Genomic DNA, 72,089 nt, shown 5'->3' on the forward strand with positions numbered 1-72,089 from the left:
AGGAAGGACAGCACACAGGGATTTCACCATAAGGACAATGGTGACTTTAAAACAGTTAGAGTTTAATGGCTGTGATAGGAGAAAACTGAGGGTGGATCAACAACACCGTAGTTACTCCACAATACTAACCTGATTGACAGAGTGAAGAGAAGGAAGCCGGTACAGAATACAAATATTGCAAAACATGAATCCTGTTTGCAACAAGGCACTGAAGTAATACTGCAAAACATGTAGCAAAGTAATTAACTTTTTGTCCTGAATACAAAGTGTTATTGGATTTGTTCAGAACATACAACACATTACTGTGTACTACCCTCCATAATTTCAAGCATCGTGGTGGCTGCATCATGTTATGGGTATCCTTGTAACCGTTAGGGACCGGGCAGTGTTTCAGGATATAAAAGAAACGGAATGGAGCTAAGCATAGGCCGAATCCTAGAAGAAAACATGGTTCAATCTGCTTTCCACCAGACACTGGGAGATGAATTCACCTTTCAGAAGGACAATCACCTAAAACACAAGGCCAAATCCACTGTGGAGTTGCATACCAAGAAAACAGTGAATGTTCCTGAGTGGCCGAGTTACAGTTTTGACTTAAATCTACTGGAAATTCTATGGCACGACCTGAAAATTGTTGTTTAGCAATGATCAACAATCAATTTGACAGAGCTTGAAGAATTTTCAAAATTTTCAAAATTCTTCAAGCCCAGGTGTGGGAAACTCTTAGAGGCTTACCCAGAAAGACTCACAGCTGTAATCGCTGCCAAAGGTGCTTCTACAAATACTGACTCAGGGGTGTGAATACTTATGTAAATTATATATTTCTGTATTTCATTTAATACATTTGCTAATATTCTACAAACATGTTTTCCCACTAAGGGGGCGAGTCAGCTTTGATATAAACTTGTGCAAAATGGAATTGGAAGTACAAAATGCCAAACATCACCAGGGTGTTGGTATTCAGACTAATTCTGCAGGTAGGTAGGTGTTTGATACGCAGTCTTGCTCATGAGAAAATGTGTGATAAGTCTTGTGGCATCTAGCAGCATTGTGGAGAGGAGCCGGTAACAGTTTATTTGAATAATCCCATACTGATGGCAAATGGACGTTCAACTAAGCCAGTGGACAGAATTTGTCGAAATGACGTCATTTCAACCAATTTAGCCTACTGTGAACTATCAACAAATTGTTCAAACAATATCCACTAACCCTGACCTAGCCCTTAACCTAAACTTAACCCTATACCTAAACATGACCCTAACTTCAACCCTAAACCTCAGCGAATTGTTGCATGTCAACAGACTTGAAGTTGAAACTTTTGCTGATAGTTGGAACATGTAGACCATCTATAGAGGACTAACTAAATAAAGTTGGACCGAAGAGCAAAACAATTATACCATTCAATAGTCCGTTGGCCGTAATAATAAAACAAAGAATATACAGTCACCGGGCAGGCAGAGTAATAGACGAGGGACTTACGCAGGTGCTCAATGGAGCCAACTTGGAATCAGGAGCTAAGTGAATAGTTCTGCGACTCGATTGTGCCAGTAAGATTACATGGCTGGTCCTAGTCAATAAAAATGTACATTTTTGATTAACTCAATAAAGCAAACTGCACATGATCTCACACTCATATTATGAACTACAGCCATACCACTGCAACACAGAATTATATTGGCTCACTCATCAGAGACATTTCAGACAGACATCCAGTAACAGTACACGGTTGTATCACGTAAGGCTCATGTAAACATTCAGTTGACAATTATTCCCTTATAAACCAACCGATACCCACCCCAGTACGTAAATATATATTTTGGAGATGACACTAACAGCTGAAGAGACAAAATCAAGAAATATAATATTTTGGATCATTTGTGTGACATCCCGGTTGAAATGGGTACTTACCATTTCAATTCATTTATACTTACTTTAATTAAGACATTTCTTAATTAGATGGTCAATTCCGGACTGTAAAATAAATGATTACCAGTAGACCTGTTAGACACAGTGATGCAGCCAGCTCCGAGGGGCCTTGAGACAGGGGTGCCTCTGGCAGTTACACGGTAAACTGCTTGAACATGAACTGGAGGGATATACAGTGCCTTCAGAATGTATTCACACCCCTTGACTTTTTCCACATTTTGTTATGTTACAAAGGGGGATTAAAATGGATTTGTCATTTTTTGTCAATGATCTACACAAAACACTCTAATGTCAAAGTGAAAGAAAAATGCTAACATTTGTAAAAAAATATCTTATCAAGAAGTTCTATTTCTTATATATAAGTATTGAACCCCCTGAGTCAATGCATGTTAGAATCACCTTTGGCAGCGATTACAGCTGTGAGTCTTCCTGGGTAAGGCTCTAAGAGCTTTGCACACATGAATTGTGCAACATTTCCCCATTATTCTTTACAAAAATCTTCAAGTTCTGTCAAATTGATGGTTGATGACTGCTGGATGACTGCTGGTCTTGCCATAGACTTTGAAGCAGATTTATGTCAAAACTGTAATTCGGCCACTCAGAAACATTCAGTGTCTTCTTGGTAAGCAACTCCAGTGTAGATTTGGTTATTGTCCTGCTGAAAGGTGAATTAATCCCCCAGTGCCTGGTGGAAAGCAGACTGAACTAGGTTTTCCTCTAGGATTAGGCTGGTGCATAGCTCCATTCCGTTTCTTTTTCATCCTGAAAAACTCTCCAGTCCTTAATGATTACAAGGATACCCATAACATGATGCAGCCACCACTATGTTTGAAAATTTGGAGTGGTACTCAGTAATGTGTTGTATTGGATTTGCCCCAAACATAACACTTTGTATTCATGACATCAAGTGAATTGCTTTGCCACAATTATTTCAGTATTACCTTTGTGTCTTGTTGCAAAAAGGATGCATGTCTTGGAATATTTGTATTCTGTAAAGGCTTTCTTCTCTTCACTCTGTCAATTAAGTTAGTATTGTGGAGTAACTACAATGTTGTTGATCCATCCTCAGTTTTTTCCTATCACAGACATTAAACTCTAACTGTTTTAAAGTCACCATTGGCCTTATGGTGAAATCCCAGAGTGGTTAGGAAGGACACCTGTATCTTTGTAGTGACTGGGGGTATTGATGCACCATCCAAAGTGGAATTAAAATCTTCATCATGCTCAAAAGGATATTCAATGTCCACTTTATATTGTATTACCCATCTACCAATAGGTGCTCTTCTTTGCAAGGTATTGGAAAAACTCCCTGGTCGTCGTGGTTGAATCTGTGTTTGAAATTCACTGCTCGACTGAGGGACCTTACAGATAATTGTATGTGTGGGGTACAGCGATGGGGTAGTCATCCCAAAAAATCCTGTTAAACTATTATTACACAGTCCATGCAACATATTTGATGACTTTTGACACATTTTTACTCCTGAACGTATTTAGGCTTGCCATAATGAAGAAATTACTTATTGACTGAAGACATTTCAGCTTTTCATTTTTAATTCATTTGTAAAAAATAAATAAATAGAAAAAAAGTAAAAATTGAAAAATATAATTCCACTTTGGCATACTGGAGTAGGCACAGGTGAATCTGGGTGATTTCCCCCCCAAAATAAGGTGATTCCAAAATGTCAAAAATAAGGCATGATCCGAGTACGAAAAGTTTTTCTGGCAATAAAGGCATTTAGGCATTCCTTCAAAACAATTAGATGTGGGTAATGTTCACTGTCAAAAACATGCCCAATTCCTATGGGATATGTATGGATACTAATTATCAAACATTTTATATTTTGTGAGATTGTGAATTGTTTGTAGGTATAAAATAGAATACAGAGTCATCTAACTGTCCAGTGGTCAAATATAGATCAATTCTAGAAATGGCCTTACAAAAATAGAAAACGAGACCCCCTATTACGATCAATAAACTTGACTTTAATTATTATACCTAAACCATCAGCTACTTGTAATCACTTCATAGTAGTGCTATGTGGAAGCGTCAACTAAATTGGCGACACTCCCAACACATAAAATTACTCGCCAAATCGGTGAAAAATACAATAGGAAGACCATGGTGAATTCCCTCAAGTGCTTTTTGTTATACAATCGACTCTCGCAGGCTGTCTATTGACTCATGGCTACACAAATAGGGGGTGACCTCTACGGGGACCACCAAGAGGTTTGGCCCAGCAGGCTCCGGCCAGGTAGGTTCCAGCCCTGTGGGCTCCGACCCCGATGGTTGTGTTTGCTCGGGGAGGTCCAATGGCGGGTCAGACGTCACAGGGGCTGAGTGTAACACCACCTCACTGGTGACCTCAACGGGGACCACCAAGAGGAGTGGTCTGCCAGGCTCCGGCCTGGTGGTCTGGGTTTGCTTGGGGAGGTCCGATGGCCGATTGGACACCAGAGGGACCGATATGGGTTGCGCTTGCAACCCAGCCAATTCCATCTCTGCGGCAAGGTCCAGGTCGCTCCCATAGAGCACGTTCATCTTTCGCACCAGAAGTCCCTCCGTCTCCGGGGGCTCCTCGTTCTCCTCCCGCCTTATCTGTCTCTTGGAGCGGCGCATGAAGGAGGCATGCAGGATGGAGCGCTTGAGAAGGTGCTTGCGGTAAGCCCGCTGGATGATCACGGCTGCTGCCTCCTCCTCCTTGCGCCGCAGCGTAGTGGTGATGGGCTCGTAGGAGTCTGTCGTGGGGTTGTTCATGTTGAACTTGGCCTCGATGCTCACCTTCATGGCCGTCATCTCCACCCCTTCGCCCAGCACCTCCTGAGTGACAGCCAGCAGGATGTCCAGGCAGTGAATCTTATCGCCTGTGACCAGGGGCAGGTCCATCGAGATCAGCTTGATCCGGTTGGGCTTGGCGATACGCAGGGGTTCCTGCAGGGTGTCACAAAACTCTGACAGCTTGGCGTATTCGATGAACTGCGTGCCCTCAAGGTCGAACTTCTCCCAGGTCTCGTCGAACATCACAAAGTCATCCTCGCACAGCAGGTCCCCGCTCTCCTCTTGGGCCGTGTTGAAGTTCTCCAGGATGATGGCGATGTACATGTTGACCACCACCAGGAAGGACATGATGATGTAACTGCAAAAGAACATGATACCCATGCCTGGGTTGCCGCAGTTGCCCCGAACATCCGAGCCCGGGTTCTCAATGTCTGGGTCGCAGTCTGGAGGACCGCTGTTTAGAATTGGCAGCAGAAGACTATCCCAACCCGCAGAGGTGGTGATCTCAAACAGGCAAATAATACTGCTGCCGAACGTCTGGAAATTGAAGATGTCGTCGATGCCAGCCTGTTTTTTGACGTAGGCAAAGTTGGACATGCCGAATATGGAGAAGATGAACATGATGAGGAAGAGCAGGAGGCCGATGTTGAACAGGGCAGGGAGTGACATCATCAACGCAAATAACAGCGTCCGAATGCCCTTGGCACCTTTGATGAGACGCAGGACCCTGCCTATCCTAGCCAGCCTGATGACCCTGAACAAGGTGGGTGACACAAAGTACTTCTCTATGATGTCCGACAGCATTATACCTGAAGGGAAATTAGATAAACAATGGTTAATGACCAATCACATCTCTCCATCTACTGTCGAAATAACTAATCTTCAATGCTTTTCAGTGTGGCATTTTTCAATTTGGTTTACTTTCTGAATCAACTTGATTTTAAATGGAATTGACCCCAACCCTGTAGTAACTTGTCTATGACTTATCCTATGTACAGTATATAATAAGGTATACAGTGTAAAGAATATTGAGGTACATACCCGCGACGGACAGGATGACCACGACAAAATCAAAAATATTCCATCCGATGGTGAAGAAGTAATGGCGAAGGGCAAACATCTTGAGCAGACACTCGCCGGTGAAAACGACGATGAAGGCCAGGTTGATCTTGTAAAGGACATTTTCCTTCTCCGCGCTTTGGTCGTCCGTCTCCACCATCATGGTGACCATGTTGAGGCAGATGAGGACCATGATGAAGATGTCAAAGAACTGCTGAGTGATGAAGTCAAACACAGCTCCTTGAATCATGTTCTGTAGGGGCCCGAGGGTCACATGAAAGAGAGAGCGAGGGAGACACAAACACAAATTTCATTAGGTGTGTTAAAGCCAATGTTGTGTAGAACAGGTTAAGGTGGGTCAACGATGATGTCATGGCAAAATCACACATTTTAATGTCACTGGGTATATGGTATACTCAGAGCAGGACCTGCAGACTCTAGCCCCATAACATAATTTAATTATTACTTGTACATGAAATGTATCACACAATTACTGGTCAAAAGATTGACATTGAAATTCTACACATCAAAAATTCACTTTCAACACAAAAGATCATTGATCAAATGATGTAATCCCTATAATCAGCTATTTATTTATTGAAGGTGCTTATGTAGAGTAAATTTAGTCTTGGATTAGAAAAATGTAATGAATCTTAATACTAGAGAGTAGCATAAGAGTGTGGCTATAACCGAATGCCATTTATGTGCTGCATACCGTAGGCCTTGGGATAGGCTTCACTGGCTTCTTCGAGCCAAGTTTCTTCATGGCTTCATGATATTTCTTCTGCTCCTCTGTCATAAAGATGTCATCACCAAAGTGCAGGATCAAAATCAAATCAACAATTATTCTGGGCATTTACATGTATACAGGTATATATCAAAATGAATTAAAACTGTATATATTCAATCTTGATTTTTTTATTTGAAGTCAATCTGCGATTCGTACATCAATTTTTGGACTTTTAAAATAGTTATAAATACAGTTTGATTCTTGAAGAGTATCTGTACAGTATACAGTGCATTCAGAAAGTATTCAGACCCCAGGGCCTCCTGGTTGGTGCAGTGGTTAAGGGCGCTGTACTGCAGCGCCAGCTGTGCCATCAGAGACCCTGGGTTCGCGCCCAGGCTCTGTCGTAACCGGCTGCGACCGGGAGGCCCGTGGGGCGACGCACAATTGGCCTGGCGTCGCCCGGGTTAGGGAGGGGTTGGCCGGTAGGGATGTCCTTGTCTAATCGCGCACCAGCGACTCCTGTGGCGGGCCAGGCGCAGTGCGTGCTAACCAAGGTTGCCAGGTGCACGGTGTTTCCTCCGACACATTGGTGCGGCTGGCTTCCTGGTTGGATGCGCGCTGTGTTAAGAAGCAGTGCGGCTTGATTTGGTTGTGTATCGGAAGACGCATGACTTTCAACCTTCGTCTCTCCCGAGCCCGTACGGGAGTTGTAGCGATGAGACAAGACAGTAGCTACTAAAACAATTGGATACCATGAAAACGGGGTAAAAAAGAAAATATATATATTTTTTTTAAAGAAAGTATTCAGACTTTTTCCACATTTTGTTACGTTACAGCCTTAATCTAAAATCCTCATCAAATAATACCCCATAATGACAAAGCAAAAACAGTTTTAGACATTTTAGCACATTTATTAAAAATAAGAAACAGAAATACCTTATTTACATAAGTATTCAGACCCTTTGCAATGATACTTGAAATTGAGCTCAGGTGCATCCTGTTTCAATTGATCATCCATGAGATGTTTCTACAACTTGATTGGAGTCCACCTGTGGTAAATTCAATTGATTGGACATGATTTGGAAAGGCACACATCTGTCTAAATAAGGTCCCATAGTTGACAGTGCACATCAGAGCAAAAACCAAGCCATGACGTCGAAGGCATCGTCTGTAAAGCTCCAAGACGGGATTGTGTCGAGGCACAGATCTGGGTAAGGGTACCAAAACATTTCTGCAGCATTTGAAGGTCGCCAAGAATACAGTGGCCCCCATCATTCTTAAATGAAAGATGTTTGGAACAATCAAGACTCTTCCTAGAGCTGGCCGCCCTGCCAAACTGAGCAATCGCGGGAGAAGGACGTTGGTCAGGGAGGTGACCAAGAACCCGATGGTCACTCTGACAGAGCTCCAGAATTCCTCTGTGGAGATGGGAGAACCTTCCAGATGGACAACCATCTCTGCAGTACTCCACTAATCACGCCTTTATGGTAGAGTGGACAGACGAAAGCCACTCCTCAGTAAAAGGCACATGACAGCCCGCTTGGAGCTTGCCAAAAGACACCTACAGACTCTCAGACCATGAGAAACAAGATTCCCTTGTCTGATGAAACCAATATTGAACTCCTTGGCTTGAATGCCAAGGGTCACGTCTGGAGGAAACCTGGCATCATCCCTACGGTGAAGCATGGTGGTTGCAGCATCATGCTGGGCCAATGTTTTTCATTGGCAGGGACTGGGAGACTAGTCAGGATTGAGGGAAAGATGAATGGAGCAAAGTACAGAGAGATCCTTGATGAACACCTACTCCAGAGTGCTCAGGACCTCCGACTGGGGTGAAGGTTCACCTTCCCTAAGCACACAGCCAAGGAAACGCAGGACTGGCTTCGGCACAAGTGTCTAAATGTCCATGAGTGGCCCAGCAAGAGCCCGAACTTGAACACGATCAAACATCTCTGGAGAGAAAATAGCTGTGCAGCGACGCTCCCTATCTAACCTGACAGAGCTTGAGAAAATCTGCAGAGGAGAATGGGAGAAACTCCTCAAATACAGATGTGTCAGGCTTGTAGCATCATACCCAAGAAGACTTGAGGCTGCAATCACTGCCAAAGGTGCTTCAACAAAGTAGTGAGTAAAGGGTCTGAATACTTATGCACAGTAAATTTTTATTTTGAATACATTTGCAAAAAAATCATGTTTTATTAATGTACACTAATTGTTTGAGTGTTAATTATTTCGGGACTAATAAATTATATTAGTTTTACAGAGCAATTATTTGATTAACTACACACTTATAATTTAGTAGGTCTATTGGTAGTTGTTATTTACACTATACACATAGCATATGCTTGGGTACCACATTGACTTCTCTGATGTGCTTGCCTCAATAAATGAATGCTAGAACAGGTTATTTGTATCTAGTCTCTTAATAATTGCATAACGGCGCAAGTTAGACATGTTCATTATTGTCCTACTGAGAGGTGATGTAAGGCTCGCTACCTTGACTAGATTCCTCCAGAGACGTACACGGCCTGTTGCCTTTATTCACATAATATGAACGTAGTTTACTATTATATTCAACATTTCTACATAATGGTTGGGTCATTTCCGAACCTTTACAAAATGGCGACTCATCCAGTTGTTGGGGATTTCTATATCCAACTATATATCTATCATCTTTTAATCACTTTATTTACTAGTAAAAATAAATAAAGAGATGGTGCTTATCTTTTTCTTTTGCTGGTTGAAATTGTCAATAATGACACCAATGAAAAGATTGAGGGTGAAGAAGGAGCCGAAGATGATGAAGATGACAAAGTAGATGTACATGTAGAGGTTGATCTCATACGAGGGCTGCTCCTCCACCTAGGGGACCATAAATAGTTTCGCTCATCAAACAAACAAAAAAACTATTTACTTACAACAATTCAACTGCCACCAATGTGTCCGGTAACACTTTGAAATGACTTTCCTGAATAAGCATCTGACTAACTGTGTATAACTATACACTTTTTAATAAAAGCATTTTGAAGCGTTACAATTCACAAGCATTCATCACATTTATGATCATTTATAAAGCACGTATACACATTTTTCAATGGCTTACTCATTAATGCTATGACTTTTGTATTCTGTGGTAATTGCTCCCCAAACCAAATGTTTATATTACAGTATCTTATATTTCTATAAGTACCTACTTCTCGAGAGTCCACAGCAGCATACATGATGTCCATCCAGCCTTTAAATGTGGCCTGTAGAGAGATAGGGCACTTTTTTTCAGATACTTTTGAGTACACCAACACCCTCAGAGAAGGAAACAATATTAAATACTTTAGTAGACCAGGGGGTGACCAAGTCTCTTCCTTCAGAGCTACTGGGTATGCAGGCATTTGCTCCAAACCTGTTGTTACACACTTGATTGAGTTAATCGAGTTCCTGGTGAGCAGCTAATTAGTTGAATCAGGTGTGCTAGAGTAGGGTTGGAGCAAAAGCCAGGAGGAAGGGTAGCTCTCCGGGAGGAGGATTGGGCCACAGCTTGAGAGCCAGCGCACAGCACCCATGCATCGCAGAAACCCTGGCCCTCACCACTTGCAGCAGAGAGAGGTAGCCCAAGCCCACGTTGTCGTAGTTGACTTTGACGTTGACCCAACGGGCTTCCTGGGTGGCGTGCTGCAGGGCAAGGCAGTCGCTCCTGTTGTTGACCTCGGTGATGGGGAACAGCTCCTCCGTGGTGGTGTTGATGCAGCGGTAGAACTTTCCGGCAAACAGGTTGACCCCCATGATGCTGAAGATGAGCCAGAAGATGAGGCACACCAGCAGCACGTTGAAGATGGAGGGGATGGCGCCGACAAGAGCGTTTACCACCACCTTCCTCCCATAGACAGGACACAGTGCAGTCAAAACCATTAAAGTCACCTCCGTTACAATAGTCAGCCATGACCACTGCAGTCACCGCCGCCCAACAGTAAGTCATGCTCAGTCAAGACAGCAGTAAGTCAAAATAGTCAGTCAAGACAGCTAACACCACCTTCGTCACAATAGTCAGTCATGATGACCACTAACATCACCTCGGTCACAATAGTAATTTATGACCACTGCAGTCAAAATAGTCAGTCACGACCACTAACGCCAGCTCTCTGACAGTAGTAAGTCATGAGAATAATACACTTGTCACAAGAAGTCACCTCCGTCACAATAGTCAGTGATGACCCCTAACACCAAGCTTACCCTAGTAAAACTGACTATCCTACCGATCCTCGACTTCGGCGATGTCATCTACAAAATGGCTTCCAACACTCTACTCAGCAAACTGGATGCAGTCTATCACAGTGCCATCCGCTTTGTCACTAAAGCACCTTATACCACCCACCACTGCGACTTGTATGCTCTAGTCGGCTGGCCCTCGCTACATATTCGTCGCCAGACCCACTGGCTCCAGGTCATCTACAAGTCCATGCTAGGTAAAGCTCCGCCTTATCTCAGTTCACTGGTCACGATGGAAACACCCATCCGTAGCACGCGCTCCAGCAGGTGTATCTCACTGATCATCCCTAAAGCCAACACCTCATTTGGCCGCCTTTCGTTCCAGTACTCTGCTGCCTGTGACTGGAACGAACTGCAAAAATCGCTGAAGTTGGAGACTTTTATCTCCCTCACCAACTTCAAACATCTGCTATCTGAGCAGCTAACCAATCGCTGCAGCTGTACATAGTCTATTGGTAAATAGCCCACCCATTTTCACCTACCTCATTCCCATACTGTTTTTATACTGTTTTTATTTATTTACTTTTCTGCTCTTTTGCACACCAATATCTCTACCTATACATGACCATCTGATCATTCATCACTCCAGTGTTAATCTGCAAAAATTGTAATTATTCGCCTACCTCCTCATGCCTTTTGCACACATTGTATATAGACTGCCCCTTTTTTTTCTACTGTGTTATTGACTTGTTAATTGTTTACTCCATGTGTAACTCTGTGTTGTCTGTTCACACTGCTATGCTTTATCTTGGCCAGGTCGCAGTTGCAAATGAGAACTTGTTCTCAACTAGCCTACCTGGTTAAATAAAGGTAAAATAAAAAATTTAATAAAAAAACACCACCTACACCCTAACAGTCAGTCATGACCATTTACATCACCACCATCGCAATAGTCATAGCTAACCACAGTCAACTCTGTCACAAGACGTCACTGTCAGAGAGGTGTCACTGTCAGTGTGTGTATGCGTTTAGGATTGTCTGTATCAGCATTTCTGTCGGTGTGTCTTTCTCTGCGTGGATATTTAAGTGTTGTACTAATAGGTTTGAAAAAGTTACTCACCCTCATTCCCTCAAATCTTGACAGGGCTCGAAGTGGCCTTAGAGCCCTGAGTGTTCTAAGAGACTTGATTGGTCCAAGTTCAGAGTAGCCCATCCAGTTAGCTCCTAAAGTGACTAAGGAAACCTGAGGCAGGATTGTAACGTCATTGTAGTCACCCAACATCTCGTTATATGCTTGTACGAATGACCAAAATGTTTACAAATTTAAGGTCTTGTATTTTCTGCCAAGCAGGATAACACAAAAATCAATTACTTGCAGAGAATACAAGGTAACACAAATTTCAATGTCTTCCTTGATTTTCACGTACATGTATTATGGATCTCGCCCACTACAGTGATAATAGTTGTAACATTGCTTAACCCACGTTTCATTCTGTGTAAATATCACTCCAAAAACAATTCAATGGAAACTCACATCCACAATTAGGAAGTCCAGCCAACACCAAGCGTTGGTGAAGTAGGTCTTGAAGCCGTACGCCACCCATTTTAAGAGCATCTCAATGATAAAGACATAGGTGAAGACTTTGTCTGCATACTCCAGGATGATTTTGATAGTTCTTCTCCTCTCAATGTAAATATCCTCAAAAGCCTATCAGAAGTGAGCCAAAGAAAATGGATCTCAATATATATAACCAGTGGCCTTCCCAGAGTAATGGAGTATCAACTGTAAATAGGTCAACGACCAGGGACTCACTCACCAGAGCTCCACTGCTTAGGAGGATCATGAAGACTATGAAGGTCTCAAAGTAGTCGTGTTCCACAATGGTGAAACAGGTCCTGCGGAGGTTCCACCACTTCTTGCCTCTGCCCTGAGAGACGTCAAATGTCAGACACGGCCATCGAGCGATACAGCCTGGAGAGAGAGAGGGAGAAATGCCAACATGGTGTTTTTGTATGCTTCATTTGGACTGTTTCACTTGCCCCCCCCCCGAGGTGCTGTCTGTGTAGCATAGCCTACAATCTAGCCATGTCCTGAGCGAGTTGGACAATCCCGCAAATAAAAGATGTGACGAATCATGGCAATCACTTTACTGACATTGTTAAGATGTGACTCCAAACTCACCTTACATGAAATAGAATATAGTAACTCTCTCTCTGTGAATGCTGATGTGCCAATTTGTGTGATATGGGACAAAGTTTACAGATATTTCCACAAGTAAATTAGACATCAAACACTTGATATTAGCGTTGCATTTTTGTAATTTAGTAACAATACATTGTAAAGACCATGAAAATCAGGAAACCCAACCCAGATCTATTTAAGCAGGGGACAGTATTTCCTGTGTACCATCAGTGAAGCAAGCTTCTGGTTCCTCTGGCTCTGGCTCCTCCTCTTCCTCCTCTTCCACAGGCTCTGGTTCAGGTACATAGTCCACCGTGCTGCACACCGAGGACTCGTCACCCACTGCACCCAACAACTATGGATGGGGAGGAGAGAGACTGAGTGGCTGAGACAAAATGTCAGCCACAACTTCAGGATAGGAGAGAGAGGAGAAATCTAACTCATGTAGGATTGTGAACTCAGATTGAAAAGAACCACCAAGTGAGATTTGTTCTGATTCTTATACTTGTTTGCTTAAATATCCAGTAACACTTTACATGGTATACTTGAAAGATTTATGAAGGGTTTATAAGTAGTTTATTAACTGATAATTATTAGTTCATAGATAAAGCAGAGTACAATTATCGTCTTCAGTTTGCCATCATACTGTACCTTCAAGTGATCACCTTGTCCATTTTCTTCATCTGATGTAAAAGACCCACTGTAGTCATCATCGTTCTCAAAGTCCGTCTCCCCCTGGGCAATGGGCACATTGAGGCTCATCTCGCCGTCTGCCTGAAGCCCGTCCACACAGTTGGTCATCCCGTCGGCCATCTTGGAATCCTGGCACGTGTCTAAGTGGTTTAATGCAAAGGTCTCCTTTTCGGGGTTTCCTTCGATCCCCTCACCCCCTTCCTTGTCCCCGGTGGCCTTTTTGCCCAGTAGCTGCAGGACCATGTGGCGGACAGAGGCTTTCACCCAGTCGATGCCCCAGTTGATCCTGCCGATGGCGATCTGGAGGTTGTTCATCTCACCGTCGTCATCACTGGACAGGTTGTCTCCACTGAATGAGCTGAGCAGCAAGGCCAGGAAGAGGTTCAGCACCTACAGGGAGGTAGAGGTGGCAGTTCTCTTTGAAAGTTAGAGAGAAGGTGTCTGACAGGGCAGTGTGGGGAATCTGATCCTACTTTACTCCCAGCTACTCCAAGCATTGTGCGTTTAAGGGAGGTGTCCTGAGAGAATTAAAAGACAGCCAAAAGACACATCTATTCTATTCTGCTTCATGGCTTAGTGACTTACTGCGTGCTTACAGGCAGCTGAGCAAAAAATGCAGGAAAACTAAACTTCTGTGGGACCTACCATCCTTCCACTCACTCCTCTCCACCTTCTCTTCCTCTGTATGCACTGCTAAAGGCACTTTCTATCACTCTAAATTCCAGGCTTCTGCCTCTAACCCTAGGAAACTATTTTCTACCTTCTCCTCCCTCCTTAATCGTCCATCCCCCTCCCTGCGGATGACTTTGTCAACCACTTTGAAAAGAAGGTTGACAACGTCTACTCATTAAATCAGCCTACTGAGTCCACTGGTCCCACTGACATAGAACTACCCAATGCCTTGATCTCTTTCTCCCCTCTCTCTTCAGATAAAATCCTGCATCTAATAAAATCACTTTTTATAGCTATTGTTTACAGGCCTCCTGGGCCATATACAGCGTTCCTCATTGAGTTCTCTGAATTCCTATCGGACCTTGTAGTCATAGCAGATAATATTCTAATCTTTGGTGACTTTAATATTCACATGGAAAAGTCCACAGACCCACTCCAAAAGGCTTTCAGAGCCATCATCGACTGTCCAACATGTCTCTGGACCTACTCACTGTCACAGTCATACTCTGCCTAGTTTTGTCCCATGGAATAAATGTTGTGGATCTTTTCCTCATAATCCTGGACTATCGGACCACCATTTTATTACATTTGCAATTACAACAAATAATCTATTCAGACCCCAACCAAGGAACATCAAAAGTCGTGCTATAAATTCACAGACAACACAAAGATTCCTTGATGTCCTCCCAGACTCCCTCTGTCTACCCAAGGATGTCAGAGGACAAAAATCAGTTAACCGCCCAACTGAGGAACTCAACTTAACCTTGCGCAATACCCTAGATGCAGTTGCACCCCTAAAAACTAAAAACATTTGTCATAAGAAACTAGCTCCCTGGTGTACAGAAAATACCCGCGCTCTGAAGCAAGCTTCCAGAAAATTGGAACGGAAATGGCGCCACACCAAACTGGAAGTCTTCCGACTAGCTTGGAAAGACAGTACCGAAGAGCCCTTACTGCTGCTTGATCATCCTATTTTTCTAACTTAATTGAGGAAAATAAGAACAATCCAAAATTCCTTTTTGATACTGTTGCAAAGTTAACTAAAAAGCAGCATTCCCCAAGAGAGGATGGCTTTCACACTTCAGCAGTAATAAATTCATGAACTTCTTTGAGGAAAAGATCATGATTATTAGAAAGCAAATTACGGACTCCTCTTTAAATCTGCATATTCCTTCAAAGCTCAGTTGTCCTGAGTCTGCACAACTGCCAGGACCTAGGATCAAGAGAGACACTCAAGTGTTTTAGTACTATATCTCTTGACACAATGATGAAAATAATCATGCCCTCTAAACCTTCAAGCTGCATACTGGACCCTATTCCAACTAAACTACTGAAAGAGCTGCTTCCTGTGCTTGGCCCTCCTATGTTGAACATAATAAACGGCTCTCTATTCACCGGATGTGTACCAAACTCACTAAAAGTGGCAGTAATAAAGCCTCTCTTGAAAAAGCCAAACCTTGACCCAGAAAATATTTAAAAATCTCTATAAAAAAAAACTAAATCGGCCTATATTGAATCTTCCATTCCTCTCAAAAATTTTAGAAAAGGCTGTTGCGCAGCAACTCACTGCCTTCCTGAAGACAAACAATGTATACGAAATGCTTCAGTCTGGTTTCAGACCCCATCATAGCACTGAGACTGCACATGTGAAGGTGGTAAATGACCTTTTAATGGCATCTGACCGAGGCTCTGCATCTGTCCTTGTGCTCCTAGACCTTAGTGCTGCTTTTGATACCGTCGATCACCACATTCTTTTGGAGAGATTGGAAACCCAAATTGGTCTACACGGACAAGTTTTTGCCTGGTTTAGATCTTATCTGTCGGAAAGATATCAGTTGTCTCTGTGAATGGTTTGTCCTCTGACAAATCAACTGTAAATTTCGGTGTTCCTCAAGGTTCCATTTTAGGACCACTATTGTTTTCACTATATATTTTACCTCTTGGGGATGTCATTCGAAAACATAATGTTAACTTTCACTGCTATGCGGATGATACACAGCTGTACATTTCAATGGAACATGGTGACGACCCAAAATTGCCTTCGCTAGAAGTCTGTGTTTCAGACATAAGGAAGTGGATGGCTGCAAACTTTCTACTTTTAAACTGGGACAAAACAGAGATGCTTGTTCTAGGTCCCAAGAAACAAAGATATCTTCTGTTGAATCTGACAATTAATCTTAATGGTTGTACAGTCGTCTTAAATAAAACTGTGAAGGACCTCGGCGTTACTCTGGACCCTGATCTCTCTTTTGAAGAACATATCAAGACTGTTTCAAGGACAGATTTTTTCCATCTATGTAACATTGCAAAAATCAGAAACTTTCTGTCCAAAAATTATGCAGAAAAATTTATCCATGCTTTTGTTACTTCTAGGTTAGACTACTGCAATGCTCTACTTTCCGGCTACAGCACTAAATAAACTTCAGTTAGTGCTAAATACAGCTGCTAGAATCCTGACTAGAACCAAACATTTTGATCATATTACTCCAGTACTAGCCTCACTACACTGGCTTCCTGTCAAGGCAAGGGCTGATTTCAAGGTTTTACTGCTAACCTACAAAGCATTATATGGGCTTGCTCCTACCTATCTCTCTGATTTGGTCCTGCCGTACATACCCACAAGACGCATGCCTCCTAATTGTCCCTAGAATTTCTAAGCAAACAGCTGGAGGCAGGGCTTTCTCCTATAGAGCTCCATTTTTATGGAATGGTCTGCCTACCCATGTGAGAGACGCAAACTCGGTCTCAACCTTTAAGTCTTAACTGAAGACTCATCTCTTCAGTGGGTCATATGATTGAGTGTAGTCTGGCCCAGGAGTGTGAAGGTGAACGGAAAGGCTCTGGAGCAACGAACCGCCCTTGCTGTCTCTGCCTGGCCGGTTCCCCTCTTTCCACTGGGATTCTCTGCCTCTAACCTTATTACAGGGGCTGAGTCACTGGCTTACTGGTGCTCTTTCATGCTGTCCCTAGGAGGGGTGCGTCACCTGAGTGGGTTGAGTCACTGATGTGATCTTCCTGTCTGGGTTGACGCCCCCCTTGGGGTGTGCCGTGGCAGAGATCTTTGTGGGTTATACTCAGCCTTGTCTCAGGATGGTAAGTTGGTGTTTGAAGATATCCCTCTAGTGGTGTGGGGGCTGTGCTTTAGCAAAGTGGGTGGGGTTATATCCTTCCTGTTTGGCCCTTTCCGGGGGTGTCATCGGATGGGGCCACAGTGTCTCCTGACCCCTCCTGTCTCAGCCTCCAGTATTTATGCTGCAGTAGTGTGTTTTGGGGGGCTAGGGTCAGTTTGTTATATCTGGAGTAATTCTCCTGTCCTATCCGGTGTCCTGTGTGAATTTAAGTATGCTCTCTCTAATTCTCTCTTTCTTTCTCTCTCGGAGGACCTGAGCCCTAGGACCATGCCTCAGGACTACCTCGCTACTATGATGACTCCTTGCTGTCCCAAGTCCACTTGGCCGTGCTGCTGCTCCAGTTTCAACTGTTCTGCCTGTGATTATTATTATTTGACCATGCTGGTCATTTATGAACATTTGAACATCTTGGCCATGTTCTGTTATAATCTCCACCCGGCACAGCCAGAAGAGGACTGGCCACCCCACATAGCCTGGTTCCTCTCTAGGTTTCTTCCTAGGTTTGGGCCTTTCTAGGGAGTTGTTCCTAGCCACCGTGCTTCTACACCTCCATATTGCTTGCTGTTTGGGGTTTTAGGCTGGGTTTCTGTACAGCACTTTGAGATATCAGCTGATGTACGAAGGGCTATATAAACAAATTTGATTTGATTAGTGAGGTCTGACCACACGACAACCTGCCCGCTCAACTTCATTCCCTCCTCAAGACCATCTATGGATACCTTCTCCCATTCCTCACATCCCTCATCAACTCATCCCTGACCATTGACTGCTTCCCCTCGGACTTCAAAATTGCCCAAGTCGATCCCCTTCTCAAGAAATCAACACTCGACTCCCTTCTTTCTTTTCTTTCCAAAACACTTGAGTGTGCTGTCGCTGACTAACTCTCTCGCCATTTCTCTCAGAACGATCTTCTTAACCATAACCAGTCAGGCTTCAAGTCATGGAGGCTCTCCGCCAGTGTTGTGTTCGAGACCACCTAAAGTGGGACTGGTTCAAGACAAAGACTGGAGCAAATCGAGTCCGAGTCAAGACCAAGACCGGAGGGGGTGAGAACGAGTCAAGACCGAGACCAGGAGGGAGACAAAGGGTCCGAGGCCAGGAAAATGTGAGTCCAATTCAAGACCATGATTGTAATTTTGTCAAATCATCACCATAGTAAGAGTTTGAAATGTCCAGTATTTCTGTATTCATATTTCAGAACAACATATGGATTCTTTAGACATTAAGAATGGTGAAATGCTGAATGCTGGGGGAAAATAGAGTCACTCTACAAATTATTACTAACCCAAACACAGTGGGGAACATTGAGTGCCTCCTATAATAATACCTCTAATTACAGTATTCTTTTCAATGATGTTCTGATTTAATCTATTAAGTTTTTGTTGAAAAGGGTTAACACTGAAGAGAAAAAGAGATCCAATCAGGATTTTTCTTTAGTGGTCTCTGGGGAGATAAATCAATGGCTGACTTAGCTATGTATGGAAACTTTTGCCTTGTCAAAGGCCAACAGGTCCTTGCGCAACAGCGAGCAGTAGTTTTCCAGTTTATCCACGGTCTAGTAGGCTAGGTTTGCAGTGGCTGCAGCAGGTGTTATTGAAGAGGAAGTTGTTGCTAATTTGTTAGCTTCTCCCTTTTCAAGAATAACTTTCAACGACAAGCTGAGTTTCAAATGATCATCATCTGGTGAGTGGAAGTGTGTTTTTCATTGCAGGGCGCTTGCTGTTATCCATCTCTTTGAAAATAACTTGTTGCATTTAAACTTTAGGTCAGCGGATACTTTGTGTGCTAAACCTGTAATGTTTTTGCAATGGGAAGTCATAGTTGTACATTTCGATTAGCTAATGCTTAGCCTCATGGTTGTGTTTTTGTATTATTTTGAATAGGCAACTACCACGGTCTTGTAGTGGATGCAAGCTTCGACTGGAAGCCAGTGGAGTGTGAGAAGTAGCGGGGGGATATGGTAGAACTTCTGAAGGTTGAAGACCAGGTGGGCTGCATCGTTCTGGATAAGATGCAGGGGTTTGCTGCCCGCTCTGTCCAGTTCAAGCTCTTCTCTGTCCTGGCACCCCAATGGTGGAACCAGCTTCCCCCTGAAGCTAGAACAGCAGTGTCCCTGCCCATCTTCCGAAAACATCTGAAACCCTACCTCTTAAAAGATTGCCTTTCGTGTACTAACACTCGCACTTAATAGCTACTTTATTAAGGAAAATGTGCTTACAAGGAATGTGATAAGTAGTTGTCCCACCTAGCCATCTTAAGATACATGCATTAACTGTAAGTCTCTCTGGATAAGAGCATCTGCTAAATGACTCAAATGTTAATGAGAGAGAGCGAGATAATGAAGAGTGCCTCCTAAACAGGAACGTTTGTGAGACACGTGTGTCACCAAGCATCGTGCTGTAAAATAAAGTGAATCCGTTTAATCATAAACCTGGGCGTCTCGTATACATAACACATATAAAGTTGATGTCGTTCGGTGGTGACAATATAATGTTGCCTGCGATTCTTCTGGAGGTGGCTATCTTTAGTGTCTAAACCCCGTTAGACCATATCTGGGTTCTTATTTCTCAGATTAAGATGTAGATCATGGTTACATGGTGGACTGGGCAAGGCTGATCTCTCTCATTCCTCTGTAAGGAGCTGTGAATCCGCCAGAGGCCCTGGGAAAGGGCTGAGAGGGGCAGAAACACAAGGCTTAAGGGGGTTAGCAGCACAGGGGGCTCGAAAGGGCTAGAAATGAAGGGCTACGGTAGCAGTGGATAGGGCTGTGGAGGGAATCACAGTGTGTTGAGACATAGGGCTGACAACGGGCTAACATAACACCACAAAGAAAAAAAAGGAATTGGGGGGGGGGGGGAAACTGGACTGAGAATGGTAGAAGTAGTCTCTTGGAGCAAATACAGGGCTTGTAGGAGAGACATCGGGGGAGAAACAGGCTGGAGGGGAGCAGACAATGAAAAGTTAAAATCGAGATGATGACCAACCATAATATACATTGTTGGCTGCCACTCAGAGCGGCCTACTGTTATTGTGCTCGTAAGTCGCAACTGTACTCAAAAGGAACCTCCCCCATATTCCATACAGCGTGTGTTCGTGTGATGGGACATTTGATTACCTTCCCTATCAATTAGTGATGCATTCTGCAGACGTCTCTCTCTCTTGGATCTGATCCCCGAGGCCCTCTCGCCGTGCGCCGCTCAGCTGTCCGTGTTTGTTCCGTCCGTGCCAGAGGGCTCACTTAAGCTGGGTCTTAGCAGATACCCAAGGTCAGAACCACTGTTTGCTGGCTCAAGTCATTTGACTTAAATAGATAGAAGCCCCCCCTCCTGCCGATTAATAAATAGACTGTTAAAATAGAATGACTCAAAACACCATTATTGTGCAGTAAAACCACGAAATGTAATGAAACTGAACTGAGATCTGGTGTTTGGCGGTTGTTTGAATGTAAACTCAATGTGTATTATGATACATCCAAAGTGGAAACATCCAAAGTGGTTCTGCAATCTGAATAATTCTGTTTTTAAGAGAGGGTTGTGAAAACATTTTTTGGGGGGGTTTTAGTGCATGGTACAATGCAGCATCAAAACATAAACAATATGTTTTGGCAGACTGTGTCTCTCATACAAAGCTTATGTAAGTTATAGTAGAGGTAATGTGGAAAGTGGGCCTTCATCACTGGTTTTCATGTGAGAGAACTGTTCAGAATTCTCCCATTCTGAGGTAATGGAGGTGGAGAGAGGGCACTTGTGGAAGGTGTGCCCTCTAGCAAACTCTATAAAACAGGCAAGTTTTCGGGTACCTCCCCTGTATTGGGACACATATTTAACCCCTTATTTTTGTTGGCACCAAACTACCTTCATGCTTCCATTAATTTGAATGGGTAACAAATAAACAAAAGCGGAGAACACCATTGTGTTCATGAGTCTCCCCTTTCCATAGTGGTCATAATAGTTTCTCTAGGCCAAACCGTTCGGACGCTACAGATGTTTTTGTGAGAAGACCGTGGTCTCATGGTCTGACAAACACCGCTGTAGCTCGGCAACCTTCCACCACAGATGCGGAAGGCTGACGCGGTGGATTGAGATGCAAAAAAAATAAAAAGATCTCTACCTTAAACTGACGGATTTTGATGGATTTTTTAAATTTATGTTACTTAGATTCTTAAGGATTTTAACTAAACTTTTTGTAATTTAAGTGCATAAATATTATTTTAATGATGATTAATCGCATTGTCTGAAAACATCCCAAATACATAATCTGTACAGATAAAATCTACAATGCAATGCAAAAACAAGTTGACAATCGAGCAGGGTGTCTACCAACTCTACCCAGAGGTATTGAAAACGAACTTGTGATTAAATTTCATTTTCTTATGTTATAAAATACATTTTAACAAGGCAAATGTGATTATTCATATCCTTAATAATTCAGTGGGGTCTTTCTCTAACATTATATCCAAAAAGTCAGATTTTGTAACTTATCTAGTCTATCCCATAATAAGCACCAAGCACTGTTGACATGGAGGTGCAGGTCACTAGCAACAACTTTTGAGGATTTTACATTTTGTGGTGGTCGTCTTCAAAGTTGTTTACCCGGTTAACAAAAAACTAATTACCATGATACGAGTTGAAATAAATGAAAGAGGATTTGAAAATAAAAAGCTTGTATTACACTTAGTGCTCCATTGCCATTTCACAGAGGTACACTTGTTTTTGTAAGAAATCTTCAAAAGAGAACAGGACTTCCTAATTAATATGAGAAACATATACTAAAATTCTACATGTCATGTCTCAAAATCGATATCCGTCTTACCTCTCTATATATTGTTTTATGTCCTGTGAATTCAACAGGAAAGATGAGTTCATCGGGAAAGTGAGTATGTCAGGTAGCCAGTAGCCTTAATTCTTTCAGAATCCAGCCTAGCTGACATTACTAAATTTTCCATTTTTTGACCACTTTTTTTCCTCTGGCCTCCATTGATTTAATCACCATAATTCTGACTGTCCCACAAGGGTTAACACTCCAATAACGTTTGAACAGATTCCCTCTCTCCACTGGGATTCTCTGCCTCTAACCCTATTACGGGAGTCACTGGCTTACTGGTGCTCTTCCATGCTGTCCCTAGGATGGGTGCGTCACTTGAGTGGGTTGAGTCAATGACGTGATCTTCCTGTCCGGGTTGGCGCCCCCCTCGGGTTCGTGCCGTGGGGGAGATCTTCGTGGGCTATACTCGGCCTTGTCTCAGGGTAGTAAGTTGGTGGTTGAAGATATCCCTCTAGTGGTGTGGGGGCTGTGCTTTGGCAAAGTGGGTGGGGTTATCTCCTGCCTGTTTCACCCTGTCCGGAGGTATCATCGGACGGGGCCACAGTGTCTCGACGCCTCCTGTCTCAACCTCCAGTATTTATGCTGCAATAGTTTATGTGTCGGGGGGGTAGGGTCAGTCTGTTATATCTGGACTATTTCTCCTGTCTTATCTGGTGTCCTGTGTGAATTTAAGTATGCTCCCTCTAATTCTCTCTCTTTCTCCGTCTCTCTCTCCGAGGACCTAAGCCCTAGGACCATGCCTCAGGACTACCTGGCCTGATGACTCCTTGCTGTCCACAGGTGCTGACCTGTTGCACCCTCTACAACCACTGTGATTATTATTATCTGACCCTGCTGGTCATCTATGAACATTTGAACATCTTGGCCATGTACTGTTATAATCTCCAACCGGCACAGCCAGAAGAGGACTGGCCACCCCTCAGAGCCTGGTTCCTCTCTAGGTTTCTTCCTAGGTTCCGGCCTTTCTATGGAGTTTTTCCTAGCCACCGTGCTTCTACATCTGCATTGCTTGCTGGGCTGGGTTTTTGTACAGCACTTTGATATCGGCTGATGTAAAAAGGGCTTTATAAATCAATTTGATTATGATCGAGACATGAGTTTTGGACCATTGGTTTTCTTAGAGAATTACATACACAATTAACATATTATTTGACCATTGGTCAAAAGATGAGCTTTTAATTCGACACCCTACATTGAGGTAAAAAATGTGTTCTTTATGAATTTACCTAATTATGCTTCCCGTTACTTTAGAAAAAAAAAAATGTGAATTCGTTTTTTGTTTGTTTTGCTTTTTATGCGCTTTGCGATTTTTTTAATATATTGTTTCACCCCTTTTTCGTGGTATCCAATTGGTAGTCTTGTTCCATCGCTGCAACTCCCGTACGGACACGGGACGCCCGCTTAACCCGGAAGTCAGCTGCACCAATGTCTCGGAGGAAACACCGTACACCTGACGACCATATCAGCGTGCATTGCGCCCGGCCAGGAGTGGCTAGTGCGCGATGGGACAAGAACATCCCTGCCGGCCAAACCCTCCCCTAACCCGGACTACGCTCGGCAAATTATGCACCGCCCCTTTGGTCTCCCGGCTGCGACAGAGCCTGGACTTGAACCAAGATCTCTAGTGGCACAGCTAGTACTGTGATGCAGTGCCTTAGACCAGTGCGCCACTAGGGAGGCCTGTGCTTTGAGCATTATTAATCTACAGCTCACTTTGAGCAAATTCTGGATTTTTTGACAGCCCTAATAGAAATGATCTGGTATATTGTAATATGATTACGGGATTCGTAGAGGGACACTACTGATAGTGGTTGGCTTAGATGCCTTGGTATTGCATGGAACCACAAGTGGTGGCTAAGGCAATCCACTCCACCTATGATGGGGTGCAGGATGGGAGGCCCTGTCCCGGTCTTTACTCATCTTCCAGAACAAGGACATGCAGATGAGCTGTTAGCAGCTGATCACACAAGCACAATATTTGCGGCGTGAGGCCAAATGCATTTCCTCTCTCTGGTGGTTATTAATAGAATCAAGCGGAAATGGCTATTCTCATCCCGACGAGCTAACAAATGCACTGGGTACTCGCGCCAACACTAACATGGCTTTTTTTGTGTCTCACACCCCCTCAACCCCCATCCAAGTCCCCTGCTGCCTATGGCTGCTGTGTCTTCCAGACCAACAGCATATACTGTAACTTAGACACTACACTGTTAAAATGAAGTGCATTTTTTAAACACTAATTCTAGTGGCAACTGAGCTGCCACCACCTTAAAGGAGACGAGACCTTAACTTTAACTGAAGTATTGTAACACTTGGTTGTGAAGGTATTGGGACAGATTTAAGGTGTACTGAAACATTCATCCTGAGGAGTTCTGAAACATGACAAGGTATGTTGTCACATCACATAATCAAGAGTTGTGCCACACCTTGCCAAAGACTGGAGAACTAACCCAGAAAAGGTTGAAAACACCATTCCAAATACTGTACTGTAAATGGGAGTGCCTCCTCTTATTGTACAGTGGTTCTTCCTTTAAAAGTTGCAGCGTACTGCAGCACAGCATGCAGGGCGCCGCTGAAATCTATGGCACGTTATTTAACTGTCAGCCATTGTTGCCAGAATGATGCAATTTACCACAATCTGCCACTATCTACCACAAACGGTCACGGCATAAGCGCAAAACTTTTAAAGGAAGAACCACTGTATATTCCCTACTCTTATATGGTTTGTTGATTAACTCCTCATTAGTAATTCCAAAAGGTCAAATGTATTTTTACTCGTTACGTGGTGGTCCCATTCTGTGAGCTTGCGTGGCCTACCAGTTCACGGCTGAGCCTTTGTTGCTCCTAGACGCTTCCACTTCACAATAACAGCACTAAGAGTTGACCAGGGCAGCTCTAGGCAGGGCAGAAATTTGCCAAACTGACTTGTTGGAAAGGTGGCATCCTATGACGGTGCCACGTTGAAAGTCACAGCTCTTCAGTAAGTCCATTCTACTGGTTGTCTATGGAGACTGCATGGCTGTGTGCTCTATTTCATACACCTGTCAGCAACGGGTGTGGCTGAATATAGCCGAATCCACTCATTTGAAGGGGTGCCCACATACTTTTGGCCATGTAGTGTGTCTGTTCTTGGTGTCCCTAGGGGGCCAAAAATAGACTCTCCATCAGCTGTGTGCACAATATCTCCTGGATTGACTGAGCATTACAATACTATAATCGTTAGGTCTGCAGAGATTTCGAATAACTGTTACGGAGATTTACAAGTTGACAGATGTTCACAGTTGGGGACCGCATGTGTTGTTGAGAGGCATTATCTAGGATCTCTAGAATGTTCACTATACTTAAAAGATTTGTGCCCTCACACTGAATATCTATTTATACTTCCATACAACCCTAATTAAAGGGATAGTCTTTACGTAACTAGATAAGACAGTGTCTGTCCTATATTTGAGAGATATAAGTAAGCTCTGGAAACAAAATACATGTATTACCCGTATACATGTGTAAATTCCCTATTCACTTCCATACATTTTTCAGTCTGGTACTAGGTTGCCTTCAGACGAGTCTTGTGAGGCTTGAGCGTCGTAGAGCAAAACAACTGATATGTACATATTTGAGAGCATCTCACCTTTCCATAGTGAGTCCTAACATAGTTTCTTGCCCAAACCATTTGTACTCTGTGGACGTTTCCATGAAAACCAATTTTTCGGGAACGTTTCCTGGTCTGACAAACACCACTGTAGCTCTGCCACCTTCCACCGCAGATGCGGGAGGCCGACATCGGCGGATACAGTGGGTTGAGACGCTGGTATCTCTAGCATAAACAGACTGATTTTGAAGGGGATTTCATTTATCACGCAAATTAGATTCCCACACGGGAGTGGGCATCGACTCTATGGTGAAACAGTGACGCCCGTTTGTGATATTACAAAGAAGTTAATGAAAACAACAAACTTTTTCTCCCTCTGACATTGCACATGCAATAGAAGAGCACAAAATGCATTGCAATTTTTTTGGACCATGTTCCCTGACCCTCCTGAGCTCGGTAACAAAAACGATAAGAATGTTGGCGGGATGTCCGTGGTGCTATTTCCCCACTACCGCAGCTTTAAGGATGAGGGTTAGGTTTAGGGATTAGGGGTACAGTTGGGTGTCTGCTGCACTCACCACCAGGTTTCCGATGACCATGACCATCATGAAGACCACCAGGCACATCCCAGCTCCGGCCACCTCCATACAGTCCCACATGGTCTCGATCCACTCCCCGCACAGGATGCGAAACACGATGAGGAATGAGTGGAAGAAGTCGTGCATGTGCCAACGTGGCAACTCGCAGTCGGTGGCAATCTTACACACGCATTCCTTGTAGCTCTTGCCAAAGAGCTGCATGCCCACCACGGCGAAGATGAAGACGATGATGGCCAGCACCAAGGTCAGGTTGCCCAGAGCGCCCACAGAGTTGCCAATAATCTTGATCAGCATGTTGAGCGTGGGCCACGACTTGGCTAGTTTGAAGACACGCAGCTGCCTCCAACACATAGTACATTAACAGACAGACAACACACAAATTGCATTTTTCATGGCTTGATGTGCTCTTGATGCAAGTTCCATTGTTGTACATTGTCCCTGTAAACTAAATGAGTACAATAAAGTTAATCTACGAATACTATTTCACAGACATGAATTGACTGGAAATCAGTGTGTCTTACCAAACGGAAAGACCTGAGAACGGACAGGCCTTGGACATTGGCTAGACCTAACTCCACCAGACTGAACGTGACAATGATACTGTCGAAAATGTTCCAGCCGACCTGGAAGTAGTAGTACGGATCCATGGCGCAAAGCTTGAAGACCATCTCTGCTGTGAAGATCCCAGTGAAAACCTAGAGGGGGATTCATATCAGAAATATAAACAAGTGGTCATTTGGATACATCATGTCAAATACCATAACTCGGATGTTAAGAAATTTTCTCATCAACACAAGAAAAGACTAAGTAATATCCGATTCAAGCGAACAACATGACACCTGAAATTATATGTCACACAGTTATAAGGAAGCGAGAGTAGCAATGCAAGTTTGAGCTAGCAATACAGATTTACACACCTAACATCTACCTCTAAACTATCCCTTTAAAAGTTGTTACCAGGTTCCCCACAGAGAGCATGTGGTCAAACTCTGGGCTCATGGGGTAGTGCTCCATGGCCATGAAGAGGGTGTTGAGCACGATGCAGATGGTGATGCCTAGGTCCACGAAGGGGTCCATCACAATAAAGAGCAACCACTTCTTCAACCATACCCAGGGCATGCAACAGTCCCACTTCAGGAAGATGTCGGCAAACTTGTACCAGCCGGGTGGACAAGGCTTCTGGGCGTCTTCAAGCTCTATTAGAAAGAGAGGGAAGGTTTAGATGACCAGTTCAATAATAATGTTTAATAGAAACATAATAACAAACATTTTTTATATGATTTGGAATTATGGCTGAAAACTCTACAATTCATCCCTCTTGCCATTGTTATGAAGTAAAAAAAAGACAACGAAACAAAGTTACCCAAGACTACTAAGACACCCCTAGAATATTGATCTGGCATTCGAGCAAAATGTCCTGCTCTAAAAAGTGACAGGAGTGGACATGATTGACAGAATTAGGGACATTTGTCATTCATTACCCTAGTTCAACGCTCTTTGATTTTAAGAACATGCATTGGTGACATTCATGTGTCGTTAAATGTGTACAAATATGGGCAATCTGTCTGTTCTAAACAAAAACAACAAGTAAATGAAATGCAACGGTGGGTAACACCAGAATTCATGCCCGTGGTGCCAGCCCGCCCTGGAAGGTTGAAATAGCTCAAGCTTAGCACCAAGAGGGCATGCAACTGTACATTAACAGGGCTCTCTCCCCCCTCACTCACATACACACACACAATGTGATTGGCTGCTCTGTGTGTGACAGACTTCAGACAATGCTACTGTAATGAGAGGTGGGGGGGGGGGGGGGGGGGGGGGGGTCAGAAGGCCATGTCTACAACCACCATGATAAGCTAGGCAATTACACTTCACATTAGAGCGAAGACTGCATCCACTCCCAACTAAGCCTAGTGTATTTCTAAACTTGCCTGAGGGACTTGACATGTCTCCTACTGTGAATGGTTATATTTGTCTCACAGGCAAGAAACAGACCAATGACACACAGTACATTTCATGACATGTATATACACACTGCTCAGAAAAATAAAGGGAACACTAAAATAACACATCCTAGATCTGAATGAATGAAATATTCTTATTAAATACTTTTTTCTTTATATAGTTGAATGTGCTGACAACAAAATCACACAAAAATTATCAATGGAAATCAAATTTATCAACCCATGGAGGTCTGGATTTGGAGTCACACTCAAAATTAAAGTGGAAAACCACACTACAGGCTGATCCAACTTGTAATGTCCTTAAAACAAGTCAAAATGAGGCTCAGTAGTGTGTGTGGACTCCACGTGCCTGTATGACCTCCCTACAACGCCTGGGCATGCTCCTGATGAGGTGGCGGATGGTCTCCTGAGGGATCTCCTCCCAGACCTGGACTAAAGCATCCGCCAACTCCTGGACAGTCTGTGGTGCAACGTGGCGTTGGTGGATGGAGCGAGACATGATGTCCCAGATGTGCTCAATTGGTTTCAGTTCTCGGGAACGGGCGGGCCAGTCCATAGCACATCTTGCAGGAACTGCTGACACACTCCAGCCACATGAGGTCTAGCATTGTCTTCCATTAGGAGGAACCCAGGGCCAACTGCACCAGCATATGGTCTCACAAGGGGTCTGAGGATCTCATCTCGGTACCTAATGGCAGTCAGGCTACCTCTGGTGAGCACATGGAGGGCTGTGCGGCCCCCCAAAGAAATGCCACCCCACACCATGACTGACCCACCGCCAAACCGGTCATGCTGGAGGATGTTGCAGGCAGCAGAACGTTCTCCACGGCGTCTCCAGACTCTGTCACGTGCTTAGTGTGAACCTGCTTTCATCTGTGAAGAGCACAGGGCACCAGTGGCGAATTTGCCAATGTTGGTGTTCTCTGGCAAATGCCAAACGTCCTGCACGGTGTTGGGCTATAAGCACAACCCCCACCTGTGGACGTCGGGCCCTCATACCACCCTCATGGAGTCTGTTTCTGACCGTTTGAGCAGACACATGCGCATTTGTGGCCTGCTGGAGGTAATTTTGCAGGGCTCTGGCAGTGCTCCTCCTGCTCCTCCTTGCACAAAGGCGGAGGTAGCGGTCCTGCTGCTGGGTTGTTGCCCTCCTACGGCCTCCTCCACATCTCCTGATGTACTGGCCTGTCTCCTGGTAGCGCCTCCATGCTCTGGACACTACGCTGACAGACACAGCAAACCTTCTTGCCACAGCTCGCATTGATGTGCCTTCCTGGATGAGCTGCACTACGTGAGCCACTTGTGTGGGTTGTAGACTCCGTCTCATGCTAACACTAGAGTGAAAGCACCACCAGCATTCAAAAGTGACCAAAACATCAGCCAGGAAGCATAGGAACTGAGAAGTGGTCTGTGGTCACCACCTGCAGAACCACTCCTTTATTGGGGGTGATTGCTAATTGCTTATAATTTCCACCTGTTGTCTATTCCATTTGCACAACAGCATGTGAAATTTATTGTCGATCAGTGTTGCTTCCTAAGTGGACAGTTTGATTTCACAGAAGTGTGATTGACTTGGAGTTACATTGTGTTGTTTAAGTGTTCCCTTTGAGCAGTGTATATATATATATATATATATGATAGTAGTTGTTGAAGTTGACAAAAAACTAATATTTGTATGCATTATGAATGGATCAATAGGGTCATTTTATTCTGAAAATTCACTGAACAAAAATATAAACGCAACATGTAAAGTGTTGATCCCATGTTCCATGAGCTGAAAGAAGATCCCAGAAATTCTCCATACACACAAAACGATTATTTCTGAAATTTTGTGCACAAATTTGTTCACATTCCTGTTAGTGAGCATTCGATCCTTTGTCAAAATAATTAATCCACCTGACAGGTGTGGCATATCAAGAAGCTGAGTAAACAGCACCTTGTGCTGGGGACAATAAAAGGCTGCACTAAAATGTGCAGTTTTGTCACACAACACAGTGCCACAGGTGTCTCAAGTTGAGGGAATGTGCAATTGTCATGATGACTGCAGAATATTCACCAGAGCTGTTGCTAGAGAATTACATTTTTATGTGTCAACCATAAGCCACCACCTCCAACTTCGTTTTAGAGAATTTGGCAGGACATACAACCGGCCTCACAACCGCAGACCACGTGTAACCATGCTAGCACAGGACCTCCACATCTTCACCTGCGGCATCCCCTGTATGTTGCGTTTATATTTTTGTTCAGAATACAGTTATCAATGCAGGGCTGCATTTTACTCTCTTCCGAAACAAATCCTGAATTAAAATGATATCATTGTCATTGTTGATGATATCACAATGGTAATACTATCATTCAAGAATCATCGTCATCATTATCAGCATTTTCACCATTGCTGTCGTCATAATCATGACCATCACTATGTGTCGCTCTCTTACCCTCCATGACGGTGGTGAGAACACTAACAGCACTCGCCGATCTGTTCTTCAGGCCTGGCTGCTCCAGATGGAACATGCTGTCCTCTTTGAGCTCGTCCTCTGGAACAGACTGGGGGGGAGGGTGAAGTCTCATCACTGGCCACTAAACATCTTACATGCTGTCTACACCGCGTGCACAAGCATTACAAAATAAATGTACACATATATGTTATTTAATCATTGCACCCACACCACTAGTGCGCGTTAGCGAGCGTCTGCGAAGCCGGGAGCTAAAATAGAACTTGGTTCTATTTGTGACGCTCAACGCGCTGCAAGTCCTGCCTCCCAAATCTCCTCGTTGGTTTTTAGGAGCATATACCCATGTGGGTGATTGAAAGATGAACTGAGGTCCACACTCCAGTCGGTTGTAGCAATGCACCTTAAATTTGGTTGCGAGGAAGGAGGAGAGATGACGAGAAAGGAATTCCATTGATCGTTTTATCTGTGGATTAATTGTCGAAGTAGAGGACCTTGTGCATTTCAGGTAAAATAACAACCCAATGTTTATATCCCAGGACAAATTAGTTAGCAACAGCAAGCAAGCTAGCTAAATTCGCCATAAATGTTTAACGTTTTTCGACCTGGCCCCAAATTAATATTATTGGTTCAGAGTTTGTTTTGATATTTAAAAATATAATTTGTCTTACCAGACCACATGACCACACATATACATACGGTCTAGTAAGCATGTTAGGTGTCACTGAACTCTTACGATAGAAGGGTTGTGTATACAAGACAACAAAGAACAACAGCCAAAACAACCTGCGTTTGATGTGAATTTGTAAAAGAATGAGACAAAACAAACTGCACTCCCACCACTGTGGACCCATTCTGACCTATAAACGTTGACCTGATAAGATAAACATTAGCAAGGAGACGTCACACTGACCTCCGACTCAGAGGACACTGGAACGATGGCCAGACGGGGCACGATTCTCCCATTACAGTCCTTGATAACATCATCTCCGAGGCTCTGCTCGTCATCCGCAGAGCCCCCGTATGACCCAGAGTGATGACTAAGCTCTTTCCGACTTGTCAGGGTCGCCTGACTTCCAGCAGCAGCATCAGCTTGCTCCTGTGAAACACAAATGATAAATCGATCAGAGTTAATTGTGTAAAGTAGGGCAGCCACTGGCCTACCGGACAGGCCGTGGTGAAAACATTTGCACACAAAAATGCAGTCAAAAAGTTTAACTGAATATGATTTAATTTACCTTGGATATTGCAGCCCATTTGTGTAGCCAGACAAAACAATACAATAGTGGCTGAATTTATCCTCAAGCAAAAAAACATTTCCTAATTGTTAGGCTATTTTAAGTGTCATTTTTATAAAACCTAAATGGTATATAGTTAAAGATAGGAGGCTAGACTGCATGATGAAACAATCCCTAGTAAGCTGGTGTTTTGAGGGTGGACTGTATTTCTGTCCAAGCTGGTAGAGTGAGGTGGGCTCATGTCATGCAGGTTCAGGTAGGCTATACAGGACAGTTGTATATTCAAAAAAAATCTATTGGTAGTTGATTAGGGGTGAACTTTGACCTTGCAGGATCCATAGAAATCTTGTTACGCCAGTGAGGGCTGCATGATATGGGCAAAAATTTGAATTGCTATACTTTTTTTCAAATTGCTACCAACTATTGCGATTTGACTTGGATAAGTAAACTATACATTGAGTATATATAGTTTACTTATCCAAATATTCCAAATATTAAGTTGCACCCCCTTTCGCCCTCAGACAAGCCTGAATTCGTTGGGGCATGGGCTCTACAAGGTGTCAAGCGTTCTGCAGGGATGCTGGCCCATGTTGACTCCAATGCTTCCCACAGTTGGCTGGATGTCTTTTGGGTGGTGAACCATTCTTAATACACACAGGAAACTGTTGACCATGAAAAACCCACCAGCGTTGCAGTTCGTGACACACTCAAACCGAAGCGCCTGGCACCTACTACCATACCCTGTTTAAAGGGACTTAAATCTGTTGTCTTGCCCATTCACCCTCTGAATGGCACACATACACAATCCATGTCTCAATTGTCTCGAGGCTTAAAAATCCTTATTTAACCTGTCTTCTCCCCTTCATCTACACTGGTTGAAGTGGATTCAATAAGTGACATCAATAAGGGATCCTAGCTTTCAACTAGATTTACCTGTCATGGAAAGAGCAGGTGTTCTAAATGTTTTGTATACTCAGTGTAGCTCAGAACATAGAAATATAATGATTTATGTTAAAACGCAAAGTGGAAAGCAGTATTGCTCTTGTTTGGAACAATCTCTTGACTGCATTTGACCTAACAGAAAAGCATGCAAACGTATAGTGAATATAAGTGAATCTAACAGCGAGGAGGAGGAATTGTGCTGCTTAAGTGACAGGGGGCGTGGCTTGGTGTGTGTGGGAACAAGCCGCAAGAGGAGAGAGGAAGAGAGAGACGAAAAAGAGTAAACTATTTAAAAAAAATATATTTACACGCTGCTGAGTGGTGTTTCAAAACATTCCGATATGGACATCTCTTGCAATATGGATATTGGGTAAACCGATTTGAATTCAGTCACTTTTCGACAGCACCCCTTTTGATTGGAACGAAAACTTCCATACATACTGTATTTGCCTATTGTAGAAGTGCTCAAGAGACAAAAGTGCTCAAAGTTTACCTATTTTGCTGACCTTTAAACACTGGAAAAGATAAACGGTTGAGATTGATACGATTTAAAAGCTTGAACAGGTTTGTTAAACTATTTAATTTCTTGAAAACTTTTTTTTGTACAAATTGTCATTTTACCAGAAAAAACAATAAACTCCTTTTTTTTTCATATTCACATACAGTATGTTGTAGCTTAGACCCTATTTTACCTCATCTGAGGTTTTGTGTTGTGCCCGCCATCGTTTGATACACATCATGCTCTTCATTACAGGTTGGGTGTCATGTTTTGGCTGACTTTCAAAATTTAACACAGAGATTGTGCAGAAAACGTTGACTTGAATGGGAATATCTGTTTAAAACTATACTGTTGAACTATTGAAATTATAGATATAGAAATAATAGAATAGATGTGACTATTTAAGTTGACATTCAACGGTGGGTGGACCGGCGGCCGTCTTTGTGGTAGTAATTAAAGATCCAATTTAAATTCTATGGTGTACCAGCTAAATTGCAGTGGTCTGACGGGATAGGTCCATTTCTATGAATTCTAGTTCTATGACTGAAATGACACAGTGTTGTGTTTCAACCAATGGAGGGCACAGCACAACACAAAAACCCCAGCGTGAGTTTACATGTTTTTTGATAATTGATGTTAAAAAGGTTCAAATCTGTAATATTTTTTATTAAAACACTTTTATTTAAAACATTTTATACAATAGTCTGATAACTCTGCAAGCTTTTAAATGATATCAAACTACTTAAGTAAAAATAGTGTAAAGTACTACTTAAGTAGGTTTTGGGGGTATCTGTACATTTATATTTTTGACTACTTTTACTTCCGCTACATTCCTTAAGAAAATAATGTACTTTTTACTCCATTCCTTATCCTTGACACCCAAAAGTACTCGTTATATTTTGAATGCTTAGCATGACAGGAAATTAGTCCAATTCACGCAAGTAATAAACCGAACGTCCCTGGTCATCCCTACTGCCTCTGACCTGGCAGACTCACTAAACACACATGCTTCGTTTGTAAATTATGTCTGAATGTTGGGGTGTCCTCATGGCTTTCCGTAAATAAAAATAAATAAAAAATGGTTCCATCTGGTTTGCTTAATATAAGGAATTTGAAATGGAATATACTTTTACTTTTGATACTTAAGTACAGTGGGGCAAAAAATGATTTAGTCAGCCACCAATTGTGCAAGTTCTCCCACTTAAAAAGATGAGAGGCCTGTAATTTTCATCATAGATACACTTCAACTATGACAGACAAAATGAGAAAAAAAATCCAGAAAATCACATTGTAGGATTTTTAATGAATTTATTTGCAAATTATGGTGGAAAATAAGTATTTGGTCACCTACAAACAAGCATGATTTCTGGCTCTCACAGACCTGTAACTTCTTCTTTAAGAGGATATGGAGACGCTAACGTCTCAACTGGCCAATTGCCTGGGGAAATGCAGAGCGCCAGATTCAAATAAAATTCTATAAAATTCAAACTTTCACTAAATCACACATGTAAGATACTCAATTAAAGCTACACTCGTTGTGAATCCAGCCAACATGTCAGATTTAAAAAAATGCTTTTCGGCGAAAGCATGAGCAAATATATCTTGGCAAAGACAACTGAGGGAACGGTCAGAGGAAAAAAAATAAAATAAATCTGAACAGTTATTCCTCTGGGTTTTGCCTGCTACATAACTTCTGTTATAGTCACAGACATGATTGAAACAGTTTTAGAAACTTCAGAGTATTTTCTATCCACACCTACTAATCATATGCATATAATATATTCCTGGCATGAGTAGCAGGAAGTTGAAATTATGCACGCTATTTATCCAAAAGTGAAAATGCTGCCCCCTATCCCTCTGTCCTCCACTCGTTACCTGTATTAATGGCATATGTTTGAACTTGTTATCAGTATAAAATACACCTGTCCACAACCTCAAACAGTCACACTCCAAACTCCACTATGGCCAAGACCAAAGAGCTGTCAAAGGACACCAGAAACAAAATTGTAGACCGGCACCAGGCTGTGAAGACTGAATCTGCAATAGGTAAGCAGCTTGGTTTGAAGAAATCAACTGTGGGAGCAATTATTAGGAAATGGAAGACATACAAGACCACTGATAATCTCCCTCGATCTGGGGCTCCACGCAAGATCTCACCCGTGGGGTCAAAATGATCACAAGAACGGTGAGCAAAAATCCCAGAACCACATGGGGGGACCTAGTGAATGACCTGCAGAGAGCTGGGACCAAAGTAACAAAGCCTACCATCAGTAGCACACTACGCCACCAGGGACTCAAATCATGCAGTGCCAGACGTGTCCCCCTGCTTAAGCCAGTACATGTCCAGGCCCGTCTGAAGTTTGCTAGAGAGCATTTGGATGATCCAGAAGAAGATTGGGAGAATGTCATATGGTCAGATGAAACCAAAATAGAACCTTTTGGTAAAAACTCAACTCGTCGTGTTTGGAGGACAAAGAATACTGAGTTGCATCCAAAGAACACCATACCTACTGTGAAGTATGGGGGTGGAAACATCATGCTTTGGGGCTGTTTGTCTGCAAAGGGACCAGGACGACTGATCCGTGTAAAGGAAAGAATTAATGGGGCCATGTATCGTGGGATTTTGAGTGAAAACCTCCTTCCATCAGGGCATTGAAGATGAAACGTGGCTGGGTCTTTCAGCATGACAATGATCCCAAACACACCGTCCGGGCAACGAAGGAGTGGCTTCGTAAGAAGCATTTCAAGGTCCTGGAGTGGCCTAGCCAGTCTCCAGATCTCAACCCCATAGAAAATCTTTGGAGGGAGTTGAAAGTCCGTGTTGCCCAGCAACAGCCCCAAAACATCACTGCTCTAGAGGAGATCTGCATGGAGGAATGGGCCAAAATACCAGCAACAGTGTGTGAAAACCTTGTGAAGACTTACAGAAAACGTTTGACCTCTGTCATTGCCAACAAAGGGTATATAACAAGTATTGAGATAAACTTTTGTTATTGAACAAATACTTATTTTCCACCATAATTTGCAAATAAATTCATAAAAAATCCTACAATGTGATTTTCTGGATTTATTTTCTCATTTTGTCTGTCATAGTTGAAGTGTACCTATGATGAAAAGTACAGGCCTCTCTCATCTTTTTAAGTGGGAGAACTTGCACAATTGGTGGCTGACTAAATACTTTTTTTGCCCCACTTTATATTTTAAACCAAATACTTTTAGACTTTTACTCAAGTAGAAATTTACTGGGTGACTTTTACTTGAGTCATTTTCTATTAAGGTATCTTTACTTTTACTCAAGTATGACAGTCGGGTACTTTTTCCACCACTGATCTTTTCCAATGCTAAATACATGGATGTCTCATGGTATGGTGGTGTATACAAAATGGGTCAACTTTGAGCACCTCTATCTCCTAAATGTTTTGGCATTCAGGTCTTTCAGGCATTCTACTTCTTCCCTGGGTAAACACGTATGGAAAGTGTTGTTTAAATTAGTGATTCTGTCAAAAAGTTATTGAATTCAAATTGATTTACACTATTGCACATGTAAATATTGCGATTTTGATGTGAATTTGATTAAATGTGCAACCCAAGTGATGTAAAGGATAATACTTTGGGTTTAGTGGGCCAGCATCCCTGACACAAAGAGAAAGAGAAAGTAAGTCCAAGCTATCCCATTTGGTAGCCATTCAATATACCATCAGTCGATTGCCCCAACCTAATGATATGTACATTATTCCATATATACTGAGAGGCTTCAAAAATTGTATTTACATAGTGTTCAGTTTGATGACATAATTTCTCATATCTTTTAAAATTATTATTAAACTTTTACTTTGACAGGGAAGTCATACTGGGACGAGGGTCTCTTTTTCAGATGAGCCCCGCGTAAAATACATTAAACATATATACAATACACAAAATTACACAACAAATTAAGAAAAAAAAAAGACATTTATCAACAGAGGTCTCTGATAATTTCTCTGAACTGACCAAGGGGAACCAGAACATCTAATTTCAGAGATCTCTATGAGTTGTTCCCCAATAAAGGGCACAAAAAAAACTAAAAGCATCTTTACCCAACTCTGTGGAGACTGAAGGGACCTCCAGTGTTATCTAAGCCTGTGACCGGGTTTGTTCATTTGTAAGTCCACATTTAATTAATAATGATAGATACATAGGACGTTTCTGTATGAGTGCTTTGTAAGTAAACAGAAGAGAATTCTGCTCTCTCCTTACATAGAAAGAGGCCCAACACACTTTTGATACAAAACACAATGGTGAGTTCTATAACCATCACCAGTAATAAACCTAAGGGCACAATGAAAAATAGCATCTAGTGGTTTAAGTGTAGATGCTGCTGCATGCAAATAGATAATGTCCCTATAATCTAAAATAGACAAAAGTGGCCTGGACGATTTCCTTCCTATTAAAAAAAGTCAGGCATGCTTTCTTTCTGTAAAAGAAACGAGCCTTGAGCTTTAACTTCTTCACCAGCTCAGTGACATGTTTTTTTTTAAATTCGTTTTTCAATCAAGCTAGATACCAAGATATTTGTAGGAATGAATTTGCTCAATTTGTGTACCGTTCAAACTAGTCATTACAAATTAATTTAAATCTGGGTTATGGGGGCTAGAAAAAAAGCATGCATTTAGTTTTTTTGCATTTAGCACTAACTTTAGATCCAATAGTGACCTCTGCAGTGCTAGAACATCTGATTTTAAATTTGAAAAGGCTTGGCCAACCGATGGAACACAACACTATCGGCATACAAATAAAAATATGTTTTTTTACAGCATTACCAATGTTATTTATTTAGATTGTAAACAGTAGTGAGCCGAGTATCAAACCTTGAGGCACCCCTTTATGCAACTCAAGGAACTCAGATTTGACCCAATCAACCTTGATGGTCTGAGTTCTGTCATTGAAATAATTAAGAAACCATCGGCTAGCATTATTATCCAACCCTTTCAAGGGCAACTTATTCAACAGAATAGCATGGTCTACAGTATCAAAAGCTTTTGACAAGTCTACAAACATTGCAGCACAATTCTTTCTATCATCTTTGGCATTTGCAATATAATTAAAACAAGCATGGCAGATGTAGTGGTACTATGGTTAGGTCTGAATCCAGATTCATTAACCTTAAGAATACCATTTACCAATAGAAAATACCATAGATTTTTCTTGACCAATGATTCTAGGATTTTAGCAAGACAAGGGAGCCTGGAAATGGGTTGATAATTATCAAGATCACTACTACCACCACCTGTAACGGCCCATTTCCTCCTCTTCTTCTGAAGAGGAGGTGTAGCAGGGATCGGACCAAAACGCAGCGTGGTAAGTGTCCATATCGTTTATTATAAAACATAAACTGAACACTAAGAACTACAAAACAATAAATGTGAACATGAACGAAAACCAAACCGAAACAGTCCCGTGTGGTGACAAACAGACATGGAAACAAACCAACAGTGAAACCCAGGCTACCTAAGTATGATTCTCAATCAGAGATAACTAACGACACCTGCCTCTGATTGAGAACCATACTAGGCCAAGACAGAAACCTAAACATAGGAACACAAAACAGACTGCCCACCCCAACTCACGCCCTGACCATACTAAATAAAGACAAAAAAAAGGAAAATAAAGGTCAGAACGTGACACCACCCTTTGTGTCCATAGCTAATAAGGCAGCAATAACTTTTGTTTCTGTGAATTGCCAAAAAGGAAAACTCCTTCAACTACCATTTCCCAAGTCATGTGAGGTTGACTGATCATCCATCGAGGCAACTGGAGGCTCTATGTGGGAAGAACAGTCAACTAACTCACCAAGACCATTATGACCGCCATTATGACCAAATCTTAACTTTTTCAATAAAGACGCAGGAGTCTAAAACTACTTTATTTTCCAGAATTTAGAGGGATCACTAACAGAGTCTGCCATAGCTCTAAGATAGTAGTGTGATTTGGCCTGTTTTGTCATGAGGATATGCAGTAGCTGTCACCTGACCTGGGCTTGGATCCTGTATTGCTCCAGAAGCCTCTGAAACTCCTCCTCCTTATCCTGCGCCTCTTTCAGAGTGGCCTCGTTCTGCTCGTCGTAGGCCATGGCAACCACGGCCAGGATGAGGTTGATGAGGTAGAAGGAACCCAGGAAGATGACCAGCACAAAGAAGATCATGTACGTCTTCCCCGCTGCTCGAAGTGTCTGCATACGAAGAGGCATGCAAAGACAAGTTTGGAGGATGACACAAAATGGTAAGTCAACATGCAGTTTGTAGTAAACACCATCAAATTCCTTTTAGGCACACTCCCTGCAGTCCCTTTCGAGGAATGGAGAGCGCTCACATTTTTGCAGGACAAAGTCCAGGAAAAGTCAAACTTAAGGCTTAAATTTGTACCTATGAAACAATTTATCATTCTATACTATATTATATATTGTAAGTACCAACCAGTTGGAACAGGTTCTCCCAGTAGTCCTGCGTCATGAGTCTGAAGAGGGACAAGAAGGCCCAGCCGAAGGAGTCGTAGCTGGTGTAGCCGTAGTTGGGGTTTCTCCCAGCCTTTATGCACGTGAATCCTTCTGGGCACTTCCTATCAACATTGGTGGGTAGCGGGTGAAGAATCAGTTTGCACACAGCCGGCCACCCCTGCCTGACCCCACAATCCTCAACATCTAGAATGCTGCTTGTCAGAGACAAGAGCATAACTTATATCTGATAGTTGTATTGTGTGTATAGCTTACATAACATTTGACTACTTTTCCAATAGTGTTCTGTTTGCCCACAGTGGTGTGCATCCTTCCATCAAAACCCTGATATTGCTTTACTAAATGTAAGAAATACATTCATAACTCATCTTTGTATCATTGTGCCATTTGTGTTATCACAAAGTAACATACCCAGCATCAGAGCTGTTTCCGCAGAGAAGAGCATCCAGACTACCTTCCAAATAGTAGTGGTTCTCTATAGCCGAAAGACAGAGAAAATCAAACACAAACTAAAAGTACTGTTCATACCGTCACATCAGCCTGAAGTAGAGGAACAGATGACTTGTCTCAGTGGTTCAAACGCACCTATATTGCTGATGTACTCCTTGAAATCGACAGGAACAGTGGAATTTGATGTTTCGCCGAAACCCATGGTGCCGTCAAGCGACGAGGTGAAGTTGTAATCGTCGAACACCGTTGAGTTGAGGATGGGCCATCGGACACACTTGTTGCGCAAATTTCCCATGAAGAGTTGCAGGCCGATGAGCGCAAACACGGCCAGGGCGAACACAGTGAGGATCATCACGTCTACCATTTTCTTTACAGACTGGACCAGGGCGCCCACGATGGTTTTTAATCCTGGTCAAATGGATGCATGTCAGTGACACATCTGCAGGCCGAGATAAACCAGATCGTGCATAGTGGCTCTGATGGCTTACTGGTTTCAGCATGGTGCTGTCAACACCAAGGTTATGGGTTTGTTTCCTGAATTGGCCACACATACTATATATTTGACTGTGTAAACAGTAAGTTGCTTTGGATACTATTACTATTTTTATCTGACATCAGTGTCAATAGTTCAATAAGTCTGAACGTGTGCATACAAACCAGGTCAATTAATTGAAGACATATCAAGAAAACATTTTGATATTGACATCAGTTTGGCGAGTCTCAACAAGAGCTGCAGATGAAACAACCTGGACTCGGGTAGAGGTAACATGGTAAATACAAATCTGCTAAACGTATGATATATTACGAATTCCAATTTGCTGTGGCTAATGTTAGTTAGGTGGGAAACGGTTGGGAGTTAGGTTAAAGGGTTAAGGTTAGGATTACGATTAGCTAACGTGCTAAGTAGTTGCAAAGTAGCAAAACATTTGTGTAGTTCCAAGTTACTACTTAGCTAAAATGCTAAATTTGAAACGTGATGAGATTCGAACACGCAACCTTTGGGGTTGCTAGAAGTTCACGTTATACGCCTACCCATCCACCTCGACCAACCACCCTACTTTCGTTTTTTCCTTCAGTGACCTTCTGTTTTATGTAACCATTCCGAAAGCAACATATCATACTAATTAAGATAGTACATGTAAATCTGGGACAATGAGACCAGGCTGGATGAAAACATACCAGGAATCACAGTGATTGTTTTAAGGGCTCGGAGTACACGGAACGTCCTAAGGGCTGACACGTTGCCTAGATCAACAAACTCTGTGACGTACCTGTGGAGAGACACACAGTACAAGCAATATATTAACATTATTTAATTGTGGACTGACTGACAGTGGACAACAGTGGACCTGTCACTGAAGAACGTCTTGTGTGTTAAAAAACGTTACAAAATAGTACACACAAAAATCAGACATGGTGTTCGCTGCGGTATATGATATCTTTTTTTTTTTATAGAGTCTATTTTTATATTGGTCCACTTCTTGGGCCAAATGGACGCACTGCTTGAGAGGGTGGCCAAAACCATTTATCCATCTCGCAACAAGACGTGTTGTATATCACAAACTGTTAGATTATTATTTAATTCTTTTAGCATTATTATTGGGTCTGTTTTAAAAAGTTTTAAATTTGTCTTTCTAAGATTTAATCATAAATGTATTTAAATGTTTTTGGCAAAAATGCACAGAATGTATTTCTTAAATATGTGACCAGGGGGTCATTGCAAAAATAAGAATTTATCAATTTACTTACTTGGATAAATAAAGGCTGGATGTATAAAATGTGTTATAAAACATTTACTAACCATTTCAGTTTGCTAACAATTATATCATTTGTGAAAGAGGGTTGAGAGCCAGTCGGGTGTTTAGGTACTCACGCCATGCTGATCACCATGAAATCCAGCCAATTCCATGGATCTCGAAGGAATGTAAAAGGGCCGACAACAAAGCCTCTTGACAACACTTTGCATGAGGCCTCAAAGGTATAAATACCAGTAAAAACATACCTGCAATGAGAAAACAGTATCTTTCCAATGCACTACTTCTGCAATTCTCTCTCTGTGAGCTACATTGTAATTCAGAGATAATTATTTGTTTACATGACTTAAGACACTTTGAACCATTAGAGATCGTGGTAAAACAGTGACACGTGCAATAGCCCTTTCAGGAATCAATTCTGAAATTCAGCACAGGTTGGTATACTTACTCAACAGTTTTACTCCATGACGGTGGGTCGCTCATCGTCATAAAAAAGCAGTTCGACAGAATGGTAATCATGATGAACATGCTAAATAACTTAATATAGAGTCAAGGCAAACCGGCGGGAACACTGATTGTACTGCAAAAGACAATAGTAACATCAAAGGTCGCTAAACCCTGATGGGGTACAGCTTTATATACAGTACACAACAATATAAGACCATCCTTCTTACAATCACCCCTTCCCTACACAGGGCAGCTAGAGTCCAAACATTAAAAAGGATATGAATGTATGAGAATTTTAATGGCTCCTCTTCTAAGATGATTGAAGGGGCTTAGAATGTAGCAAGCTGATTCAGCATTGAACCTGAAGATTGTGTTTCCTTTGGTGATCACGATAAAGGTCTGGAAAAACACAACATGAAAAGACATTACCGCACTGCTAAGTGAAGGACTAAAGTAACAAATTGTAAATAATAACGATTAAACTCTGCACAAAGCTTACATGGTGGTAAAGGATATTACATGCACTCCGGATAACTTATGGAATCATATTTGTCAAGTCATCCACCCTGTCATATTGCAGTGACACTCCAGCAAGCTAATCCAGGCTAGCATCCTAGTTCGCTAATCCCATTTAGCCCCCAATTCATTCTATCACAGATAAAGGAAAACCACACTGTAGGTTTCACCCAAAATTTTAAAGGACAGGCTTGGTTTAGTGGCAATATCCAATGACATTGTCCCTGAAAGAACAGTGTGTGTGGGGTGTGTCTCTTTGAACGCATGAGGTTAACACCTCAGAAGCAGCATTAATGATTGAGAACCTTGTGAATCTCGTGAACCCGTAGTGTGGTTTTCCTTTATTGGCAAGTGATCAAATTGGGGTCTTAGTGTGCAACACATGTACAGTCGTGGCCAAAGGTTTTGAGAATGACACAACTATTAATTTTCACAAAGTCTGCTGCCTCAGTTTGTATGATGGCAATTTACTCCAGAAAGTTATGAAGAGTGATCAGATGAATTGCAAATCATTTGTCATGCAAAGGAACTGAATCCCCAAAATAAAAATACCACTGCCTTTCAGCCCTGCCACAAAAGGGCCAGCTGACATCATGTCAGTGATTCTCTCGTTAACACAGGTGTGAGTGTTGACGAGGACAAGGCTGGAGATCACTCTGTCATGCTGATTGAGTTCGAATAACAGACTGGAAGATTCAAAAGGAGGGTGGTGCTTGGTATCATTGTTCTTCCTCTGTCAATCATGGTTACCTGCAAGGAAACACACACCGTCATCATTGCTTTGCACAAAAAGGGCTTCACAGGCAAGGATTGCACCTAAATCAACCATTTATTGTATCGTCAAGAACTTCAAAGAGAGCGGTTCAATTGTTGTGAAGAAGGCTTCAGGGCGCCCAAGAAAGTCCAGCAAGTGCCAGGACCGTCTCCTAAAATTGATTCAGCTGCGGGATCGGGGCACCACCAGTACAGAGCTTGCTTAGGAATAGCAGCAGGCAGGTGTGAGTGCATCTGCACGCACAGTGAGATTAAGACTTTTGGAGGATGGACTGGTGTCAAGAAGGGCAGCAAAGGAGCCACTTCTCTCCAGGCAAAACATCAGGGACAGACTGATATTCTGCAAAAGGTACAGGGATTGGACTGCTGAGGACTGGGGTAAAGTCATTTTCTCTGATGAATCCCTTTTCCGATTGTTTGGGGCATCCGGAAAAAAGCTTGTCCGGAGAAGACAAGGTGAGTGCTACCATCAGTCCTGTGTTATGCCAACAGTAAAGCATCCTGAGACCATTCATGTGTGGGGTTGCTTCTCAGCCAAGGGAGTGGGCTCACTCACAATTTTGCCTAAGAACACAACCATGAACAAAGAATGGTACCAGCACATCCTCCAAGAGCAACTTCTCCCAAACATCCAAGAACAGTTTGGTGACAAACAATACCTTTTCCAGCATGATGAAGCACCTTGCCATAAGGCAAAAGTGATAACTAAGTGGCTCGGGGAACAAAACTTCGATATTTTGGGTCCATGGCCAGGAAACTCCCCAGACCTTAATCCCATTGAGAATTTGTGGTCAATCCTCAAGAGGCGGGTGGACAAACAAAAACTCACAAATTCTGTTAAACTCTAAGTATTGATTATGCAAGAATGGGCTACCATCAGTCAGGATGTGGCCCAGAAGTTAATTGACAGCATGCCAGGGCGGATTGCAGAGGTCTTGAAAAAGAAGGGTCAACACTGCAAATATTGACTCTTTGCATCAACTTCATGTAATTGTCAATAAAAGCTTCGGACACTTATGAAATGCTTGTAATTATACTTCAGTATTCCATAGTAACATCTGACAATATCTAAAGACACTAATATTTGTGTCATTCTCAATTTTTGGCCACGACTATGTTAAGTCAGCTGTCATGACATGTCTAAATATAGTATCTTCGGGATAAGTCTGCTTTGCTTGAGTCATGACTGTGTAAAAAAAAAAAAAAAAAGTACTAAAACAAAAATATGTTTATTTATTACAGTCCAGTGAAATTGCTAGGTGAGCTTGAGGTGTCCTGGACTGACCTTCTGTGCTTTGTAGAAGGGGTCTATGTCCTCCAGTGGTGTGTTAAGCATCTCCGTTGGGGCGTCTCCAAAGATCATGGGCAGACTCTTGCCGGCTTCCAGGTCTTTGCTGGGCTCCGATGGCCCTTCACCTACGTACCCCTCTACTTCCGCGGCTATTCTCTTTTCCTCCATGAGCCTCTCGATCTCTGCCAGGGATTCCGGGGTGAAGCGGCGGAACGCATCAGCGCCTGTGGGAGGGAGCAGGGGTGCCATCTTCGCATTGCGAAGAGATACCACCACACCAGAATCGCTCTAGTCTAGAGTGAGCTACAGAAAGAGAAAGAGCGAGGGTGAGAGTCATCCACAGAATTAAATAGAACACATCTCTATGGAGTCATAGCCATAGCTGGTTCTCTCTAGAGCAGTGTTCTTCAATCATGGTCCCGAGGACCCACAAGGTATGTATGCTTTTGTTCCTGCCCAGTGCTAACACACCTGATTTTAACTAAATTAGGTGATTAGTTGAATCAGGTGTGTAATTACTGGGCTGGAACAAAACACTGTGGGTCGCCAGGAGTTGAACAACACTGTCCTGGAGTGAGAAGAGAAACAGAGGGAGGACTTTTACAGGAGCAAACCATGCAATAAGGGTATTTTTAGAGAAGGAGAGACAGTGAAAAGAGATACTTTCACACAAGGGTCTCTATATAGTGAGCCAGGATAAGAGGGAGAGACAAGATTGCAACACTCTGGTGTTTCTAGTCAAACCTGGGTTCATACACTATTTGAAATCATTTCAATAATTTGAGCGTTTGCTTCAGCCAGCCAGGAGTGCCAGGGGGGCAGGGAAGGGGTTGGAACTTTTGGAACTTTTCCACCGGCTCTATTAGTTCCATTCCAACAGGCACGCTCAATCGAGCACAGTGAAAGTATTTGAAATGATTTCAAGTAGTATTCTGAACCTAGTTCAGTTTCTAGTGCACACTAGATATCCAGTCATTCACACTAGCAAAGTGTGGTGTATCGAACATTGGTTGTCTGCATGCCATAAAACGACAAAGGCTGCTGAACTAAATCCTAGGTATTAGCTCAAAAATGTAACAAATTGTAAAATCTCAGGCACGATTCCTCATCACACGATCGTGGTTCACCAACCCTCCTATGTTACACTTCACCACCTTTGACCTCCTCCTCTACTGAACAACCCCAGCAGCTGACAGGTATTAAGTGACCAAATCCAGGTCATCCCAACAATGCCACTGACCAGTTATTGAACCTGTGTCTGCGTGCCACACCACTGCATTAGCCGATTGAGCTAAAGCCTAGGAATTAGCTTGGGGAGTAAACGGTAGACTTCAGGCAAGGACATACCATCTCATTAGATTATGCTAGGGTAGACAAACAGTGTGTGTATCAGCATGCCAGCCTTCTGTGAGAAAAACCACTTCCGTCTTTGTTACACTTCACCCCCCCCCATTTGACCTCCTCCTTCTCTCCGTAACAACCCAAGGAGCTGACAGACATCAGCTGACCAAATCCCGGTCACCCCACCAATGCCACTGATCAGCTATTGAACCTGGGTCGTCTGTGTGACACGACTGTATTAGCTGCAGGGCTTAAGCCTATAGGCATAAGCTCAGGGAGTTAATGCAAGACTAGATCTTAGGCAAATTTACTCATAACATGAGCATGTTTCACTGAACCACTTCCGTTACACTAGTATCGAACACATTAACTTCTCTTTGCTACCTTAAAACATGACATTGATGCCATTGCTATATTTGTGTAGATGTCACACAGTCTGGACATATATCTTATGCATACTCTCAAAGTAGCAATTATTTTCAGTATACCTTTGATTAACAGTACACAACCAGAACATCAGATCTGCGTAATGGGTAGGCCCATCCACATTTGGGATGAAATCGTTGCTTGGGATACATGGTGCCAAGTCCTTTACCATTGGCATCGATACTTTTTGCAGTTGAGAAACAAAATACAAAGATTAATTACGCACTTACTTGTAAGTATCATGCTTATCTGTGTATATGTGCAGGGACATATGTGTGTATAAGTGTGTGCCCGTGTGTGAAAGAGTGCATGCAGTGCTTGACTTGGACTGAAATAGGTGCTGGTACTCATTTTGTGTGCCGATACTGTTTATATTTAGGTGCAGGAACCCCACAATACTTTTGAGCTAATATTCTATAAGAGGTGCAGGAACTCAAGCAGTAAAAAAAAATGTGAGGTGCCGGTACTCAGCTCCGGTGAGCTCCTGCCCAAATCAAGCACTGAGCATATGTGGTATATTTGTCTGCGACTTGGTAACGATCCCAGGCTTGAATGCCTTGATCTAGATCCAGTCCCCATAAAAATGGTTTACTGATCACATGAGCATGTTTCACTGAACCACCTCTGTTACACTGTTTTATTAAACACATTAACTTCTCTTTGGTACCTTAAAACATGACACTGAGGCCATTGCTGTACTTATGTAGATGTCCCACAGTCTGGACATATATCTTATGCATACTCTCACAGTAGCAATTCTTTTCAGTATACCTTTCATTAACAGCACACAACCAGAACATCAAATCTGAAATGTTGCCTAATGGGTAGGCCCATCCACATTTGGGATTAAATCATTGCTTGGGATCCATGGTGCCAAGTCCTTTACCATTGGCGTTGATACTCTTTGTAGTTGAGAAACCAAATACAAAGATTAGTTACATACTTACACACTTGTAAGTATCATGATTGAAAAGGGTTCTTTGGCTGTCCCCATAGGATAACCTTTTTTGGTTCCAGGTAGAAGTATGTTGGGTTTCATGTAGAACCCTGTTGTAAGGATTTTACATGGAACCCAGAGAGTTCTACCTGGAACCAAAAAGGGTTCTTCAAAGGGTTCTCCTGTGCGGACAGCCAAAGAACCCTTTTAGGCTCTATATAGCACTTTTTTCTAATTGTGTGTGTGTCTGCGAGTTGGTAACGATCCCAGGCTTCATTTCCTTGATCTAGATCCAGTCTCAATGTAACCCCCACCCCCTCATATTACTTATTAACTTAGCAGACGGCCAGTATCCAGGCCAATTGGCATTGCTTACATGCTAGCACAACATCGTGTTCAGCAGGCCAGTCTGCTTTTCTCTGGAGAAGCTAAGGTTAAAGAGCTACTGCACTTCCTGATTTGGCCTTGTTTTCCATCAATGGTCATTAGGAAATGCAAGCGGCCATGGCTGAGGGCAAATGAGAGTTCTCTAAGGGTGTGGTTTGACATGCTTGTTTCTTTGCCATTCAAGCACAAAAAAACAAGGGCAGTAGTGAGTAGAGAAAGTTTAGCTAAGATAGCTTTGCTATGGAGAGAACGTTTTGAAGTTGAGGACTTCTCCCCTCCTGATTGACTCGCCATCTCAAGAGTCAGCGCTGACCCTGTGTTTAGCCAAGCTGACAGCAGCTAGCTAGCATAGATTTGGTGATAGCCGCAGCTGGCCATCCTATCTAGCTGATATTTCTCTGTCAAATCAGTTATGGCAAGATAGCAAGAGCCAGTGTCTGGAATGTGTTTCATGAGACAATCCTTCTATAACACCTTGCTACGAAAGTAGCTTGCAAAGCAGTTTCATCACGTCACATGTTACCATGTAAACTATATTAACAGCGTGTTGAAGGCCCGTTCTTGAGTCAGCTCAGCTGTCCTACAACACAATATTCTAACTGACTAGTTGTCTCGTCTCTCCTTATGTCCGCTGTTAGATATTTCCCAGGGGACAAATCCCAGAACTACTAATATCCCTACAACAGGTGTAGGCTACATGTGAATATTCCACAAACATTTCCCAGCTTGAGTGTACTGTACATGCATTAATCAACAAAAAACGATGGGTGTCCATGTTACAAAGACAAAACATGTTATGCTGTAAATATCATATTGATGTGCATATAAAGATAGTGTGCCTACACTTACCTAGCAAATAAAAAAAGTTGTGTATAGAGTACAATTTCAGCTGTCTAACCAGAACAGCATTCTATTTAGCCATATCTAAGGATTTGGCTATCTAACCACACACTGAGATGCACAGCTCTCTGGGTGATGAAGTCCCTTCCATCTATGTAATGTATTACAGGTTATGGATAGGTAAAGTCAGGTGGCAGGAGGGGTGGAGTGCATGATACTCCAACCTGGATATGACAGATTTTGCCTCAACCAATGGGTCTAGCAGTTCAATAACTACAGTACAGGCAGATGTGAGATGCAGGAGGATGGCGCACTCATACTACTCAGTAGGTAACTGACAATTCATCAGGCAGTAGCCTACAGAGTAATATGAGAAGAGTTCAATTGCTGTCTAAACAAAGTATTTTGATAACATTCAAGTGTAACAGTTCCATGTAGAATAAACCTTACTTTATGTAAAACTGTAGAAGCAGTGTTCTGCTAGTACCAATAGATTATCTAATAACAAAAGACAATAAAAAGTAATAGATGTCTTGTAAGATTTTATGCTGAGTTGCAAGGTCTCTCCCAATTCTGACATCAGTATTAACCTGTCTTTCAGTCAGAGGACTCCATCTGAAAAGCAACTCTTCTTCCCATCTGTAGAAAACCAAGGAAGAGTTGATGAGTGACACATTGAAAGGGTGATATGATGTACTGTCTTATTAGTAATCACTGTTTGTTTGTCCCTTTTGAGGCGTTTGCTTTTGATTGGCATGGCAGCGTAGATCAGCTCCAGGTCCCTCTCGTCACAGATACTGGTCATGCAGAAGCCCGACTACGGCTCCTATATCCGACCCAGCTCCTATATCACAGAGGGAGGGAGAGAAATACTGTCACCATACAGTCATGGAAGCCAACAGTAAATACACAGTTGAAATAGCCAATCAAAGATCCTGATTCACAAGGGACACGTGCCAGCATGGCACTGACTTGTTGGCATTACTCACTCTGGGCCCAATAGTCCATTGGAAGGGGGCAGCTTTCTTACAACGTACAGTACAAGACACATATACACAGAGCACTGATTACATTATCAATGGTGGTTAGGTGAATTCCAGGACAGATAGTATTTTGACCATTGACCAGATCAAATGTGACCAACCTGATTCAAGTGTCCTCCATTACACTCAAGCAGGACTGGTGTATGGCCACTGCCTCAGCCTTCTGTAACAGCTCCTGATATGGCAGGGGGGGGTTCCAACAACATTGCTGAACTACAAATCAACCAGATCTTGTACGTAGCCTGTGGATGAAATCAAATATCATCACTCAATAAACATATAGTGAGAGAATAAAAAGTTATCGTTTGGAAGTAATTTATATGATAATAGAAGGACTGCAACTACAGAACAGATTCAGGCAGGTGAATCTGACAGTGTTACTATGCAACCAGCTGTGTACGATGCTGAATGCTTGCTGATACGTTTTGTATTCGCTGACAGAGCCATATTTGTATTAGACAAGTAACATAATTCATTTATTTTTGCCAAAGAAAATAAACTTTTACGAGAACAGGCCTGTTGTTTTTGGTTAAGCAGACGAAGCCCCCGAATGCTAGCTAGTTAGCTACCTAACTTGCAAATCCGGGTTAGTTATATCTGTCTGAGATTAAATGACTTGACTAGTGTTAGCTAGATTTGAAACATTATCGAAAGTAAGCTGGCTACATCCTATGATTAGCTAGCAAGCTAGTATCCAAGTGCCTGCCCTGTATTGACCCTAATGTCAATGAGCTACAGTTAGCTGTTGTTAGCAAGGTAACTAGCTAATGTGAGCTATGCACAATTTTCCTCTGACATGCTACATCGCATTAGCTTCATATATTTAGCTAGCTACAGTACCATTCCCCTTTCACCTGTGGCATCTTAGCTAGCCTGGTTCGCTAGCATTATCAAATAATGTTGAATAACCAAAAGTAGCTACTAGCTAACTAGCACCAATGATCTAACTTAGCTAACGTACTCACCAACACCAGTGCAGTGGTTTGACGGTTGACAGGCAGCAGAAGTGACCGTGTCGAATGTAATCCACTCCTGGCAATATTGTTGAAATGTATTGGAAGTTTGCACCAACTTTATGGAAGCCCATTTTCACTCATAATTGCAGAGCGAAATGTGCGTTCCACCCATATGCAGCCTTGACAACACATGTCCACATGGCAGCTGGATGCGGACTACAACGTGTTTTCTCTGCAATTTGGCATAATTGGCAAAAGTGGGCATGATCATAATCCATACCCAACCATCCAGTAAATCGTGACGAATTCAATTACAAAACTATGTTTTGGACGAGACTGACTTTATGACCATAATTATCCTATTTGCACTTTGTAATACATTTTGACACTATAATATTGTAACGACCCTGGGTTTATAAACGCGGAGGGGCACAGCTTTTGGGGCACAGTCGATAGCGCGCTGGACTTTGGGCCTGAAGGTCGAGGGTTCTGCCGCATATCGATGGTACATAAGTAATTTAAAATCACAGAAGGGGCAGTTGACCTTAATGCTCCTGATGAGACCAGTAATATGTTCATTTGTTTCTCAACCGTCTCTGAACGTTAAAAAAATTATATTAGATTATATGGATTTAAACTATTTCAACCAACCGAAAACTATTCAGTCAGGTGTTACTTTTCCCCCATCAATATACAGTATATACACTGAGTATACCAAATATTAGGAACACCTTTCCAATATTAAGTTGCACTTTAATTATTTGGGCTGTTGTGCATGGGTATGAAGGCTCAGTGTTTGTTGTTTCCATTTCATGCCTAAATTTGCTAATCTTGTCTGCAAAAAAGTGTATTAGGACATGTTTGCGATTAGCCCACTATGCTGTTTTGGGATTGCATATGAACCACAGTCAATATCTTAATATACACAACATACACAGGCAGCTAGGAAAGCAAAGGCTAGCTTTTTCAAACAGAAATTTGGATCTTGTAGCACAAACTTCAAAAAGTTCTGGGACACTAAAGTCCATGGAGAATAAGAGCACCTCCTCCCAGCTGCCCACTGCACTGAGGCTAGGAAACACTGTCACCACCGATAAATCCACAATAAATTAGAATTTCAATAAGCATTTTTCCATGACTGGCCATGCTTTCCACCTGGCTACCCCTACCCCGGTCAACAGCTCTGCACCCCCCACAGCAACTTGCCCAAGCCTCCCACATTTCTCCTTCACCCAAATCCAGATAGCTGATGTTCTGAAAGAGCTGCAAAATCTGGACCCCTAAAAATCAGCTGGGCTAGACAATCTGGACTCTCTCTTTCTAAAAATATCCACCACAATTGTTGAAACCCCTATTACTTGCCTGTTCAACCAAAGATTGGAAAGCTGCCACGGTCTTTCGAATCCCACCGTACCTTCTCCGCTATGCAATCTGGTTTCCGAGCTGGTCATGGGTGCACCTCAGCCACGCTCAAGGGTCTAAACGATATCATAACTGCCATCGATAAAAGACAATACTGTGCAGCTGTATTCATCGACCTGGCCAAGGCTTTCGACTTTGTCAATCACCAAATTCTTATCGGCAGACTCAACAGCCTTGGTTTCTCAAATGACTGCCTCGCCTGGTTCACCAACTACTTCTCAGACAGAGTTCAGTGTCAAATCGGAGGGCCTGTTGTCCGGACCTTTGGCAGTCTCTATGGGCGTGCCACAGGGTTCAATTCTCGGGCCGACTCTTTTCTCTGTATACATCAATGATGTCGCTCTTACTGCTGGTGATTCTCTGATCCACCTCTACGCAGACGACACCATTCAGTATACTTATGGCCCTTCTTTGGACACTATTAACTAACCTCCAGACGAGCTTCAATGCCATGCAACTCTCCTTCCATGGCCTCCAACTGCTCTTAAATGCAAATAAAACTAAATGCATGCTCTTCAACCGATCACTGCCCTCACCTGCCCACCCATCTAGCATCAATACTCTGGACGGTTCTGACTTAGAATATGTGGGCAACTACAAATACCGAGGTGTCTGGCTAGAGTGCAAACTCACATTAACTACTTATGGCTGCAGGGGCAGTATTGAGTAGCTTGGATGAAAGGTGCTCAGAGTAAACGGCCTGCTCCTCAGTCCCAGTTGCTAGTATATGCATATTATTAGTAGTATTGGATAGAAAACACTCAAGTTTCTAAAACCATTTGAATGATGTCTGTGAGTATAACATAACTCATATGGCAGGCAAAAAACCTGAGAAGAAATCCAAACAGGAAGTGGGAAATCTGAAGTTGGTCGATTTTTAACCTGGCCCCTATTGAATACACAGTGGGATATGGATAAAGTTGCACTTCCTAGGGCTTCCAGTAGATGTCACCCGTCTTTAGAAACTTGAATGAGGCTTCTACTGTGTTGTGGAGCTGGATGGGAGCTGTTTGAGTCAGTGGTCTGGCAGAGAGCCAGATCCTGGTCATGCGCATTTCACATGATAGCGACCTGCGTTCCATGGCTTCTCTACAGACATAGGAATTCTCCGGTTGGAACTTTATTGAAGATTTATGATAACAACATCCTAAAGATTGATTCTATATTTAGTTTGACAAATTTCTTCGACCTGTAATATAACTTTTTGAAGTTTTCGTCCGACATTCGGATGGACCTGCACGAGCATTTGGATTTGTGTACTAAACACGCTAACAAAAGTAGCTACTTGGACATAAATAATGGACATTATCGAACAAATCAAGCATTTATTGTGGAACTAGGATTCCTGGGAGTGCATTCTGATGAAGATCGTCAAAGGTAAGGGAATATTTATAATGTGATTTCTGATTTCTGTTGACTCCAACATGGCGGATAATTACATTTTTTGTCTGAGCTCTCTCTCAGATTATTGCATGGTTTGCTTATTCCGTAAAGTTTTTAAAAAATCTGACACAGCGTTTGCATTAAGGAGAGGTAAATCTATATTTCCATGTCTAACAATTGTATTTATCGACATTTATAATGAGTATTTCTGTAAAATTATGTGGCTTTCTGCAATATCACCGGATGTTTTTGGAACTAGTGAATGTAACACGCCAATGTATACTGAGATTTTTAAAATATAAATATGAACTTTATCAAACAAAACATACATGTATTGTGTACCATGAAGTTCTATGAGTGTCATCTGATGAAGATCATCAAAGGTTAGGGATTCATTTTATCTCTATTTGTGCTTTTTGTGACTCCTCTCTTTGGCTGGAAAAATGGCTGAATTTTTCTGTGAGTTGGTGGTGACCTAACATAATCGTTTGTGGTGCTTTCGCTGTAAAGCGTATTTGAAATCGGACACTGGTGGGATTAACAACAGGATTACCTTTAAAACGGTATAAGATACATGTATGTTTGAGGAATTTTAATTATGAGATTTCTGATTTGAATTTGGCGCCCTGCATTTTCACTGGCTGTTGTCATATAGATCCTGTTAACGGGATTGCAGTCCTAAATTAAGCATCTCCAATCCAAAATTAAATCTAGAATTGGCTTCCTGTTTTGCAACAAAGCATCCTTCACTCATGCTGCCAGACATACCCTCGTAAAACTTACTATCCTACCCATCCTTGACTTTGCGATGTCATTTACAAAATAGCCTCCAACCCTCTACTCAGCAAATTGGATGCAGTCTATCACAGTGCCATCCGTTTTGCACACCAAAGCCCTATATACTACCCACCACTGCGACCTGTATGCTCTCATTGGCTGGCCCTCGCTTCATATTAGTTACCTAAACCCACTGGCTCCAGGTCATCTATAAGTCTTTGCTAGGTAAAGCCCTGCCTTATCTCAGCTCACTGGTTACTATAGCAGCACGCGCCAATTCCTCCTTTGGCCGCATTTCCTTCCAGTTCTCTGCCGCCAATGACTGGAACGAACTGCAAAAATCACTGAAGCTGGAGACTCATATCTCCCTCACTAACTTTAAGCATCAGAACAACTTACAGATCATTACACCTGTACATTGCCCATCTGTAAATAGTCCACCCAACTACCGCATCCCCATATTGTTTTTTTGCTCCTTTGCACCCCAGTATCCCTACTTGCACATTCATCTTCTGCACATCTATCACTTTAATGGCTAAATTGTAATTATTTCGCCACTATGGTCTATTTATTGCCTTACCTCCCTAATCGTACTTCATTTGCACACACTGAATATAGACTTTTATTGTATTATTGACTGTACGTTTGTTTATTCCATGTGTAACTCTGCGTTGTTGTTTGTGTTGCACTGCTTTGCTTTATCTTGGCCAGGTCGCAGTTGTAAATGAGAACTTGTCCTCAACTGGCCTACCCGGTTAAATAAAGGTGAAATATATATACATATTTCTTTTATGCATATATGCATATATATTCACACATTCAGTGCATTCGGAATGTATTCAGACCCCTTGACTTTTTCCACATTTTGTTACGTTACAGCCTTAAAATAAAATTGATGAAATTATTTTTTCATGTCATCAATCTACACACAATACCCCCATTATGACAAAGCAAAAACAGGTTTTTAGAATTTTATGCAAATGTATTAAAAATAAAAAACATAACATAAAATTGAGCTCAGGTGCATCCTGTTTCCACTGATCATCCTTTAGATGTGTCTACAGCTTCATTGGAGTCCACCTGTGGTAAATTCAATTGACTGGACATGATTTGGAAAAATACACACCTGTCTATATAAGGTCCCACAGTTGACAGTGTATGTCAGAGCAAACACCAAGACACAAGTTTGAAGGAATTGTCGGTAGAGCTCTGATACAGGATCTTGTCGGGGCACAGATCTGGGGAACAGTACCAAAAAATGTCTGCAGCATTGAAGGTCCCCAAGAACACAGTGGCCTACATCATTCTTAAAATGGAAGAAGTTTGGAACCATCAAGACTCTTCCTAGAGCTGGCCGCCCTGCCAAACTGAGCAATCGGGGGAGAAGGGCCGTGGTCAGGGAGGTGACCAAGAACACGATGGTCACTGACAGAGCTCCAGAGTTCCTCTGTGGAGAAGGGAGACCCTTCCAGAAGGACAAACATCTCTGCAGCACTCCACCAACCAGGCCTTTATTAGGCACTCTTCAGAAAAAGGCACATGACAGCCCACTAACATGCTGACCAGACTGAACACGTCGCGTGTGCGAGCATTGCAAAATAAATGTAGAAATCCATGTTATTCAATTATTGCACCCACACTGTTCGCGCGCGCCAACGAGCATCTGCGTTGCCAAGGGCTAAAATAGAAGTCATTCCTATTTCTGACGCAGATCGCGCTGCAAGTCCTGCCTCTCCCATCTCCTCATTGGTTTACAAAAGCAGGTACCCACGTGCCATCTCCTCATTGGTTATACCCACGTGGCTGATTGAAAGACGAACTGTTTTGCCGGTCATCGTGGTACTACTATAAAAGTTTAGATGCCAATCACCATATACAGTGCCTTGCGAAAGTATTCGGCCCCCTTGAACTTTGCGACCTTTTGCCACATTTCAGGCTTCAAACATAAAGATATAAAACTGTATTTTTTTGTGAAGAATCAACAACAAGTGGGACACAATCATGAAGTGGAACGACATTTATTGGATATTTCAAACTTTTTTAACAAATCAATAACTGAAAAATTGGGCGTGCAAAATTATTCAGCCCCTTTACTTTCAGTGCAGCAAACTCTCTCCAGAAGTTCAGTGAGGATCTCTGAATGATCCAATGTTGACCTAAATGACTAATGATGATAAATACAATCCACCTGTGTGTAATCAAGTCTCCGTATATATGCACCTGCACTGTGATAGTCTCAGAGGTCCGGTAAAAGCGCAGAGAGTATCATGAAGCACAAGGAACACACCAGGCAGGTCCGAGATACTGTTGTGAAGAAGTTTAAAGCCGGATTTGGATACAAAAAGATTTCCCAAGCTTTACACATCCCAAGGAGCACTGTGCAAGCGATAATATTGAAATGGAAGGAGTATCAGACCACTGCAAATCTACCAAGACCTGGCCGTCCCTCTAAACTTTCAGCTCATACAAGGAGAAGACTGATCAGAGATGCAGCCAAGAGGCCCATGATCACTCTGGATGAACTGCAGAGATCTACAGCTGAGGTAGGAGACTCTGTCCATAGGACAACAATCAGTTGTATATTGCACAAATCTGGCCTTTCTGGAAGAGTGGCAAGAAGAAAGCCATTTCTTAAAGATATCCATAAAAAGTGTCGTTTAAAGTTTGCCACAAGCCACCTGGGAGACACACCAAACATGTGGAAGAAGGTGCTCTGGTCAGATGAAACCAAAATTGAACTTTTTGGCAACAATGCAAAACATTATGACCACACCATCCCCACTGTCAAACATGGTGGTGGCAGCATCATGGTTTGGGCCTGCTTTTCTTCAGCAGGGACAGGGAAGATGGTTAAAATTGATGGGAAGATGGATGGAGCCAAATACAGGACCATTCTGGAAGAAAACCTGATGGAGTCTGCAAAAGACCTGAGACTGGGACGGAGATTTGTCTTCCAACAAGACAATGATCCAAAACATAAAGCAAAATCTACAATGGAATTGTTCAAAAATAAACATATCCAGGTGTTAGAATGGCCAAGTCAAAGTCCAGACCTGAATCCAATCGAGAATCTGTGGAAAGAACTGAAAACTGATGTTCACAAATGCTCTCCATCCAAACTCACTGAGCTCGAGCTGTTTTGCAAGGAGGAATGGGAAAAAATGTCAGTCTCTCGATGTGCAAAACTGATAGAGACATACCCCAAGCGACTTACAGCTGTAATCGCAGCAAAAGGTGGCGCTACAAAGTATTAACTTAAGGGGGCTGAATAATTTTGCACGCCCAATTTTTCAGTTTTTGATTCGTTAAAAAAGTTTGAAATATCCAATAAATGTTGTTCCACTCCATGATTGTGCCCTACTTGTTGTTGATTCTTCACAAAAAAGTACAGTTTTATATCTTTATGTTTGAAGCCTGAAATGTGGCAAAAGGTCGCAAAGTTCAAGGGGGCCGAATACTTTCGCAAGGCACTGTAAGTTCAAAGATGAGTCTAACCAACCAAGTTCATAGTTAGCTAGCTAACATTAGGCTCTAGCTAGCCAAGCACATAGCTCTAAGATACAGATAATAAGATCATACATGTAACATTACTAATTAACATTAGTTAGCTCGCTAGGTAAACAATTAACCATAATAACAACTCATGACGCTACTACCCTTCATGAATCTGCAGGTAGCTAACCAACCAGGTTCAATGTTAGCTTGCTAAAATTAGGCTATAGCTAGCCAAGCAAATGGCTCTTTCTGTCAAAATTAGAAACATGTAATGTCTGAAAATGTAGCTAGCTAGACTATCTTACCCATATACACCACTCATGGTTGGACACATCTCCTTTCAGATACCATGGTTTTCCTTAGTTTGAAGAGGTAATCCAGAAACAGGTGTTTTCTCCATCTCCTTAGCTATTATACTCTAATTCCACTGATTTCAAAACTCAGTCCTCCAGAAAGTGGAGAGCAACACTTATGCAGTTTTATTACACAATACATAATTTTTTTAGATAGAATTACCTAGACATCATGACCAGCTCAAATAGACAGAAGCATGCTATATGGCAGACCAATCCAAACTCATCTCTCGGCATGTCCAGCCAACTCATTGTCTCAGCCAATCATGGCTAGCGGGAAGGTTGCCCCCTTTTTCTTTGGCTAAACCAACTAGGCTCATAATTTAACAATTTTATTTGTATTTACAGATGGCATACACGTTTGTTGTTAAGGCACATGAAAGTTCACATGTTCATGAAGGCAGAATTAAAAAAAATGTTCAAACGGCTCTCCTGTGAAGTAGTGACCCACGACATACGCCTAGTTTCCTGAAACGGGTCACATATTATGGCAAGAACAGCTCAAATAAGCAAAGAGAAATGGCAGTCCATCATTACTTTAAGACATAAAGGTCACAGAATACAGAACATTTCAAGAACTTTGACAGTTTCTTCATGTGCAGTCACAAAATTCATCAATCGCTATGATGAAACTGGCTCTCATGAGGACCACCACAGGAAAGGAAGACCCAGAGATATACTCTGCAGCAGAGGTAAGTTCATTAGAGTTAACTACACCTAAGATTGCAGCCCAAATAAATGCTTCACAGAGTTCAAGTAACAGACACATCTCAACATCAACTGTTCAGAAGAGACTGCATGAATCAGGCCTTGATGGTCAAATTGCTGCAAATAAAGCACTACTAAAAGGACACCAATTAGAATAAGAGACTTTCTTTGACCAAGAAACACGAGCATTGAACATTAGACCAGTGGAAATCTGTCTTTTGGTCTGATGAGTCCAAATTTGAGATTTTTCGTGTCTTTGTGAGACGCAGAGTAAGTGAACAGATGATCTCCGCATGTGTGATGGTGTGGGGGTGCTTTGCTGGTGACACTGTTGTGATTTATTTAGAATTCAAGGCACACTTAACCAGCATGGCTACCACAGCATTCTGCAGCGATGCAGCATCCCACCTTGTTTGTGCTTAGTGGACTATCATTTATTTCCCAACAGGACAATGACCCAAAACACATCTCCAGGCTGTGTATATGCTATTTGACCAAGGAGAGTGATGGAGTGCTGCATTAGATGACCTTGCCTCCACAATCACCTGACCTCAACCCAATTGAGATAGTGTGGGATGAGTTGGACCGCAAAGTGAAGGAAAGGCAGCCAACAAGTGCTTAGTATATGTGGGAACTCCTGCAAGACTGTTGGAAAAGCATTCCTCATGAAGATGGTTGAGAGAATGCCAAGAGTGTGCAAAGCTGTCATCGAGGCAAAGGGTGGCTACTTTGAAGAATCTAAACTATAAAATATATTTTGATTTGTTTAAAAAAAAAAGTAGGTAACTACATGATTCCATATGTGTCATTTCATAGTTTTGATGTCTTCACTTTTATTATACAATGTAGAAAATAGTTTTAAAAATCAAAGAAAAACCCTTGAATGAATAGGTGTGTCCAAACTTTTGCGTATTGTATATATACAGTATATACATGTATGTATGGATCAGCCTGTTACCCGTGCTTAGCAAACTTTTGGGAAAAATCATGTTCGACCAAATACAATGTTATTTTACAGAAAACAAATTAACAGACTTTCAGCATGCTTATAGGGAAGGGCACTCATTATGCTCAGCACTGAAACAAATTACTGATGATTAGCTGAAAGAAAATTAGAATAATAAGATTGTGGAAGCTGTTTTGGCTTTATTTACATCCTCTGCCTTATCATGGATTGATAATTACTTATCTATTATAACACAGAGGTTTTTCTTTATTGGAAGCCTCTCTAATGCAAATTCAGTTGAGTGTGGAGTACCGCAGGGCAGCCAGCTTGGGCCATTATTGTTTTCTGTTTTTACTAATGACCCTCCACTGACCTTGAATAAACTCTGTGTATCTATGTACGCTGGTGACTCAACAGTATACACATCAGCTACAACAGTCAAATAAATAACTGACACCCTTAAAATAGAGTTCCAGTCAGTTATAGAAGTGGTAACTAGCAATAGGCTGGTGCTAAATATTCAAAAACTAAAATCACTCGCTCAACCCTAAACCTCATCTAGATCTATTATTGAATAATGTGGCGATTGAGACTACACTGTTGGGTGTAACCCTAGATAAGAAGCTGTCATGGCCAAAACATATAGACTCAATGGTTGCTAAGATGGTAAAAGGTCTGTCCATGATAAGGCATTGCTCTGCTTTCTTGACATCTAAATCAACCACACAGGTCCTACATGCCCTAGTTATGTCGCACCTAGTCTACTGCCCAGTTGTGTGGTCAGGTGCGGCAAAGAAGAACATAGGCAAATTGCAGTTGGTCCAGAACAGAACAGGCACGTATTGATTGCACTTAGATGTACACGGAGAGCGAATGTCAATAACATGCATGTCAATCTCTCCTGGCTCAAAGTTGAGGAGAGATTGACCGCATCGCTATTGGTCTTTCTGCGAGGTGTTGAAGGTACCAAACTTTGTTCAAGCAATTGGCACATAGTTTGGACACTCATCGGTACCACACAGACATGCAACCAGAGGTCTCTTTACAGTCCCCAGGTCCAGATCAGAGGCTGGGAAACGAACCGTATTAAATAGAGCCATGACTACATAGAACTCTCTGCCACCCCAAGTAACTCAAGCTAGCAAAAAAAACAGATAAAAGAAAACAGATAAAAGTACATCTTGCGGCATGACAGGGACTGTGAAAAGACACACAGAAATGTTTATGCATTTTATATTGTATTTTGCATTGTATTATGTATTGTATTATTTAGTGATATGCAACATGTGGTTGTCTCGCCTGGCTATCTTGTGATGAATGCACTAGATGTGGGTCGCTATGGATGGGAGCATCTGCTAAATGACTAAATTGTAATATAAATGTAGTGCTATACAAACACAACATGCAACAATTTCAAAGATTTTATTGAGTTACAGTTCCTATAAGGAAATCAGTCAATTGAAATTAATTCATGATTTTTTTATATTTTTTATTTCACCTTTATTTAACCAAGTAGGCTAGTTGAGAACACGTTCTCATTTGCAACTGCGACCTGGCCAAGATAAAGCGTAGCAATTCGACACATACAACAACACAGAGTTACACATGGAATAAACAAAACATACAGTCAATAATACAGTAGAACAAAAGAAAACAAAAAGTCTATATACAGTGAGTGCAAATGAGGTAAGTTTAGGAAATAAATAGGCCATGGTGGCTAGGTAATTACAATATAGCAATTAAACACTGGTGTGGTAGATCGGCAGAAGATGAATGTGCAGGTAGAGATACTGTGGTGCAAAGGAGCAAAATAAATAAATAAATACCAGTATGGGGATGAGGTAGGTAGAATAGATGGGCTGTTTACAGATGGGCTATGTACAGGTGCAGTGATCTGTAAGCTGCTCTGACAGCTGGTGCTTAAAGCTAGTGAGGGAGATGTGAGTCTCCGGCTTCAGAGATTTTTGCAATTCGTTCCAGTCATGGGCAGCAGAGAACTGGAAGGAAAGACGACCAAAGGAGGAATTGGCTTTGGGGGTGACCAGTGAGATATACCTGCTGGAGCACGTGCTACAAGTGGGTGCTGCTATGGTGACCAGTGAGCTGAGATAAAGTGGGGCTTTACCTAGCAGAGACTTGTAGATAACCTGTAGCCAGTGGGTTTGGTGACGAGTATGAAGCGAGGTCCAACCAACGAGAGCGTACAGGTCGCAATGGTGGGTAGTATATGGGGCTTTGGTGACAAAACGGATGGCACTGTGATAGACTGCATCCAGTTTGTTGAGTAGAGTGTTGGAGGCTATTTTATAGATGACATCACCGCAGTCGAGGATTGGTAGGATGGTCAGTTTTACGAGGGTATGTTTGGCAGCATGAGTGAAGGATGCTTTGTTCCGATATAGGAAGCCGATTCTAGATATAATTTTGGATTGGAGATGCTTAATGTGAGTCTGGAAGGAAAGTTTACAGTCTAACCAGACACCAAGGTATTTGTAGTTGTCCTCGTATTCTAAGTCAGAGCCGTCCAGAGTAGTGATGCTGGACGGGTGAGCAGGTGCGGGCAGTGATCGATTGAATAGCATGCATTTAGTTCTACTTGCATTTAAGAGCAGTTGGAGGCCACGGAAGAAGAGTTGTATGGCATTGAAGCTCGTCTGGAGGTTAGTTAACACAGTGTCCAAGGAGGGGCCAGAAGTATACAGAATGGTGTCGTCTGCGTAGAGGTGGATCAGAGAATCACCAGCAGCAAGAGCAACATCATTGATGTATGCAGAAAAGAGAGTCGGCCCGAGAATTGAACCCTGTGGCACACCCATGAAGATTGTCAGAGGTCCGGACAACAGGCCCTCCGATTTGACACACTGAACTCTATCAGAGAAGTAGTTGGTAAACCAGGCGAGGCAATCATTTGAGAAACCAAAGCTGTCGAGTCTGCCAATAAGAATGTTGTGATTGACAGAGTCGAAAGCCTTGGCCAGGTCGATGAATACGGCTGCACAGTAATGTCTCTTATCGATGGCGGTTATGATGTCGTTTAGAACCTTGAGCGTGGCTGAGGTGCACCCATGACCAGCTCTGAAACCAGTTTGCATAGCGGAGAAGGTATGGTGGGAATCGAAATGGTCAGTAATCTGTTTATTAACTTGGCTTTCGAAGACCTTAGAAAGACAGGGTAGGATAGATATAGGTCTGTAGCAGTTTGGGTCTAGAGTGTCACCCCCTTTGAAGAGGGGGATGACCGCGGCAGCTTTCCAATCTTTGGGAATCTCAGACGATACGAAAGAGAGGTTGAACAGGCTAATAATTTTAGAAAGAGAGAGTCCAGATTGTCTAGCCCGGGTGATTTGTAGGGGTCCAGATTTTGCAGCTCTTTCAGAACATCAGCTATCTGGATTTGGGTAAAGGAGAAATGGTGGGTGCTTTGGCGGGTTGCTGTGGAGGGTGCCGGGCAGTTGACCGGAGTAGGGGTAGCCATGTGGAAAGCATGGCCAGCCATAGAGAAATGCTTATTGAAATTCTCAATTATAGTGGATTTATCAGTGGTGACAGTGTTTCCTAGCCTCAGAGCAGTGGGCAGCTGGGAGGAGGTGCTCTTATTCTCCATGGACTTTACAGTGTCCCAGAACTTTTTTGAGTTAGTACTACAGGATGCAAATTTCTGTTTGAAAAAGCTTGCCTTAGCTTTTCTAACTGCCTGTGTATATTTGTTCCTAACTTCCCTGAAAAGTTGCATATCACGATGCTAATGCAGAACGCCACAGGATGTTTTTGTGCTGGTCAAGGGCAGACAGGTCTGGAGTGAATCAAGGACTATATCTATTCCTAGTTCAAAATTTTTTGAGAGGGGCATGCTTATTTAAGATGGTGAGGAAGGCACTTTCAAAGAATAGCCAAGCATCATCTACTGACGGGATGAGGTCAATGTCATTCCAGGATACCCCGGCCAGGTCGATTAGAAAGGTCTGCTCGCAGAAGTGTTTCAGGGAGCGTTTGACAGTGATGAGGGGTGGTCGTTTGGTCGCAGACCCATTACGGATGCAGGCAATAAGGCAGTGATCGCTGAGATCTTAATTGAAAACAGCAGAGGTGTATTTGGAGGGTGAATTAGTTAGGATGACATCTATGAGGGTGCCCGTGTATACTGATTTGGGGTTGTCCCTGGTAGGTTCATTGATAATTTGTGTGAGATTGAGTTTAGGTCACCTAGTAGCACGAGCTCAGAAGATAGATGGGGGGCAATCAATTCACATATGGTATCGAGGGCACAGCTGGGGCAGAGGGAGGTCTATAGCAAGCGGCAACAGTGAGAGACTTGTTTCTGGAAAGGTGAATTTTTAGAAGTAGAAGCTCAAATTGTTTGGGTACAGACTTAGATAGCCTGCAGAGTTCTGTATTACTATCTTTGCAGTAGATTGCAACACCGCCCCCTTTGGCAGTTCTATCTTGGCGGAAAACATTATAGTTAGCAATGGAGAGTTCAGGGTTTTTGGTGGTTTTCCTAAGCCAGGATTCAGACACGGCTAAGACATCTGGGTTGGCAGAGTGTGCTAAAGCAGTGAGTAAAACACATTTAGGGAGTAGGCTTCTAATGTTAACATGCATGAAACCAAGGCTTTTACGTTTACAGAAGTCAACAAATGAGAGCACCTGGGGGAGGGGGGTGGGAGTGGAGCTAGGCACTGCAGGACCTGGATTAACCTCCACATCACCAGAGGATCAGAGGAGAAGTAGGATAAGGGTACGGCTAAAGACTATACGAACTGGCCATCTAGCACGTTCAGAACAGAGAGTAAAAGGAGCAGGTTTCTGGGCACGATAGCATAGATTCAAGGCCATAGTGTACAGACAAAGGTAAGGTAGGATGTGAGTACATTGGAAGTAAACCTAGGCATTGAGTAATGAAGAGAGAGATACAGTTTCTAGAGATGTTTAAACCAGGTGATGTCATCGCATATGTAGGAGGTGGAACAACATGGTTGGTTAACCTGTTATGGCTGCAATCCCGATATCGAGATCGATATGACAACTACCAGTGAAAATAGAGGGCGCCAAATTCAAACCACAGAAATCTCATAATTACAATTCCTAAAACATACATGTGTCTTATATCATTTTAAAGCTATTCTCGTTGATAATCCCACCAAAGTGTCCGATTTCAAATAGGCTTTTCAGCGAAAGCACTACAACCGATTATGTTAGGTCTCCACAAAACCACAATAAGCACAGCCATTATCCAGCAAAATATAGCACTCACAAAAAGCATAAATAAAGATAAAATTAATCACTAACCTTGAATTATCTTCATCAGATGACACTCATAGGACTCCCTGTTACACAATACATGCATGTTTTGTTTGATAAAGTTCATATTTATATAAAAAAAATCTGAGTTTACATTGGCTATTTAGATTCACTAGTTCCAAAAACATCAAGTGATTTTGCGTGGCCACATCGTTTCAACAGAAATACTCATCGTTAAATATAGATGATAATACAAGTTATACACATGGAATTATAGATATACCTCTCCTTAATGCAACCACTGTGTCAGATTTAAAAAAAAGCTTACGGAAAAAGCAACCCTTGCAATAATCTGAGACGGCACTCAGAACAGTAGCCAAATTAGCCTCCATGTTGGAGTCAACAGAAACCAGAAAATACATGATAAATGTTTCCTTACCTTTGATGAACTTCATCAGAATGCAGTCCTAGAAATCCCAGGACCACAATAAATGCTTAATTTGTTCGAAAATGTCTGTTATTTATGTCCAATTAGCTACTTTGGTTAGCACGTTTGGTAAACATATCCAAAGTCACAAAGCGCGTCCACTATAACGTGACGAAATGTCCAAAAGTTCCGTAACAGTCAGTAGAAACATGTCAAATGAATCAATCTTTAGAATGTTGCTTACATATATCTTGAATAACGTTCCAACCAGAGAATTAGAATTACTTCAGATGAGCGCAAGTCCTTCCCCTGTGAACGCGCCTGGTGAAAGCATGGTCCACTCATGGCTGTGCTGACTATTTCCTGTGTCAATCGACCCCCTTCACATTAGAGTCATCAGACAAAGTTCTATTGACTGCTGACATCTAGTGGAAGGCGCAGGGAGTGAAAACTCACCCATATCTCGCTGTAATTTCAATGAGACCTTGGTTGAAAATATGCCACCTCCAGAAAAAAACCAGGAAGTGGAATTTCTCAGGTTTTTGCCTGCTATATGAGTTCTGTTATACTCACAGACATAATTCAAAAACAGTTTTAGAAACTTCAGAGTGTTTTCTAACCAATACTAATAATAATATGCAAATATTAGCAACTATGACTGAGGAGCAGGCCGTTTGATATGGGCACCTTTCATCCAAACTACTCAATATACTGCCCCTGCAGCCATAAAAAGTTAAGGCATATTGAGCAGGGCTAGAAGCTCTACAGTGAAATAAGACAGTAATCACTAACCAGGACAGTAATGGACAAGGCATATTGATATTAGAGAGGCATGCGTAGCCAAGTGAACATATGGGTCCAGTGAGTGGTTGGGCTGGCTGGGGACACGGCGATTCAGACAGTTAGCAGGCCGATGCTAACAAGCTAACAGTTAGTAGGCCGGGCTAAACAAGCTAGCAGCTAGTAGACCGGGGCAAGCTAGCAGTTACAGACCGGGCAGGTAAGCTAGCAGTTAGCAGGCCAGGGCCGGCAGCTAGCAGTTAGTAGACCGGGGCAAGCTAGCAGTTAGCAGGCCAGGTTAGCAAGCATTAGTAGGGTTTAGCAGTTAGCAGACCGGGTTAGCAAGCAAGCAGTTAGCAAGGGCTAGCAGTTAGCAGACCGGGCAGGCAAGCTAGCAGTTAGCAGACCGGGTTAGCAAGCAAGCAGATAGCAGGGGCTAGAAAGTTAGCCTCTGGGGGACGTCGCGATTGGGGTAAGTCTGTTTTTGCCTCTTCGTGCGGTGACGTCGATAGACCAGTCGTGGAATTAGTAGGGTTCGAAGTAGCTCTAGGTAGCTAGCAGGCCTAGCTGGTTAGCATAATGGGCCTTCAGCGGGCATCGCCGCCTGAGGGGCCTGTTGGAGTCCTCGGGCAGATTATGTTGGTATTCCAGTCGTAGGGGATCTGCAGGGTTCCATGCCCCGTACCGGCTGTAGAAGGGGTTCGGATATTGTAGCCCAGGAGTATACTTCAGTGGTAGCACAGGAGCCCTGGCCGGGCTAGCTTCAAGCTAATTGGTGCTTGCTCTGGGATGGAAACGCTAGCCAGGAGTAGTCATCCGGGATTGCGGTTAGCTAGTTGTGAAGATCCAGATGAAAATGTTCAGTTTGCGGTAGGAATCCGGGGATAAAAATAACAGGTCCGTTATGCTCTGGCTAGAGTCACGTTGTTCGAACTGACGAGAGCTTAGGTTAGCTGATGACCACTGGCAATGGTTTGCTGACTGATAGCTGGTAGTTAGCTGGCTAGCTTCAGTTGAGGGATTCCAGATCCGAAGTAAATATAAATACTTAAAGAAAGAAAAGCAGATCCACGCCACATTGGGTGAGGCGGGTTGCAGGAGAGTATTTAGATGTTGAGGTTTAGCTAAATATTTTAAAGGATATGCGACGAAAAAGATGTAAAATGATATATACAAGGGACACGACAGGACAAAGACGTCTGACTGCTACGCCATCTTGGATGTAAACGATGGCCCTATCTGTCTGTTGGTCACAGAAACCTACAAAAGTAGGTAGAGGCGTTGATAAAAAAAAACTGTTAGTATCTGGTGTGACCACCATTAGCCTCATGAGCGCGACATATCTCCTTCGCATAGAGTTGATCAGGCTGTTGAATGTGGCCTGTGGAATGTTTTCCCACTCCTCAATGGCTGTGCGAAGTTGCTGGGTATTGGCGGGAACTGGAACACGCTACGCTGTCTAACATGTTGATCCAGAGCATCCCAAATATTCTCAATGGGTGAGTATGGTGAGTAAGCAGGTCATGGAAAAACTGGGACATTTTCAACTTCCAGGAATTACAAATCTGGAGTTTACTTTAGCCAAATACATTTAAACTCAAGTTTTTCACATTTCCTGACATTTAATCCCAGTAAAAATTCCCTGTCTTAGGTCAGTTAGGATCACCACTTTATTTTAAGAATGTGAAATGTCAGAATAATAGTAGAGAGAATTTATTTCAGCATTTATTACTTTCATCACATTCATTGTGGGTCAGAAGTTTACATGCACTCAATTAGTATTTGGTAGCATTGCCTTTAAATTGTTTAACTTGGGTCAAACGTTTTGGGTAGCCTTCCACAAGCTTCCCACAATAAGTTGGGTGAATTTTGGCCCATTCCTCCTGACAGAGCTGGTGTAACTGAGTCAGGTTTGTAGGCCTTCTTGCACGCACATGCTTTTTCAGTTCTGCCCACACATTTTCTATAGGATTGAGGTCAGGGCTTGTGATGGCCACTCCAATACCTTAACTTTGTTGTCCTTAAGCCATTTTACCACAACTTTGGAAACATTGTCCATTTGGAAGACTCATTTGCCACCAAGCTTTAACAGACACCAAGACTGATGTCTTGAGATGTTGCTTCAATATATCCACATAATTTTCCTTACCTCATGATGCCATCTATTTTGTGAAGTGCACCAGTCCCTCCTGCAGCAAAGCACCCCCACAACATAAGGCTGACACCCCCGTGCTTTACAGTTGGGATGGTGTTCTTCGGCTTGCAATCCTCCCCCTTTTTCCTCCAAACATAACGATGGTTATTATGGCTAAACAATTATATTTTTGTTTCATCAGACCAGAGGACATTTCAGATGAACGTGGTACCTTCAGGCGTTTGGAAATTGCTCCCAATGATGAACCAGACTTGTGGAGGTCTACATTTTTTCCCCTGAGGTTTTGGCTGATATCTTTTGATTTTCCCATGATGTCAAGCAAAGAAGCACTGAGTTTGAAGATAGACCTTGAAATATATCCACAGGTACACCTCCAATTGACTCAAATTATGTCAATTAGCCTATCAGAAGCTTCTAAAGCCATGATATCATTTTCTGTATTTTTCAAAGATGTTTAAAAGGCACAGTCAATGTGCACAGTGTGCACAGTCAATATGTTAACTTCTGACCCACTGGAATTGTGATCAAGTGAATTATAAGTGAAATAATCAGTCTGTAAACAAATTGTTGGAAAAATTACTTGTGTCATTTAAAAATACATTTATGGAGTGGTTGAAAAATGAGTTTTAATGACTCCAACCTATATGTATGTAAACTTCAGACTTCAACTGAATGTACAAATCCTTGTGACATTTGGGCTGTGCATTTTAATGCCGAAACATGAGGCAATGGCGGCGGATCAATGGCACGACAATGGGCCTCAGGATCTCATCACAGTATCTCTGTGCATTCAAATTGCCATCGATAAAATGCAATTGTCTTCATTGTCATGTGACTTATGCCTGCCCATACCATAACCCCACCATGGTACACAATGTTCACAACGTTGACATCAGTATAACGCTCGCCCACACATCTGCCATATGCCCGGTATAGTTGAAACCGGGATTCATCCATGAAGAGCACACTTCTCCAGCATGCCAGCGGCCATCGAAGGTAGGCATTTGCCCACAGAAGTTGGTTACGACGCTGAACTGCAGTCAGGTCAAGACCTTGGTGAGGATGACAAGCACCCAGATGTGCTTCCCTGAGACGGTTTCTGACAGTTTGCATTAAATTCTTTGGTTGTGCAAACCCACAGTTTAATCAGCTGTCCGGGTGGCTGGTTACAGACGATCTCGCTGGTAAAAAAGCCAGATGTGGAAGTCCTGGGCTGGCATGGTTACACCTGGTCTATGGATGTGAGACCGGTTGGACGTACTGCCAATTAGGTGCTTATGGTATAGAAATGAACATTTAATTATCTGTCAACAGCTCTGGTGCGCATTCCTGTGCTTGAGACATCTGTAGTGTTGCGTGACAAAACTGCACAGTTTAGAGTTGTAACGATATGTACTGATAAGCAAGTTCAGGGAGTGAGTGTTTTAATAAATAAATGGAACATAATACAAAACAAGAACAAAGCACAGACATGAAACTGAAACAATGACCCATGGGGAAGGAACCGAAGGGAGTGACATATTATAGGGCAGGTAATCAAGAAGGTGATGGAGTCCAGGTGAGTGGCATAATGCGCGTAACGATGATGACAGGTGTGCGCCATAACGAGCAGCCTGGTGACCTAGAGGCCGGAGAGGGAGCACATGTGACAAGAGTGGCCTTGTGTTGTCCCCAGCACAAGGTGCACCTGCGTAATGATAATGCTGTTTAATCAGCTTATTGATATGCCACACGTGTCAGGTGAATGGACAAATGCTCGCTACAGGAATGTAAACAAATTTGAGAAAATTTTTGAGAAATTAGCTTTTTGAGCTTATGAACATTTCTGGGATCTTTAATTTCATCTCATGAAACATGGGACCAACATGTTGCGGTTATCTTTTTGCTCAGTATATATTATGTATTTTACTTGTTGTTTTGATTCTGCCTCGGCAGCAGCTAATTGGGGATCCTAATAAATACTACTTTACAAACGTAAAATGTACAGCATAGACATTAGTGGAGCCACCTGGAGTAACTGTTACGTTTGCTAACAAAGATAGCTAACTGTAATGTGAATTGTTTTACCCTTCACTTAGTCAAGTTAGTTAGCTAGGTAGCTAAAGTTACAGTTCATAGTTAAGGTCAGCTCAGATGCTAACAATGCTCTTTAAGTGGGATCTTATGATGACCTTAGTCCTATGAAAGCTTTGGGGAACTCACCCTTCATCAATGTATTCAATAGCGTGCGTGGTAGTGTTTATTACCTTGTGACATTATCACCTGTGGTGAACCACCCTGGAGTTGGAATTCCTTTTAATCTCTGTAGACATCTGGGCCTTCTGAGTCTTTTCATCTAACAGCAGGATAAGTTACAGATTTGCTGTAGACAAGTGCACTGTGTGTCACAAGCCAAGCCAGGCAGATACAACAGCAAGCATCTGAGCAGTGAACTGGGGGACTAGAGGCTGCTACGATATCCTGTATACTGACACAGAATATGTGACTGAGTCAATTCAGTGTGTTTTCAGAGGTGAGGCACAGAGGCAGGTTGGTCAGAGGAATTGGTGCCAAGATGCCCACACAGTGATACAAACAGTCATACGGCATGCACGCACACACACACACACACACACACACACACACACACACACACACACACACACACACACACACACACACACACACACACACACACACACACACACACACACACACACACACAGAGTGTACAAACATTAGGAACACCTTCAAAATATTGAGTTGCACCCCCTTTTGCCCTCAGAACAGCCTCAATTCTACAGGTGTGGAGAAGAATGCTGGCCCATGTTGACTCCAATGCTTCCTACAGTTGTGTCAAGTTGGCTGGATGTCCTTTGGGTGATGGACCATTCTTGATACACACAGGGAACTGTTGAGTGTGAAAAAGACAGTAGCATTGCAGTTCTTGACACACTCAAACTGGAGCGCCTGGCACCTACTACCATACTCCGTTCAAGGCACTTAAATATTTTGTCTTGCCCATTCACCCTCTGAATGGCATACATACACAATCCATGTCTCAATTGTCTCAATGCTTAAAAATCCTTCTTTAACCTGTCTCCTCCCCTTCATCTACAATGATTGAAGTGACATCAATAAGGGATCATAGTTTTCACCTGGATTCACCTGGTCAGTATATGTCATGGAAAGAGCAGGTGTTCCTAATGTTTTGTACACTCAGTGTATATACATTGATACACATAAAAACACAATTATAGATAACCATACATTCACACACATACACATTACACA

At 42.5% G+C, this 72,089-nt stretch overlaps 1 protein-coding gene and 2 long non-coding RNA genes across 3 annotated transcripts; 1 reads left to right on the plus strand and 2 right to left on the minus strand.

Annotated features, from left to right (window-relative positions):
* Positions 1-3,255: 3,255 nt before the first annotated feature.
* scn4aa (sodium channel, voltage-gated, type IV, alpha, a) lies at positions 3,256-45,670 on the minus strand. Its single transcript, XM_031799496.1, has 25 exons — positions 45,194-45,670; positions 42,899-43,017; positions 42,620-42,697; positions 42,291-42,419; positions 41,597-41,688; positions 40,553-40,825; positions 40,379-40,442; positions 39,930-40,071; positions 39,488-39,685; positions 31,712-31,897; positions 30,784-30,892; positions 27,339-27,577; positions 26,903-27,076; positions 26,361-26,717; positions 13,525-13,956; positions 13,099-13,228; positions 12,509-12,663; positions 12,226-12,399; positions 11,812-11,934; positions 10,074-10,355; positions 9,686-9,739; positions 9,216-9,353; positions 6,477-6,578; positions 5,744-6,014; positions 3,256-5,511 (listed from the first exon to the last, which is right to left on the minus strand). The coding sequence occupies exons 1-25, from the start codon at positions 45,446-45,448 to the stop codon at positions 4,073-4,075; spliced, it is 5,715 nt and encodes a 1,904-aa protein (XP_031655356.1). The 5' UTR covers positions 45,449-45,670; the 3' UTR covers positions 3,256-4,072.
* On the plus strand, positions 18,884-19,799 carry LOC109865547 (uncharacterized). The gene is made up of 2 exons (XR_002251579.2): positions 18,884-19,052; positions 19,253-19,799. It is a non-coding gene; the product is annotated as an uncharacterized LOC109865547 (long non-coding RNA).
* A 3,989-nt stretch (positions 45,671-49,659) lies between the features above and the next one.
* Positions 49,660-51,574, minus strand: LOC116355478 (uncharacterized). Its single transcript, XR_004204484.1, has 3 exons — positions 51,139-51,574; positions 50,275-50,415; positions 49,660-49,974 (listed from the first exon to the last, which is right to left on the minus strand). It is a non-coding gene; the product is annotated as an uncharacterized LOC116355478 (long non-coding RNA).
* Between the last annotated feature and the right edge of the window lie 20,515 nt (positions 51,575-72,089).

This window comes from Oncorhynchus kisutch, linkage group LG20 (genome assembly GCF_002021735.2).
Source record: "Oncorhynchus kisutch isolate 150728-3 linkage group LG20, Okis_V2, whole genome shotgun sequence".
In the NCBI taxonomy this organism is placed as follows: Eukaryota; Metazoa; Chordata; class Actinopteri; order Salmoniformes; family Salmonidae; genus Oncorhynchus; species Oncorhynchus kisutch.

What these genes read in the sequence shown, in the direction of transcription:
- scn4aa (XM_031799496.1), bottom strand. Translation starts at nt 45,448, where the DNA reads ATGGCACCCCTGCTCCCTCCCACAGGCGCTGATGCGTTCCGCCGCTTC. An exon ending in TCTCACCACCGTCATGGAGG is followed by an intron (nt 27,578 to 30,783) that starts GTAAGAGAGCGA and finishes TCTTTCTAATAG; the next exon opens with AGCTTGAAGACGCCCAGAAG. An exon ending in GGTCATCCTGTCCGTCGCGG is followed by an intron (nt 5,512 to 5,743) that starts GTATGTACCTCA and finishes ATTTCCCTTCAG; the next exon opens with GTATAATGCTGTCGGACATC.